This window comes from Tetrao urogallus (assembly GCF_951394365.1).
Source record: "Tetrao urogallus genome assembly, chromosome: 1".
NCBI lineage: Eukaryota > Metazoa > Chordata > Aves > Galliformes > Phasianidae > Tetrao > Tetrao urogallus.
The window spans coordinates 19,462,517-19,534,605 of NC_136813.1; positions in this window are offsets into that span (position 1 = coordinate 19,462,517).

Here is a 72,089-nt window from a genome sequence, read left to right on the forward strand (position 1 = left end):
CAGTCCTAGAAAGCAAGAAGAAATATTAAGTTGCACATTTCCAGCTTCAGCCCCATGGTTCCCATGGGCAAGCACTTGATCAAAACACCTGTACTTGCAGCCAAATGTGAGCAAGAACTTGGAAAAAAGCAAGATGGCATAACAATTACTTTGAACAAAGAGGAGTCATTTACTCTCATCTTTTTTATTATATCTTAAAGGTAATGTTTTGGGGATTCTGGCTAGAAATGGAAATATTAAGGCTGGAAGTATATTACTCCTAACATACTGAAACAAATACCTACTGACATAGGGGCCTTTATTTAAATTTTTAACTCAAAAGAATGAAGAACATGCAAAAATATCACAGAAAATAGTCACACTCCAGATCAGGTTTTAGCCTCCTTACTCTCTGAGAGCTGCTCATCAAGACCAAGTCTTGTATATGTGTATTTTTAAAGTAAACAGTGTAAGAATCTAAGGTTTAAGAGTTAAGGTAAGGGATTTTTTTAAACTTAATTATTTTAAATATATACATTTTGACATTTCAGTTATCCACCTCTCTTTTCTAATACACACTGGAAATAAAAATGCAGTTTATAAGGGTGAGAGGCAAACAAATAAACTCCTCTCAAGAGAACTCTGAAGAAACTGTAGTTTTGTGTTCAAAAGTTATCTGTAAGCATACTTGGATGCATCATTGGAAGCCAGGTTGGGTGGATCTTTAAGCAACCTGACCTAGTTAAAGATTTTTCTGCCCTTGGCAGGGAGCGTGGACTAGGTGATCTTTAATGGTCTTTCAAACCTAAAGCTGTCTGTGACTTCATGTAATTCTTGTCCTTAGCCAAAAGAAGCAGATGGAAACAAGGAGCAGAGGCGTCCTCCTTCCTTTCTTACAAGTATGTAGAAACAGAGCAGAATGTGAAGTCTCAAATCCTTCTCTTTAAAAGTTACTCTGGCAGATCTAACCTCTTTTTGTAAGCTTGGGAAACATTTACACAATAGCAAGCTCTTACTATGTCTCATCAGACAAAACCATCTTTTTGTGCTTTCCAAAGCAAGACTGGAAGCAAATTAACTATGCTAAGAATTTATGCTGCAAACTAATGGCCCTGGGGAACTTCCATGTGCTTTTGAAATATAATTATAGGGATTCCCTCACTTGGTCATGTGGGAAAATTGATACACACAGGGAAGGGCTAGGACAGCGTTTACTAAAAGCACTGCATGAGGGCTACAGATACTCCTGTCTGTGGAGAGCAGTCAACTTGTCTGAAACCCTGAAGGACTCTTCTAGCACCTTTTAGATATTTTCATATGTAGCCTAAGTAGCTGCATTCAGAATGGGAAAAGGTGAAAAGAAATCAAAAGCAATCATAGCTAGTTGTTCACAGCTGAGAAGTTTCTTACAATGAGCACCAAAAAGTCCTTCAGTAGGCAATTTTACCTATGAAAGTAAAACACAAGTGATTTGCACAACTTCTGTAAACACTCAATCTGAAATCATGTTCTTGAAGTAGACAAAGGATACATCAAGATATAAGTGAGGCATGGAGCAACACTCTCACAGCAGCAACTTCACAGTAAAAAGAGAGCTTGGGTAGCAGAGAAACCTCCAACCTCACATTCTAACAGCTGCCACCAGACACCATTTTTTAAGTAACTCTTTTAGATCACTATTGGAAAATGGGGATGGAGGAGCAGGAGAAAAAAAACTAAGGAGGTTCAGGTTTTTTTTACTGCATTAGCTATATATCTACCTATCAAAGATACATATTTATTTAAAATGTTTTTCACTACCCTGAGTAAAATATATTATAGAAAACTTACCTGGAAAATTCCAGAACATTAAGAATTTCAAAGGTTTTTTCTTTTCCCAGCTACAAAAACAAAGGTATTTACTATTTTAAGTACAAATCACGTGATATTCCTATGCGTTAACACACAAGTTAGTTGAAACACTTTTGCTTATACATCCTGGTGTAAATAAGCTGAGATAATAGCTCCCTCTCCTGGTATAAGTGACACAGAGCCTTGTTTAACGGAGATCATTTGACATGGCACTTCCATTTACTATTTTTATACAACTTAAAAAAAAAAAAAATCTTACTATTAGAGATATAAGCATCCTCTGCTTTCTGCAGAGAGGATAAGAGCGTAGACAGCTCCAGAACACATGCCTCATCCTAAGCTCTTCTCCTTAATCTAAGCATTAGTTTCCTGCAAAATAAAAGGTTTGAAACAAGTTCCAGACTGTCAGATATTTTAAGTGCCTGGCTTGGAGTTGTACCAAAAATTTGAAAGTGAATCCACAGCGAAGAAAAAAGTATACCCATTATTCTACACCTATTAGGTATTCCACAGAAAGTTCTTATCTCAGCTGCACCTGTACGTGTCCGGAGCCACTTCAGCACAAATTGCAACTTAGAGTCAGAATGTGGCTTCATGAGTTTGAGACTGCCATGCCAAATGTTATCTGCTAGTTACACACCCCAGCATACCTGCAGAGATTGCAAGGTACATAAAATTTCTTCAGAAGATTATCTAACTTCGAAGAAACAGAAATGTTTTAATACAAGCAATTCGACATTTAGAAACAGAGTAACTACCAAATACAACAGAACGAAATGTGCTAGACAAGCCTTTCAAGAAAAGAGGAGATGTAGCAGTGAGGGACATGGTTTAGTGGGCATGGTGGTGATTTTAGTGGTCTTTCTCAGCCTTGACTCTATGACTTCCTTATGAATGTGTGCTAGTTTGAGCTTCCCAGTTTAAGTGAAATGTTCTTCAGACACAACTGCCATAATTTCACATGAGCTTCCAACTCCCTACTGCCCATTCCACGGAGAAGAACAGAGGACTTTGCATATAAAATAGACTAAAACAACTCTTCACAACCAACAAAAGCCTTTTGTACCTACCTTACTAAAGGCCTTAAAAGTAAGAAGAACTAAACAGGAAACGTACACTTTCTACATGAGCTCATTGGCTTGGCACACAGTCTACCTACCGCATCAATGATAACTGAATGTGGAGTCCTTCCTGTGAAGACATAACCAAGTTTTTTTGCTCCTTTCACTAAAGCCCCTTCATCTGCCAATAAAATAAAAGATTAAATTTGATGTGATATGCAGAGAAAGCAAAGTACAAAGCTCACATCTAAGCAAGACATGGTGCCAAAACGGAAGCCACCCTTCCCATTTATTCAAGTTGTTGTGTCTGTACAACTGCTAGAGTAGCACATTTTACTCCTTGAAAGGCCATGTGAGATCAGCTAGACAAACTTCATACCCCATCTGTACAAAACACTCTGCAATTACTGAAGCATTAAGCCCCGCTGTTGTGGAGGAGTCATAGTTTCCTTCTACATGAAAAGGGGGAAATACCTGTTCAAAAAGCAAGATCAAAGCTGAGTTACCCTACATTCTTACAATGTTCATCTAAGGGGTTTGAACTGGATGGGCTTTAAAGTTCCTCCTAATTCAAGCCACTCTGCAATTCTGTGATGGGGAACAGGGTCCTGCTATTCTGAATATTGGCCCTACGTAGCTCTTTTAGTACTATTGCACTTCCTGAAAGGACAAAATGGGTGAAGAGCATGTCCAAATATGGCCAAGACTCCACTCTGTATCACACTGGGTCCTGTTTCAGCATCTACTAAATAAGGAAAAATAAACTGCACTTGTGCCAAATACACCAAATAACTTTACATGCAGAAACAAATCAGTACTTCCACTTCCCTCTACACAGTGAAATCACTGGAAATTTTAGCTTTGCTTTTCAACCCTCAAAGAGACAAGAATGAGAGGCCTCTTAGGAGTAGAAGGGATGATAAGCTCAGCCTGTCAAAAACATAATGGGACTTAACAGCAGTTTTATGGAAGGCATTAAAAGCAGCGTGCACTAATGACAGAGGATGTCAGATCTACTGCTAGTAACACATAGGAGGACCATCTTGCTTTTAAAATTAATGATCTTTTCAGAAGTTTCTGGACCTTCCTTTCATCCCCATACATCCACTCTTACATCCCATCCCTTCTCCTCCCTCCCCACCCCAAAAAAAAAAAAAAAAAGAAAGCAGCAACCAACCTGGAGAGGAGGCCTGGTAGATAATTTTATTTCCTTGTCTCTCAGGAACTACAGTGTGACACACGGCCAGCAGAGTGAGGAACTCCTGTATGTGTACAGCTGTAGGCTAGACAGGACACCAGGAGAGGCAATTTTAGTATTACACACAGAGGCAGCTGTCCCCTAACTGGAGAGAATGATCTCTTAGATCACAGACAAAAAAAAAAAAAAAAAAAAACTCGAAAAATAAAATAAAATAAAATAAAATAAAATAAAATAAAAAAATTCCCTGATTGCAGTAGTTGTCTTACTTGGCTCCAGAACATCAATACAACAGAGTCAAAGGCTAGCATTAATCAACTATATTGCTAAAGAGAAATGTTTCACTTAAGTTACATACAGTTGGAAAGCCCTCCAAACACCCTAATACAGAAGCACTAATTCTGTAATTAAAAACTAATTCACCTTCAGCAAGTTTGCAGACAACACCAGGCTGAGCAGTGCAGTCGATACATTGGAGAGAAGGGAAGCCATCCAGAGAGACCTGGACAGGCTGGAGAAGTGGGCCCACGAAAACCTAATGAAGTTCAACAAGGCCAAGTGCAGCGTGCTGCATTTGGGTTGGGGCAATCCCAGGTACTGATAAAGGCTGGGGGAAGAACTCTTTGAGAGCAGCCCTGCAGAGAAGGTGCTTGAAGATCCTGATGGATGAGAAGCAGGACAAGAGCCAGCAGTGTGTGCTGCAGCCCGGAAGGCCAACTGTGTTCTGGGCTGCACTAAAAAATGGTGGCCAGCAAGAGAGGGAAGTGATTGTCCCCCTCTACTCAGCACTTGTGAGGCCCCAGCTGCAGAACTGCATCCAGGTCTGGGGCCCCCAGTGCAGGAAGGACGTGGAGCTCTTGGAGCAGGTCCAGAGGAGAGCACTGAGATGATCAGAGGGCTGGAACACCTCTCCTATGAGGAAAGGTTGAGGGAACTGGGCTTGTTTAGCTTGGAGAAGGCTCTGGGGAGACCTCATTGTGGCCTTCCAGTACTTGAAGGGAGCATATAAACAGGAGATACAACTGGTTATGAGGATAGACAGTATAGGTCAAGGGGGAATGGTTTTAAACTAAGATAGGGGAGGTTTAGGTTGGATATTAGGAGGAAGTTTTTCACACAGAGGGTTGCCCAAGAAGGTTGTGGATGCCTCATCCCTGGAGGCATTCAAGATCAGGCTGGATTTGGCTCTGCGCAGCCTGCTCTGGTGGTTGGTGACCCTGCCTGTGGCAGGGGGTTGAAACTCGATGATCATTGTGGTCCTTTTCAACCGAGGTCATTCTATGATATGATATGTAGCACCCCAAGCTTCACACAGGCGAAAGGTTTTAACTATATACTGATTATTAAGAAACAAGATCTACTGCTTTGATAGCTTCCATGAGAACTTTCAATAAATTGAAAGTAACCACACCAAAATTCAACTCATTGCAACTGTACTCTGAGTGAAGAACATACAGAGTGGATAGCTGCTGATTAACAAGCAAAAGTAGCCATCATGTTCTGTCACATGGGAACACTCATCCAGCCAAGCAGAAATTTCACCAACAGTTTCTACAACTTCAGCATCATGACACAACATCATTCAGACTGCACAGTCACCAGGTACATCCACGACACTGAAGATGTCATAACACACACCGCTCATCAGCAAATTCTGGCAATTATGGCTGTAGTGATTGGAAGCAGAGCCCTCTATGCTGTTCTTACCTCCTTTTTACCCCTCTCCTCTTGCCCCATGTTTTCAGTCTCATAGCAGTCAGGAATAGTACTCAACTGCCCAGATCAAAACCAGGCATATTAACATCATATGCAGTTCACACCTTTACTAGGACACTTGGCTGAAATCATCTCAGTTCATCATGCTTTGACATACTGCTCACAGTTGTTGCGTTGAAACCTTACATCACAGCAGCCATTTGTACAGTGACGGAGTCATTTTAGCAGAGAATCACTGAAGTCATCCTTTGTGGTTCAGCTTGCAAACTTTCATGAGCTTTGGAATATGGAAAAAGCCATCTTGTTTCCAAAATTCTCATTAGGATAGCTTATTTTATACTTTCTATCAGAGAAACTATGAAACCAAAAGTATTACGTGAGCTATCAGCACATCAGGGCAAAAGAAATAGTACTGTAATATTACAAGGAATATCAGGAGACAAACACCAACCTTATAAAACAAAGCCTGGTTTTTATCTACTGAAATCTTGTAAAATCATCTAGTAAAACAGGATCCAAAGGTTTTTTTTAAACAATTAGAAGATGCTTCTACACTGCCTATTTTCCCAGCGTATAGTAGAACATTTCACAACAGAACTCAAAGGCTATGTTCAAATGAACACTTTTCAAGTGAAAGCTACATGCCACCAAATATTCTCTGATGTGTGAAACTTGTATTCTATGTATTTTTCTCAGAAATGCAGTACTAAAATGTGAAATACGCCACACTCATTAACCACTAATCAGAGACATTAAAGACGCCTACATCAGAAAGGGAAATTTAAAATGCACCTTCCCTTAGTTAGAGCAGCAGCATTCACAGCTGGCTCTCAGACATCTTCATACTTCTCCATCTACCACATGCTACATCACTGTTTCACACAGGCCTTTATCTTTGCATAGAGATTTCTGAGCTGCATGGTCACGTGCCACTAAAATAACCACTGTCGCATTCAACATGCAAAGAACAGAGGCTGCGGTTCAAGAAAATGAACAGATTACACATAACCAAAGAGTAGTGTGAGAAATGATAAGTTCACAGGAAAGCACTGTTCAAGAGGTTACTGCTGCTCCATTATTTCCAGTGAAAGCCATGAAAGATACCTCTACCTCTCAAAAATGCACAGCCTGCCAGACTCTCACTTCAGCACCCGCTGCTGCAGACCTTCAATGTCCTTCTCACAACTGTATCACCTAGCCTCTTTGCATGCTTCAACATTACCTGTTCTATCAGCTAGAAAAAACCTGTCTCGGGTAACATCACTGATTTTAATCATTCCTACATATATATTTCTGCTTACAATCCAGCAGGGTAATTTGCTGCTGCCTTGGTATTTTCACATCTCACAATGGACTCCATGGCAATTTTCCAAACCTACAGCAGCTGATCACCAGACAGAAGCTTAGTTTATCAGGTCAGCTCTTCCACACAATTGTCATTTGTTTCCTTTCCATATTGTTCCAACAATGATATAATATTTATTGCACTGGCATGAATCAGGACAGAATGTTTGAATGTCTACTTCAGAGCTGTGAACAGCTCAGTCTCACTAACGGCTTTTGCAGTAATTTATCCTCTGCATCACACATTTAATCCCAGCATAAGGAAGTACCACAGGTTAAATGATCCTGCTTAATTACTTGTTTTCCTCTATTTAAAGCAAATCTCACAGATTCTTACTGATGGACTCTATGAGGCATTCCTCATAAGTTTTATTTTACACTCCCAATTCCATTTCTTCCTTCCTCCTAAATCTGCAGCAGGAACAAAGCTCTCATTCCAGGTTCTTTCTTCCCCACTCCTCTCTCTAGGTGCCAACAGCTCTGGGTCAAAGCTATTGCATCTCTGAATAATACGAGAAATGCCCAGCTTCAATGATTTCCAACCAGGCAAAGATCTCAGTGAAACAGCAAAGTTTTTATTGGTTACTGCAGTGGAGGGTGCACACTCTTTTACGGCAAGGGAGAAATCACACACTTGATCAGTGAAACACTTCTCGTTATACTTTTTTCTCCTGTCACAGGCTTTTCATTGCCTGTTTCCTATTTACTAGGTACTCCAGGCTTACAATCTATGTAACACATTTGTTAATCCATTTTTCCATATGAGGTCTAACATCAACCTATTGTTTTTAGGATCATTTTGTATATTTCTATGGATACAGAAGGGCAATATTTCTTGAAGCTGTTATAGCTGTTTCATCCTGTGCCAGGCATTCCTTACCCTGCTCTGTATTTTTCCTTCCCTTACTACTTATGAAAGCCATATTTAAGAACAAACCCATATCAGAAAATATCTAAAGGTTACTAAGCCCCAATTCCTGATTTATGGCACCTATTATGTTGTGCTAGCAAGCATAAATTCAGTTATATATTTACATGTATTTAGCAGCCTTTCCCTTGCGTATTCCTTTGCAAAAGCTCGCATTGTTCATGTTTGATCCCGGTGGGTGTTGCTCAAACCCTCTCGACTAATTTCTTACCCTGGTCAGGGTGTCCTAGCTTCTGCTCTATTCTGTTGCCCAGCATCTTTCTTGCAGCAGCCGTTTCGTAAGAAGTTATAAGTTCAGTAAGGGTCTACACCTTGGCACTGGAAGTTTCTACTGCAAAAGCAGAATTTAACTCTCACAATAAGGTCAGTGTGGAATACCGGATGTGTAACCACTCCATGAGCAATATATCTCACTGGCTGAACTTAATTCACACTGTATCTCTAAAGTAAGAGCTACGGACATGTGGAGACAGTCTCATTTCTGGAAGCAGTCTCTGAATTGTTATCTACAAAGCGTTATCTGCAATAAAAATAGATACAGCTTTTTTTGCCTTGTCTAGAAGGCACAACACTAACCACTATCAAGCAGAACACAGAGCAGTGGTCAGAAAACCATTATTAGAACTTCTCATCCCTTTGCATACGTGTTCTCCGTTACTCAGGGGGAATAAACACTGTGCTGAAACTTGGTCTTTTGGAACAAACTACATATCTGCATGTCACATGTGCAGGTCAGCCACTCTGAAGAAACTGCATTATTTTAGCTAGATACTCATAGCCTGAAGTTACAAAGAGATTACATGTAAAGTTACATGTAATTTCTTTATTCACTTCCAGCAGTATCAGATCAGTGCCTCTATTATGTTTCCAGATAAGCTAGATTGATAGATTTCTAAGCAACTTGTCCAAAAGTGTTCAACAGAACACTAAAACACAATTTAAGAACTTGACTTTATTACTTTGAATAAATGCTGCCCATCCTGCCTATGATAGCTAGTAAAATACTTACTCATTTTATTACCAGAGAGAACTATAACTCACTATCTCAAAAAGATATAAGAATTCCTACTGTTTTGCTCATTAAACTATGTGGAGAATAGCTGAGGATCCAGTCATGCTGGTCACCTCTAAAACAGGGAAGCTGGTAAGGTTGGAGTTGGTGTTTCAGGAACTCATTCAGAAACACATTAAGGGGCACTGGAATTCCAAGTGAATTAAATACAAGTTTTTCTTGTCAAAACCACTGAAAAATAACCAATGATTGAATGACTGTACTTCAATAAAAGAAAAATGTCCAAGTCCCATATGCAGCATGCAAAAAAGCAGAAGAGTAACACGTATTTCTTGTCAACTGACTAATTGTGACATGGAAGTGCATATGAAACAATGAATTTCTCCATGTGGAAAAAGTTGCACTCATTGACATTCACTGATGCTTGCTGAACATTTATGGAGACCAAACTGTGTGTCTGAGCACAGTGAGGCAGTGGGTGGTGCATTTCAGCAGTGGTGACAGCAACCTGAAAGACAAGCCATGTTCCAGTCAAGCCATGCACAGCCGTCACTCCAGAAAATTAAGTGTCTTAATCAGATGATCTGCACAGATTGGCTAATAGTGTGATTATGTCGAAAAACAGTGCTTTGTAGCTGAGAATTTGTTCTGTCAAATATTGTAACTGTGCTCTACCTACTTAGTTTCCATGCAAATAAACAGGAGGCATTACTTTTGGAGCCACCTGCATATTATATTTTTTTAAATTTTCATATTGGAAAGAAAATTACTTGGTGTTGAGACAGCTCTAAAAGTAATGTACGCGAGTGGATTGAAAAGAAAAAAAAAGCAATGCAATCTTCACAACCAAAGCAGTGTGCTGTTTAATGAGTGTTGGTAGAAGATAACACACTGATAGCTCCAGCTGCAAAAAGGCAAATGTTTAAAGGGAATTCACTGCCTTGCTGAGTACAGCAGCTTCTGACCCCACAATACTGCTAGTGCTGTAAGTCCCATTTCACCACCTCAGTTCTCTGAGTAGAAACTGTCATACATACACGAACAACATCTGCATGCATCAACAAGCTATGAAAATTCAAGTGATCCACATAAACACAGACAATTTATACACCTGAACAGGCTTGAAGCTAAGGGCTAAAAACAGGCAACTTTTTACCCTCCATGCTGTAATCCAGTCCTCATCTCACGGATGCAGTTTGAGAGAGAGACCTATATTTTAAAAGAACGCAGGCAAACTGTTGCACCCATTCTTTAAGTCTTACGCTAAATCATCACTTCCCCACGTGTAGCATCTGTTCCTGCAGTACAGTCAGGCTTCAAAAGGCATCTGTGGTCTACAAGAGGCCCATCTGAAGTAACATAAGGCAGAAATTTCCCCACTGCTTGCCTGATAGCTGATTTAACTCAGCGAGTTCACTCTAACAGTGCAATAACTTACCTGCACTCAAGTTGCCAGCTAAAAGGCAGCCTGGATACCTAAGAGGTGAACATGATGAACAAAGCTCTCTATCTCAGCTGTCCTTACAGTGACACCTAGGGATACTACCTAAACCTATTTGTCAGCAGTGAATATTCCATCTATCCCACAAAGAAGCAGCTCTACCCTGAGGAGATAAAAAAAAAAAAAAAGAGATATCCTAAGGTTAAGGAGCCACCTCAAGGGTAGATGAGAAACTCTCAATCCATCTAATGTATGTCTCTTCTGCTTAGCATACTGAAACATAAAATCACATCTACAGACCCCTAAGAGTAACAGATAGTGAGTAAGAGCCCAAGCACATATTACCTATAGTCTGCACCTAAGCCTTTAGTGCAGCAACTACCACTTTGGAGCCACTACCATAAACCATAACTGTAAATGCACATTAATAATATGGGATGCCATCCAAAGGGACTTGGACAGGCTTGAGAGGTGTGTTGATTCCAACCTTATGAAGTTCAACAAGGCCAAGTGCAAGGTCCTGCTTCTGGGTCAGGGCAATTCCAAGCACAGATACAGGTTGAGTGGAAAATGGCTTGAGAGCAGCTCTGAGGAGAAGGATTTGGGGGTGTCAATGAAAGACTGAACATGAGCTGGCAATGTGCGTTCACAGCTCAGAAGGCCAACTGTATCCTGGGTTGCATCAAGAGAAGCATGACCAGCAGGTCATGGGAGCTGATTCTGTCCCTCTACTCTGCTCCCATGAGACACTGTCCGGAGTACTGTGTCCAGTTCTGGGTCCCCACACACAAGAAGGACATGGAGCTGGTGGAGCGGAGGGACACTAATCAGAACGGTGGAGCACCTCCTGTATGGGGACAGACTGAGAGAGCTGGGGCTCTTCAGACTGGAGAAGAGAAGGCTCCAAGGGGACCTTACAGTAGTCTTCCAGAACTTGAAGGGAGCCTACAGGAAAGCTGGGGAGGGAACTAGATGATGTTTAAGGTCCCTTCCAACATAAACCATTCTATGATTTTATGATTCTGTGATAAACAGAACACAGGAACAGGATATAATCCTGGATGTAGGTCTTTCTAGTGCAGTTGAGTGCCAAAGCCACACAGGAAGCCAGTGCATTATCCAGAGAGGGATAACAGGAGCTGTCTTCAGGCTCCTTCACCTTGAGGAATTTAATGCAATGCACGGTAATAAAATAATCCTTCAGATATTTGTACTATGATGCATTTCAAGTTGTTAATACTGTAAAGAAAAGCAGAAAGCAAAGCTTTGCAGCAGAAAAACAGCATGTTGTAAGTTTATTTTAGATGTTCACATTGAACTTAGCCTGCCAAGTTACATAAATTATACAGTAAGAAGAACAGTCTGCTAACCAAGTTTGTTGTTTCAGTTTTTGCTTGCCAATATCCACATCCCATACTGTGGCACAGCTTCTGCAGAACAGAAGGGTCATGCTTTTTAATTTTCTCTCTACATTTTGCAAGTGATTTCTTCTTCTTTTTATAGCTACAAAGTGTCTAAATAAGAAGAGAACTGATAGTCCTAAGAAGTACGTCCCCTTGGGATATAACTAATGACACAAAAACTATCCATTGCTTTAGGTCTCAGTCACTGTAAGATTAGGCTTGCAATTAAATCCTAATCTGCTATGTTCTTTACAGAATCTCCATCATTTGCAGCATTTTAAGCAGGTCTCAATACAATCACCTTGCAATGCCCTGAATTATTGCTAAAAATAAAAAAAAATTAAAGGTATTTTAACAGGAAGAGGTAGGAGGAAGCCAATTTGTTTCCTATATCTCTCTGTGCTTTCATCTGTTTTATGACAAACCCGTAGAGCAAACTTGATCACAGAAGCAGATTTGTTTAGCATTCAGTTTCAGACTGGTCTAGAAAATAGGGCATTTAAGAGACGTGACATTCACGAGGTAGACTTACATGGTCATTTTCAATGTTTTGCAGCAGTCTTGGGTCATCAAATTCACACGATTCACTGGTAGGAGGAGGTAGCTGGCTGCAGAGCAAGACAAGACAAATATAACAGTAACAATATTGCCATTCTTATCAGTTCATCTCTTCCTATTCATCCACTTTGTTGGAGAGAAAGAACTAAAATAAAATCCTACTGCCCTAGCAAGTATTGTGAAAAGATCATATGACTCATACACAAAATGCTGAAAATAACTGACACTCTCTTCACCACAGCAGTAAGAAGCCTAAAGAGGTATGTCTGGAAGTGTATTTCAACATTCAAGTGTCAGTACACCTCCTGGGACAGGCGTAGCAGAAACAGCTTTTAAGTGTTCTTAAAATACATTGATTTCAAGTTTCCTCTCTTAAGTCAGTGAATTCTGCTCTATGTTGACTCCTGAAGGACTCTGAGCCTATGTAATCCAAACTAGTATCTGGAAGAAACTCTAGAAATTCTTTTACAGAGCTGACTAATGGAAGCATATGAGGACAAAAAAAAATAAAAATAAAAATAAAAATAAAAAAATTAATGAAGGAAGCAATAACACGAAAGGAGAGAAGCATCTACAGAAATTCCATCTCAGCAGAAGGAGCAGCCTCTCATATTAACTTCTTCCTGGAAGTAATCACAAAAATCAGAAGCACTAGAAAAGCTTAACTTAGCTCATAAGGAAGTAGTTTCCTAATAGCACTCGGTGTCTACCTGTTTCTTCAGGGGTACTCATACCCCTCATTACCCATATCAGACATTCAAAGCCACATCAGCACTCCCTGGCTCTTTCCCACTTCCTATTAAACTGAATATGCTACACTGACACCTCCTGTGAATGACTTCCTTCTAGGCTTTCACTCCGTCTATGACACTAACACATCTAGCACTTTCCCAGCTTACCAAGTAAAACATCACATTTCAGTTAAGAAATTCCTTTGCTTCCTGTCAACTTTGAGCTTAGTGAAGTGGAGGAAAAACAGTACATTTATCACTGGAGACTGAAATAAGAGTCACTCTTAGCTTGTTACTTTGTTGTTGGCAGTTATAAACGAGCATGGCATTAGCAGGCATCCATGCCAGGGCAGCCACTGCCTATCCTTCACCTTCCTGTCTCTATCATCTCCCTGTGAAAAAAGCTGCAGCACCACCCACCAGCCCTAGATGCTTTTCGAACAGAAGCCTACATTCAAACACATCGTTTCATTGGGCTTCTTTCAGTTTCAAATTTGAAAGCAGTCTGTTTATACAGGTTGTTCCCACTCTGCTACACAGAATACAAACACGTTGGAATGTATTTACCTGAAGTCCTCTGATGAACGTTCTCTTTCCAACTCCGGAAAATGGCTAAGGGAAAAGATGGGGAAGAAAAATAACAAACCCCATGAAGCATTTATTCCACTTGCAAACTAGAAAATAGGCAGAAGGCAGAGATCAATGCGCCATCACACATACAAGCACACAATGGAATCAGGGATTCAGCTTTTCTAAGGTTTGAATAATATTCTCTGTCTTTTGAAGTATCTAAATTAGCTACCATGAAACTCAAAGGCTATTTTGCATGGAGACCTTAAGAGTAGTCATAAAAAATTAGCAAAGACCAAAGATACAGCATCTGAGAGTCAAAAAGCCAGGTGCTATGAAATACTAGAGTGATCCCAAGAGATCCTTTTGATAAAAACAGAACAAAAATAGTTAAGTGGGCATCGCTCCTGTACAAGCAAGATTTAACTCTTGTCTTCCAACAACAATTACAACTATCTGACAGTAGTGAAATTCTCACTATTAGAGGGAGTCATGGAAACAAAATAGACTTCTGCCTTTAAGCCACGTATTCTTCCCTTTGCAAAGGGGCCAGAGGGTTTTTAGCTCTTCTGTTTTAATTTAAGTCACAAGCAGACAGTTAGGAAGCAATAAGATTATTTCTCTTTTCATGTAAAGTGTTCTCCAGGTTTGTGTTTCACACGTTGTGTCACAGGACACAAAAATGAAAGCTAATAACTGTGATCATAAAATACATTACAATATACACTGAACAACACGTTCTGATGATATTCTGATCTAAAAGTATCTATATGATCATGCACACGTTTACCTACAGTTTCTAAAAAGTCATACGTACCCATATGTCACGCCAGCAATACTACATTTCTTGAAGTTCATGATATTACATGTTAGAGTACCTGTTTTATCTGAAAACAGGTATTTTACCTGGAAGAAAGAAGTTTAATTTTAACTTGCAAAGTAACAAGACTGAAATAAATGGAAAACAGTTAAGCTTAAGGAAAATTCAAGAACAGACCTAAGACCCAGAAATGTCACAATGCGGGTTTGTCATATCAAAGCTAAAGGAAAACAATCAGGAAAGCTCTTTAATGGTATTATCTCTTATTTATCTGTAAATGCAGCAAGGATCAAGTAGTAGGTATTAATTGCTACAGCTCCAGTTACACTGGCTTATGCAAGTTCAATGTTCAACATTCACTGAATCTTTCAGTTGTATTAACATCGTATAGCAAGACAGGAAACTAAAGTAAAGGTTCCTGAAAAATCAGAAGCATAAAAAGAATCAAGGTTCCTACCTTTCTTAAGCCACAACAGATTAAAAAAAAAAATAGATGAGAGCTAAATTCCATGGTGTTTTATCTCTGAATCTGATAAGATTATAAACCAGCAACCATTCAGAAGGGATGGTACTACCACAGGGATCTATCCATTTAAAGACCAGAATTTTTCTAGATTTGCAGAAAGTTTTTCATCAAGATCTGCAACTCAATTCAGTTCATTTTAGCAATGCATTAAATAATCTCCGAATACATAGCATTGGAAGTGGAGCCTGAGCAAGTCAGAAGTCAAAGTATATACCCAAAAATCTGAGAAACTTCAAGTTACTAATAATTCTGACCTACAACAAAGCTAAAAACACCTGTGATCAAGTAATTCCACTGAAAAATATAAAAATTCAGCCTAGTTGCATGGAAGCAATACTAAGCTACTTTTGGAAAAGCATCATAAGGGCCAACAAGATACATTATGCTACATAACATTTGTAGGAAGTCAGATTATTGTAGTAACTTCTCAAAGTCACACAAATACAAATTATATTTTAGCAGTTCCAAGGAAAAGCTCAAAAGATATTGACAGTCATTCTGCTGAGCAGCACACAATGTATTTGTAATGTAAATGTAATTATGGATTTTACATAGACACACATCATCTCCAAGATTAAGTTCACACGAACTATGAAGTTCATGTAGTTTATTTACATACTTATGATTTTACTGGCCAAGGACAAAAAGTAGGATTTCTCAATGGTACTGCACAATTTCAGTGGCAAAGTTGTGATCTCCAGTAGCTTTGTTGTGGGAAGCCCTTCCATTCTATTCCCTTCTCGCTTCCAGAACTCCATGGTGTTTGTAAGAAATATCTTATAACCACAAGTTAATATACAGTTATTACTAAAGGAAAATGGAAAAGCATGTCAAGGAACACAATCTAAGCTAGGAGTAACACTGCATCTTTTTTTTACTTCCATTTTTTGTGTGGCAGTCAGAAACATGAATGACAAAGGAAGGCCAAGGCTGTTTGGGGCTGCTCCTTAGCCAAGCTAAGTGCTGTATATCCTGCTCTGGTACAGACAATCACAAGCACAGATACCTCAAGGACAAAGCCAGTTCCAAGAGAAGGTAGGAAATGCAGACTCTATTCTCAGGCTTAAAACTGCTTGTATGACCTTAAATCTGATCCTATCATGCCTCATACTGGCAAGACTTGGACTAATGAAAGCGAAGAAGTTGCATTAAGCAAGCCACAATGCAAAAGAATAAAACTCATTTGTACAGCATTCTTTCACACTTTCCATCTCCCCAGACTACACAACAAACATTACGCTTCAGAAAATTTTTGCTTACCTGCCCAAGTTCCTCATTAAGATTTGAGGTTCTGGCCATTGCAGGTGTGTCAGTTTCAGGATAATACATATCCATGTCCTGAAATGAGAGCAAAATTAGATGTATACTAGGCAAGTTGAACACTAAAGTCTCCAATCTTTTTGTATTTTATAAGAATTGCTCTATCTTTACTGGAAGTTCAAGGGTTAATGCATACTAAGACAAGGAATATATCTCTTCTACTTGCTGATGTTCAGCTCAAGAGGTGTGAATTTTTCCAGTACATAACTGAAGAAATACACAGTTTGAAGTCAAAACTTGCCTGAATAAAACTATAACCATTTTGTAGCATAAGGCACCACCAACTCATGTCTTTAGAGAAATATCATAAATATCATGACTCATACCAAAGTGGATCTGAATGCCAACCTCAAGACTTAAAAGAAAAAGACACCAAAAAAACAACCAAAAAACAACCCCTCCCAAAAAAAAACACCTCACCCAAACAAGTCTAGTCTTTCTGTCTGCTGTGGCTGAGAGAAGCTATAGGTTATCATGAGTAATTCAGCTTAAAGACTTCCCTCATCCTCAAAACCTAAAATACATGAAAGCAATTATTTATACAGAAGAGATCCCTACAACAAAATCTTTTCATTTTTTTTTGTGGAACACAGCACTAACACAAAATAAATCCTCTGAATTTTGTCCTGCTCTCAAAACCAGAAATCCTGGTAAAGATATCAGGTTTTTTACATCATCTTGCAAAAATGATTGCAATACATCAACTGCTGCTACTTACCCAATTTATAAAGAGAGCTTGGGTGAATTTGACAACTTCTAACGTCACCAAAAGACTGATTGGAATAAGGTTGTTGTACAAGATAATAAATGTCAGCAGATTGTACCCAAAGTTGACAGATAGCATTTCTGTGGACGGAAAAACACAAGACAATCATACAGAAGGCAGAAATCTGAGTGGCACAGAATAGGGACAGCCATCTTTCTGTACTTGACCTGATCATCTTTAGTAGCACTAAAATAAATAGTGTGTTAGCTTAGTGTAAGGGTCTTTTTAATATTGATTTGAATATTACATATATAAAAACACCCACAGAACACATGCCTGAAGATAGAGCACACTATGCCAGGTGAAACATAAAATCGTTGAGGCTGTGTATTAGAGATAAGAACACTTTCTGAGAATATTTTGCTGAACAGATGGTGAGATGTGTGATGTTCCACACTGTAACCCAGAATTAGAGATTTATCCAATGTGTCAAATACTCCAATTAAGAGCCACCAATATCACTCATAACATAGCTTTACCCTTCAGAAACTATCCTGTATGTATCAGTGGAATTAAAAACAAAGAATAAAATTTGTTCTAAAAGCTGCCAGCATTGGCAGACTTGAGAAGTCCTTCATTCTAAAGAAATATGAGCAAGCAAGATGACACAGACATCCGGAGAACAAACTAATTGAATCCTGCTTAGGCAGAAGTGCTGTTAGTAACAGAGCCAATGTTGGGCAAGTCGCCCAAATAGCACAACTGCTCTTAAAGGGAAGGAAAAGCATTTATGAACAGCAGACAGAAAAGAAATGGTTCAGGAAAGACATAGGATAACAGCTCCTCTCTTCTCCATGGCGCTGACCACATCCTCTCTACAGTAGACATAGTCTCCATGTTTGCATTTTGCACTGTTATTGAATTTTAGGAGGCATTTTGAACAGCAGAGCCCAGTACAATGGGGTCACAGCCCATAACTTAATTAACCTGAGATGAAGGCAGAGCAGCAAACTACGAGGAGATAGAAGCCAAAAAGCTGCCGTTTGGACTCAGTCACCTCCAAGTGTGAACATGCGAGTTTCATACCCCTTATCAGTAAACATAAAGAATGAAAGCACACTTTACTGGAAAAAAAAGCTTTTTCTAATACAACCTTTACAGAAATTAGACATTTAATGAAAATTCCAGATCAAGCCTGACATAAGTATTTCCCATGTATAATAATTGCAGTGGTGATGGAAATTGCGTGTTCATTTCCAGGAAAGCACCTATAGAAACTACTTTCTCATCCTTGTTTATTACAGGTTGCACCTGTTCCATGTTAGTTCAAGCTCATGAGTTTGTTTCACTCATCTTTCCTTCCTGCCATCTAAAGGCATGAATTTAAACTTCCTCATTAAAAAGCAAGGTTGAGGGTACAAAACATAATTTGAGAAATTGTATTGCTACTAGAAGACACTGCAACTACCACAAATTGAAGTCAAGCCTGAGGCACTTCCTGCTCTTCCTACAAAAGCTTTTTTCCCTTTTTTTTTTCAATCATAATTGTGCTTTGTTGTAGAAGGGCTGAAGATACCTTTTGCCATCTGTTTGTATCATCACAAGCACAATTTGCAGTGACAATCATTTTCAAATCTGCATCTCAAAATGTTTTTAACAATACACTTAATAATCAGACAACATAACCCCCAAAACAGAAGTCTAATGAGCAACGATGCATTTCATTCCTAAGCGTTTGCATGAGATTCATTTTTTATATCTGAACTAATAAATTCAAAGAGTACAGATGATACAAAAAAAACCCTTTAAGCATACTAACCAATCAGTTTTCTCATTAGAAATGACAGACATCAGAAGCCAAAGCAACTCAAACGTCACCAAAATCACAAGCACCAAAATCACAAGAGTTAGCATGCACTCCAGTTCTCCACAAAAGATTAGCAGGTAGAAAAACAGGGGAAAAAATGCATCAAGACAAATCCTTTTCTTCCAAATAGAAGCAAAAAGCTGAAGTCAGTCCCATCAAGCCAGATACCTTCTATCTTACAGTCACGTACAATCAATTTATGATACATACAGCAACAATACACGTTCTACTCCAAAAAAAATTCTGTGGAAATCCAGATGCATACAATCTCCACAGAGGTGAACACCAAGTGTGAGCAACAAACACCACTCTTGCCTCTTTTCTGTTTGTTTCCTGCTCCCTAAGTGGAAGCCCAGTGATATTTACCTAACCTTTAAAACATTTTATTAACAGCAGCCTCACTGGCCAATTAACTTAAGCCAGCCTATATGCAAAAAAAAAAAAAAAGAAAAAATACAACCAACCCAAAAACAAAACAAAAGAATCAAAAGTTAGTAGCAAGCACTGTTTCTTATGTTTCTTTCTTCATCCATTTCTTACTTTATCAATTCATTTGGCAGAGTTAAGACCCTGGATGTCCATACAGTCTGACACATCCCAACACACAGCCAGTATACTCACTGTTAGAGCCAAGGTACCACACGACTTCGCCATGTGTTCTGTTCCATAATAAGGCACCTACAGAACTCACAAGGGCCATCACCAGGAGAATACAGAACAAAACCAGGATCTGCATGTTGGTTACTTTCTCCACATTTGATCTCTTCAGAGGTGCTTTGGTTGAATTCTGAACAGCAACAAAAGCAATCAGGTAATGGCTTATACCAATAGTTGCAGAAGCAAATTCATTCTTTATTTTTAAGTCAGTTATAGAACTTAATACTTCAGCTCTATGTAGATCAATTTTGTATACAAAGACCAGAAAGGTCAGAATAGTAGCCAGGGCTCCATACAACAGCTAAACTGACAAAATATTGGAGGAAGAGAAACATGCAGTACTAAAGATCTCATAGATTCTCCTAGCTGCCCATTGCTCCCAATGGCCATCAGCAAAGGTGAGCAGAAAAAGCACTCCAAGCTCCCTGCCACTAAGACAAAGAAAAAGCTTAGTCTTAACCTGTCTATCTTCAAGTGTTAAAACAGTAGGCAGCCATTATCATTTCTTCAGCTGCTAAAGCTCAGTTTTAAATGAGCCAATAGACAATCTAAAAAATAGAATATAATTAATTTTGGATGCATATCAAGTATTTTAGATATACACCTCCATTAGTTTTTGTACATATATAATTTTAAGTACAGTAGTATCCTTGTACTCCTCATGCTTCTACTTAAACAGCTATAATGAATCAAACCATTTCATGAACTCCAATATGAAAGACAAGTAGAATGCAGAAAAAGAACACACTCCAAATCTTTAAAAACTTACTTGCATGAGTTTCGTATCAAATCCTGTATACACAACAATACCCAACACCCACTGAGTGTTTCTCAGTTGTGCACCTCTTAGCAAGATCTGGTCTGGACCAACTGGAACTGGGCTGCAAAGCAAGAAGCAAGCAAGCATCTCTCAATTCTCAATAACAATTTAGGAAAATAGTTCTCCTTTCAGCTTTAGCTTCCTCCCAGCTCAAGAAAGAAGAGGAAGCATTTTCCCTTATCAACTTATATTGTCCACCATCATATAATTATACATACAATATACAGGTTTCACTCCTTTGTTGAAAGCCTAATCTATGCTAAGCAGAGCAGGAAGAAGTTGATTCTAGGGAGCTCCTCTAGTTTACCAGCACTTGAGAACCTGTGGCAGCTCTCTTTCTCTTTCATATCCAAGACAAGGAAGCATCACACTTGCAAAAAGACCATCCACTCAAAGCATGCTATAACTGTACACATGTCATTAAAGAAGCATTTTGAAAGAGATGCATTACCCATGTGATTTTTCAAGTAATATGCAAATGATCTTCTACTCTTCTTGCATCTGTCACTATTCTGCTTAGTCACTCAAGTAGTACAGTTCTGGTGCAAGGAAACCTGTACAGTAAGATGAAACCTGTACACTCCTGCTGACGCTTCAGGTTCTATTATTTATAGTCCTAAAATCTATTTTCTCAGAATTTCTTTCCTTTCAAGAGTTGCAACAGATCCAAGTCATACTGACAGAAACTCCAGATTCTGGAATCATTTTCAATATGGAACTGAGCTTGCTTCAGCTTTAGCTCCTGTCAGAAGATAAAGTTTTCCAGTATCCTCTGCACATCTCCTGTTGCAAGACAATCCTAAAAATAAAACCATTTCCTTTGCTCCTCCCGAAGTGTCACTTTAGGTAAAGAACAACTATGATTTCAAAGAAGCCATGTCTCCCCTAGCAAACAGAAGACTCCACAGAAAGGCAAACCTACTCCATCTAAAAACAGATATACGATCAGTGTTGCAGAAGAAAAGCCTGCAGAAAGCATTTGTCATAACCAAAGGAGTCTACAACTGTTATCAAGCTGATACCTTTGACCATCTAAACGCAAGGTTCCAGTGAAGTCATAGAGATGACGGTTTGGTCCTTCACATTCTATCCTTCCAGATACTTTCATCAATTCTTCTTTTGACTGGAGACTAGCAGTTTGAGACAATCCCTGCAGAGACCAAACCAAAGGAGATTCTTGTCAAAAACTGTTAGAAGGCAAGAAGATAGGAAAAGTTACTTTCTTCTAATATTTTATAATTAAAAATTTGCTTGAATGTTTTGTTGTTCTTCCTCATTTTGTGTTTTTATTTTCAGATGAGTATTCCCTAACTTTCCTGCAATATTTAATTATTACAGGCACATGTGAGGCTGCTTACGGAGATTGCCTTACATCCCTCCTACGCAGAAAGCCTAAACAATCTCTCTGACCAAGAGAATCACATAAAATTCATATCCATAAACCATTAAGTTGCACATGTGCAGGATGAAGTAGGAAACAGAGCCTAAAGAGGCCTGGCTTTTCTCTCAAAGTACAGCTCTGCTGATGTATTGCTGCTGTTAAATGTAGTCACCCTGAAGTGTAGACTCTTATAGGTCAGTACATGCATTATGCTCTGACTGAACTCAAGGTTAATTTTCAATCCAATATGAAGCTGTAATCTAACATATTGCCACTCCATCTCAAGGATTGCACACACGATATTCCATTGCTTTTCAACTCTGAATGCCTCCACTTGGTTAAGAGTGATCCCATTTTAGTTTCTTTTGCCAGATTGACCACAGTGCTGCAAGCCAGAACAAATCTTTAAGAGAAGTTCCCCCCTGATCAGTTGGTTTTTGTTTGTTTTTAATACTGCCTTTTAAGCATGTGTCCAGAAGCAAATAAAATCTGACAGGAAAGTGTGATCTGATCTACTGGGCTCTCAGAACAGGAAGCCATACTTTCACAAGTGTATAGCTTTTAAAATGCATATAGGTATATATATATTTAAATAGCATATACATATATATTTAAATATTTTATACATGTACACATCATTTTGAAATACTGATATAATCAAACTCATTTTTTGTAACTCTCTCGGAAAGAAGGCAAGGATTCTCAACTGTTTCTAAACACCATGATGAATAGGATTTTGCCAGCAAAACTAGAAATATCTGACCAAACTCCATTACATAACACAAACAGGGAACAAATTAACTGAAGCATAATGAAAAGCTCCTTTGAGCACTCCAGAGGGAGAAGTAACAGAGTGGTGTATGTGAAAGCAGAGACTGTAGCTGTGACCACAAGCACAAGCATTTTTCATGTTTTTAATAATAAAATCAGCACTTCAGTACTTGAATCCTGCTTATTCTTTGGAAGCACAGTGTACCAACACAGCTTCTTGATAAAGTTCTTTTTACTAAAATACTAAGAAATGTTTGGGTTTCCCAGTATTAACAAAAAGTTGTTTGATAAAAATTCATCCATCAATGGGCACAAGTTGCTTAGATTTTCACCTCTGCAGTTTGAGGACTAGTGATGTTACTTCACTTTTAGTACAGAGGATTTTAGATACCTCCCCAAAATAAAGAAAAGTTAAAAGAAAAAAATTTCACTCAAAAAAAAAAAAAGTTGTTGTTTTCAAGAAGTGCTTTTACAGAAAAACTCCACCTTTAGGCAAAAATTTATCATCGTTTAGGGAAAACAAGAGGCACAAATAGATGAAAAAGATGAAAATAGACGAAAATTCACCACTGCTGGAAAGTCTATTATTCCAAAAGCTATCCCAACAGATCCCACTTACCATTTTTTAGTTTTTAATTATAGTCCTGTATCTTTCAAATATAAATGCAAGACCTACAATTATTTCTCAGTACAAACCATATGCCAGAAAAAACATGCCAGACTTGTCCCAACCACAATGTCATATACATTTAAGAGTGACACCTCAACACCTTCTCAATATTAGTGCTACACTCAATTCAGTGAGGCAGAGTCAAAACCTATTTGAAGTGTTTCACACAAGTCAGGTTAAAGTTAACGCTTTCATAACTGGCAGGAAAATTGGTCGAAGCACCCCCTGGATCTCAAGCAAAATACTATCAAGGTCTGCTGGATTTACCTTTGCAAACTTATAACCTCCCTGTTTCCTTCAGATTAGCTCCTTAGACTTGTACACGAACCATTGCTTGGGTTCCTATCTGTTGAATAAAAAGGCTTACTGTAACCTGGAAAGAGATGCATATTTTGTTTATTTGTCTTGTTTTTATACAGCACTAGTACTGCTGTCATACAGCCCACAGTCTGCTTAGTAGATAGCACTACACATGTAGAGGAAAAATACGGCAAAATTCAGTTTGTTTTACCTGTCGTATTTTAAGATTCGTCTCCCCATCAAGATTAGCTGTTTCAATATAGCACATGGCTTGAGGTTCACTGTAAGGAATATGACAAGATTTTAGATACTGAAAACAAGTTTCTTTTTATGCACTACATTTGCGTTAAGTTGTCCACAATACATGTCTTCAGTAAACTGAAGAGAAAAATCACACAGGTAGTCCACAACAACGAAAGAACCAGTTGAAAGTACATATGCCTGAATGCTCTTATGCAAAACTATCCAAAAAGACAGGACTAAGTCAGGTTAATAAGAATTTAATATAATTAATTTAGATTCCTGAATTTGATATTTTACATCGCAGTCCACAAAAATCACCTGAGGTTGCAAGAGCTGTGCATAGATGAAGTAGCAAACAGTGTAAGAGGATGCACTTAGAAGAAGAGAGCATTGCTCTCTGCTACTGACTTTGTGAACCATGCATACTAATGTTGTGATCCACAGGACCAACTTGTATGCCCAGAAATTATTCAACTGAATCTGAAAACACTGCTAAACACAAAGTGCTCCCCACTTTGTAAGGAATCAGGGTTTGACAAGACTGAAACTGAGGGCTGTGATTTGCATCTTCTAGAGTTGCTTTTGCCTTTACCTAAAAGGGCAAAAATTCTTCCTTGTAGGTGCAAGCATTTTCAATTAGTGATGGCCTTTCCTATATCTAAATGGAACAGTGTGCATAAGCACCTGCAATAAGGAAACATAGTTCTATCAGAGATTACTTCCTGACATGCTGCTTAAGATTTAAAAGCTCTATATGGCACCAACAAAACTGTTTTCATCACTGGCTTCTCAGGTTGTTAGGGAACATCAGTTTCCCCTCTGGACCTAAATCACATACATCTCCAGTCTATCACTTTTCTTACTCTTGAGATGTTGCTATTTGCTTTCCAAAATAAACAATTACTTAAACTGCAAATGTACTTAATCAGCAGGAGTCAGTAACAAATGCTGTTTAGGAAAAGCTCTGTTACAAAACAGGCACATATATAACAGTAAGAAGATATTTCTCTCCATTAATTATTTCTTCAAGAAGAAAGGTGCAGCATTTGTTCTTTCTCTCTTCCTATGTGGGCAAACTGAGTCCAAACTCAATAAAGTCACAGTGTACTTTCAATTCAACTCCAATTTTACTTGTTATAAATACTTTGCTCACTACAGCTGAGGTTGTTAACTCAGGGAGAACTCTTAAAACTCTTAAAATGCAGTTCCTTGTACATGAACATTTTCACAGCAATGTAAAAATGTTTCCATACAAAGCTGTGTTTGGATTCAAATTACTTTTTATTTTTCCTCCATGAAAACTTATTCTGTATGCAAACTTCATTTTATGTCACCTTTCTCCTATGAGGCAAAGCAAGAAGGAGATAAACAATTGCTTATTTCAACTCTGACAATCAGTTCAGACAAAAATATTAACACATTAACACAAAGCAAAAAATCCCACTCATTCAGAGCATGCAAAGCCTTCTGGTGAACTGAGGACACTTAGCATTGTCATTCAGAAAATTATGAAAATAATACCAATTGTACAGCATTCACTATGGCAGTTGTGCTACTTATTTCAAGCAAAGTTTCTCCTAAAATTCAAATACTTTGGCTCTAATTCTTCAGTTACATGATTAGCAGTGACAGCAGGTTAGTAGAATAATAGATCAAAAAGCTGACCCATGCAAGTTAAGGCATAAATCAGAAAGATTTTTGGTTGTTTTTTTAGTATAGTATGATAAGAAGTTCAAGCAGAACAAGTACTTCTCAACACCAAAACAGAAAGTTACTGAGAGTAGCCTAACTAACTGCATGTGAAGGTTGAAAACTGTTTATTGTAAAAAGTAGTTTTGTTTCAAAAATACATTGTAAACCATGGAATGAAGGTGCCTCTATCCTTAATCACATAACATAGTTTGAAGAGATTGAGCTTCCCATTTCTGAGTACCAGTGAAATACTTCTATGAACTTCCAGCCTTCATTTTCCACTGTATCATAAAAGTTGTGCTGTCTCCCACAAGGGAAAAGGAATGGCATTCAGTTTACTGCTGCTGCCATACTAGAGATAATTCAACACAGGTTTGTGTTCAATAACCTAAAGGCAACGAGCACACGAACAAAGCCCAAAACCTATGCTGCAGGCTAGCAACTTAAAAGCCATTTGGGCTTGCCTTCTGAAATTACTGTTTGAAAAGCTTTAGAAGAAATCTTTGAGTGGCAGGAAAATATGCTGGAAGTTCAGCGGAATTATATGGAAGAAAACTTAAGCTTCCTTGATTAAATGAAGGGGGTCCACAAAAAGCCAAGAAACAAATGGCTGCATCAAGCTTGTGCAACACATCTTCCATCTTCAAAACCCAGTGACAAACTTTGTATACTACAAACACACAATACTACCAAAGTCTTAAAGAAGCCTTCTTTCTTATGAACTATCAGCAATGCTAAAAAAAAAATCACTGCCTGGTAAAGCAAGCTTTAACATTGCTGAAATCTTATTTTAAGATGTGGAGAAAATGTAGTGTCATCTGATGTCTGTTTTTATTAATAGAAAATACAGAGTTTAGAGTCCTCTGCACCTCAGTTCATCAGATACTTCCACACCCAAACAGGATACCTGGAAGATATAATGATCATGTCTGCTGGAAGATGTTGCCCATTGGTGACCTTCACAATATCGCCTACTGCTACCTGTTGAATCAGGGGCAGGGGTGCAGTAGCATGGAAGAGAAAAACAAACAGTTTGCTTGTCTGCAATGTTAGTTTGTTATTGTCCTTCACCCAACAGAACATAATCATGCACAAAACAACTACAGACAGTGCTACTGAAAGTCAGAGTACTTTTCACTGCAACATTATAGATCTAGTATCAAAGCTTCCTGTTTCTTGAAGGCAAAATAAGCTATATATATACACACATGCATACATATATATTTGTCTGTACAGAATACATAATAGGAAAGTATGAACTTGTGCAGCAACTTTTAGTAGAAGTGATTTTCTTCTATATATTCAGCTGTTACCCATATCTGACATTTTTTTTTTTTCATTTAAGTACAGCCTAATCTAACCTACAGAAAGATCTTCCCCGGTTAAAAAGTACCTTTGATACTTGAAGAAGATCAAATTCAATAAGAATTTCTTAATTTCTAAATTAAATAAGAGTTTCTTAATTTTTTTTCTCCATATTACTTACCCACTCAGGCATCATTACCTTTCCTTAACATTATATAGATGCACTGCTTCTAACAGTCACTAACAAGAAGGTTTGTCTCTACAGATGGACAGCAATCAACCAGTTCTTTTCTGACCTACAGTAACTTGAGATTCGCAAAGTCATAACTTCTGGAGTACTGAAGACCTAAGAGTTTCCAGCAGCTGTTACAGGAATTGCATATACTCTGTCCTTCTACAAAACCCCATGCAACTCTCTCAAGACAGTGAGCCAGAACTGCCTAACGTATATCAGTTTTGAGCATCCCATGTACTGCTTACAGCCCAAAACGTGCTTCGAATAATTGAACATACAAATTTATTACAAATGAAACAGATGGCATGATTGAACAGGCAGATTCATTAGCCTTATTTGGATCCCACTGAAAACAAATTCCCTTGCTTTGTAAGCTCAAGTATCAGAAATCTGTCTTAAAGTAAATACATTGATAGCACTGTTATTCCCTAACAACATATGCAAGCATAGACAATATGCAAATGCAAGATACAGACCAATTGAAGAAATATTTGAGAAGACAACGGGTATAAGAAAAAAAATAGATTCCAGGCTCAGCTTCAAATCTTATATTTGAGTTCATTGCCTTCACTTCAAACAGGACGTGGAACAGCATATATAACCATAACCAAGAGGCCTCAGAATCCCCAGAGATCTTTAGTTTCTGCTGTAATCTAACACTTCAGCAGGATTGCATTTAGGTCTCCTGAGGTAAGTCTCATTTCTCTGAGTTTACAGAAGACTGTAGTTCACCTTCATCTATTAGTTAACAGAACTCATTTTGTCTTTAAGAGGAGTTAACAGCCAAAATTACATCACTGCATGCTGAGGGACTTTAGAAAGTTCTATAAATAAATCTCAGCTTGTCCCAGAAGTAAGTTTCAATACAACCTGCGTTCAAGTGTGCTGAAGGTGGCAGCAGGTCTTGTGTTCCTTACTTAAATAAAAAATTAGCCTCAAAACATGAGAACTTTTTAGCACAAGGACAAAAATAAGCCTGTCAGACTCATAAGAGAAGTAGAGTGTTGCAGTGAAAGTGACTTTTCTAGACATGGACTGAAAAAAAAATACTATTTATACACCACAACACATTAACTGTCAAGCAAGAATACAACAGTTTTTTGCAACATTTGGTTGAAACATAGTACTAAGCAATAAAGATCAGCATGTAGAGGCTTTGCTCAGGGCAATCTTCACCGTTACAGCAGAAAGGACCCCTCCCACCTTAAGTCACAGGGCACCCATAGGACATATTAACTCTAGGCCTCCCTCTTTGTTCAAGCAAGAAAAACTCTTGAACAATTTCTCCACTCTGTACCCCATCCCTAATTATATTTACCTCTTTCCACACAATGTCCTGCCACATCCCATTTCTTAGAACTGAAAAGAAAATGTAAACTTAGATCAGAATAAATACACAAGAACCAGACAAATTTTGAAACAATTATCAGCACAGAACATGGTCTGTTCCCTACATCCAATGTAATCTCCACACACTGGCTCCAAGCCTAACGCACTTCAGCTCCTAGCGTAGTTGCACATGCTCACTTGAACAACTTTCAGTTGGGTTTCTTCCAAAGGCAATTTAATTCATATATACCAAACTCACTCTGTAAACCAAGTTAACATACTCTATGGGAAACTGAAAACAGGAAACATGTTTTGAAGCCGCACAGTAAAGATCAAAAGCTAAACAGAGATAAATACAAAGTCTACATGTATGTTAATGAAGCAAGCATCTGGTCACTACAGGTGGAATTCAGAACATAGTTAAGCAGACAGTGGATGTCTGCTTGAGGGTAAGCACAACTGCTCTCTATTCTGATGACATGGTCTAGACCTCACTCAGCTGTATGAGGAGTGAGGAGTCTAGGTATCTAAAAGCACATACAGAACCTAAGTTTAAAATGCCTTAATTCCACTCTGAACATAAACAAGCTTTTCATACTTATAATGCATTTTTTCACTCTTATGACACTCTCATAAATGTGCCTTTCTAACCTTTCTCTTAAAAAAAAATGATGACAGTTTCAGGCAGTATATTCTGAAAACTGTATTTAGAATACAAAAGCAAAAAATACAAGTTGAACTACACCAAAACAATTGCTTTTCAATTGCTATGTTCCAGTTAGATCCATAAGAGTATCTTGTGTTCTTTAGGCTATCTCTCCACAATTACTATGATAAGCTTCCTCTTAAGTGTTTGTTAGTGCATGTTCTCTATCCATAAATGGATGAGACTGAACTGCCTACATGACCTTGGAAAGAGCAGCCTCTAATGTTATCTATAGAAAGTTCTGTTGTACTACAGCTAGACAACTGCAGGTTTCTCAGGATTAATAATTGCACCTGCAACATCTTCTCAAACTTGCAGGAAAAAAAATACCTTAAAGAACTGATAAAGCAAAGCTTTCATTGATATTCATTAACATACAACCTCAATGACCAATATAACCACTCAAGCACTAAGGAAAAACACACTGAAAATATTCCTGCATATATTTTGCCTGTTAACTGAAGCATGGATCTAGCATGTTGTTTTGATCCTCATGTTCCACTAAGTGTTTCTTTAGCTTTTTGACACTTAAACTACATATAGAATCATAGCAACAGAATCATTTATGCTGGAAAAGCTTCTTAAGATCACCTATAAGTTTCACCTATAGAGCTCCACCATGGAATGTCTGAGAATACCAAGATCCAGTGATCGCAGAGTGGCTGTGGGGTAGCAATCAATAAATCCTTACTATTTTCTGCACAACTTTTCAGTTAAGGGAAAAGTAAATCAAAATGATGTCTTGAGGTAATCAGTGTCAAACAGTTTCAATACATTAGGGGTAAACATAGGCATTTATGGGAAGTCTGTTATTCTTTTCTTTTGTTGACACCTCAAAGAAAGCACATCCACAGAATACCCAGAGTTCTTCCTATATTTTAAGGGCAGCACATACATACATACATATATATATATATATATATATATATATATATATATATATAATATATATGTATATATATCCTTTGATACAAGTTTTATAGCCTTGGTGGATTTTGAACAGTCAAGGAAGCATTCTGGAGGAGGAGAAAACTGCTCTGTTTTCATGGAGGAGCTGAGATCTGCGTGACTTCAAACAACTCTGAAATGAAATCAGCTTTTAAATTCTAAAAGCTTACCCCTAACCTCTCACCCCCAGGCATCACACAGTCAGCATCAAACATTTTGTAAGGTGCAGTCCTGACACACCAGTAACTTCTGACTCCAAAAAGACATGTACTTGCCACCATAATGACAGTTTCAGTAACACAAATCTATATAATTAAAAAAAATACTCTTGTATTCACTATTTGCACTTCAAATATTTAAGATTCTTTATTCTTACCTACTGCTTTCTTTTTGTTCACTGCACTGTCTGCCTTATGTCTTTTCTGCAAGAAAAATATTTTTCATTACAGCTCATTTCATGGAGGATTCCAAAAACATTAAAGCTAGAAACATGAAATGCCACAAGAAGATACATTGGGTCTTTCTTGCCTATATGTTTTTAAAAAAGCCACACTGATCACCTAAATCTAAATGGTTTACAAACAAAATAATACAACTTTAAAGCACCACTCTCCATGCTGGCAATCAGACAAAAACATGGATCAACAGCAGAAAACTCAAGTATCCAAAATTGTTTTTTGAAAGGAAAACAAAGGGAACAGAAAGCAACAGTATATTTAGATGACAGTTGGAGTATACATGTTATACGTACTGTGTGTTTAAAATGTTTTCTAAGTTAAATTATTAATCAGAACCTTGCAAAGTATAAACACGTTGTCATTATAAACAGTATCCAGATTTTCTTTTGGTCTGCCCTGAAGATAATTTTACACTTTTAATGATTTTGATCTCCTAGACCTACTAAAAAGGCTACATATATGTCAGGACTCTACAGTTCCTGTTCTAGCCAGGCTTTCCTAATGAAAGCACCAGTAGATAAACTTGAATAAGCATAATTAAGTGTTCTGTTTTACACCAACTTGTTTCCATACAACTTCTTTGTTCACCATTTAAGCTGTACCAGAAAATTATTTACTTATCTCTGTGTGCTACAGAAATTCCTGTAGAGTCAGCATCTTTGAAAGTATTTAGCCACTGCTCAGTAATGGCTAAATAGACTTCAGAGATGCAAAGCTTTATGGCATCTCATGGCTTTTTGAAGCACCATTTGCTTTTAGTGTAGATTTCCCACATAATAATCCATACTCACATAGTCTTCTATGATTTCTTTGATGCCAGCAACTGTCAAAATAAATAGCAATGGCACCAAGGTGGTATATCTTCCTGTTGGAGAGACATCTGGAATTTGCTGTAAACAGAAAGGAAAAGAGATGCTCATATTATTTTTAAAATAAGTTTCTAGCAAATTTAGCATTTTATGCAAAGTTACCAGCAGAAAAAGAGGTAGAGCTTAAATTCTGATTTGTACATGACTGCCATTTAAGTTCAGCAGACACACCAGCCTAAGCTCCCAACCAACTTGAAGAAGCTACTGCTATGAATGTATATGATTATGCTGCTGTACAGGCCTTTTCTTTTACTTCTTCTCAATAAGAAAAGCATTCAGCTGATGAATGCCACTGATTCAGGGTGAATATCTGTACTATTTAAAATATCAGCACATTCACAAGAATCTATGCATGTTTTTCCCAATATGGTCAGTAGTTCCATATCTTGTGATACTACTGTATTAATAATATAACTAGCTTGATTTTAGGAATTATGTTGGAAAAAAACAGCTCAAATACTCTCTAATTTCAATTGTTAAGTACATACCTCATCAATGTTACCACTTAATGTACAGTCGAGAACTTCTTTGCAGTTGACCACGAATATTCAAATAACTGTAGCTGCATTCAGTTATTTAATAAATGAAAGTAAAACAATGAAACTATACCTGCAGTAAGGCAATGAAGAGGAAGAATGCATTTGCAGCTTTTCTTATCTGCTCATACAGGAATCGAGGTAGAAAAGTCACCACACTGTACTTGGCTGTGCTGTAGGTTAGAAGATTTTTATTTTAATCCTTCATCTGAACATTAAGGCTTCTAAAGCCACTGTTAGAAAATGATTTGAAGATCATACAGTAAAGACATGTACAATATGAAGGAATTCAGCTATCTGTATTACAATGAAGAGCCGTACAGAACAAGAGGTAACACACAGATCCAGAAGGCAGACAGCAATACATCACTACAACCTCAACGACTAGGAGAACCACCCTATAACTTGATGTGTGTTCAAACCCCAGTACCATGAGCAACAGCACCATGAGCTCAGATTAAAGCATGTAAGTGTTTACCCCTCATGGGGTAAACACATAGTATTTAAGATTCACAGAGCATGAATCTTGAATACCGGGGTAGGCTGAGTTAAACACAGTTAGAATCAGAAATGGTACAGTGACATTTTTGAGCTGCCTCCTCTCCTAGCTCAGAACCCAAGTTCAGTTATGAACAATTTTCCATAATAACCATCCACAGTTTCACAATAATGCTTTCTATTTTCTACAAACACTAACCGATCTCTAAGATACATAATTTCTTGTTTTCACATCAAATCCAGCAATGGCTATTATGAAAAATGTGAATACATTTTCAGGAAAGGTGTCCAAGCTGACAAGAAGATTCAGTCACACAATTGTCAATGAATCATTGGTGACAGGTGGATAGTTGGACTGAATGACCTTAGAGGTATTTTCCAACCTCAGTTACTCTATGATTATTGAAGTCTCCCAAGTCTATTAAGCCTGCTTCTCTCTGAGAAATGTTTTTCCAGTTATCTTCCACCTTTAAGCCTTTCAGACTAATTGCAAGCCACAACACTATGTATCACAAATCATGAAATAATAAAATGAAATGCACTGCCTACCTGTTCTGTCTTTCACAACTGATTGCTATGAACAAAACCCTTACTACAACTTTAACCAGACAATTTAGTAGGGTTGTCTTAGTTATCTTCATACATATAAAGTTAGATAACTGCACTCTCCATGCTTTAATCATTTTCTTCTCCCTCTTGTCTTTCCTCGTCTGCACTTCTAAGCCATATAATGACTGTTGCACCTTCCGGAACAAAACAGTTATAAGACATAAGATAGCACAGTTTGTTACATGAAGCTCCATTTTGGAAACCAGAGGAGAATTAGTGCAGGTGTGATGAAATACAACCATTCAAGGTTACATCTTATTTGACTGCGGGAGATGTATTTCCATTTCATACAGTCCCTTTGTTAAGCAATTAGAGATGCCTGCTAGGTCTGATGCAAAGCAGTTATTACTTGAACTGGATCTCTAAAAAGAAATGGGGAAGAAGAAAAAAAAAGACTGTAAGAACATTTCTAAAACTACAGGGTATAGACTCCTTTTGCTACTACTCAATACTCAATACCCAAAGTGATATTTTACAGAAATATCAGGGGATCAGGCTTCCACACAGCTTACACCAACAAAACCAACTGAATAAAAACACACGTCTGCATTTAAAAGATTAAGTAGAACATTTGTTGTATAAATGAAGAGAATTTATTTCCTTGAATGCTATTTATTACTTCCAAGTTGCTTTTTCCTTCATTTGAAGTTACATGCACATAATCTCAAGTGTAATATCTTTCCTACAATACAGAACATAATTAAACAAATTTCAGCAGTGCCTTGCAACTTTAACACATTTTTTAATCAAGTGAATAGTTCAGATCTACCCCAGAAGTGAATCCCCCAAGCAGGACTAAAGTAAAAAATAACAATAATAAGAGTTTGCAGATTTCAAAGATACATTACAACTACATATAATGCTCTACAGGCCACCAAGCTAGTGGAACAGAATAATGTAATGCTGGAACACATTTTTATTTCTAGATTGTATGCTCATAGAATTTATGATTGATAAGAGTCAGAATTCGTGCAATTGTAATCAAATCAAAACATTTATAACATTCTACCATTTATCAACTTCTGCAGCTGACTGCTCCAAACCATGCTCTTATTCTAATGATTATGCTAACATCAACACAACGAGTCATTTTTGAGTGAACTTGATATGCATTAAATCCTTATATCCATGGACTTTGTTACTTAAGTAACATGGCAGATGCTTAGAATAAAATAGGTATGACTAATTAGAGGTACACATTCAGCTGTTACCAGCTCATTTGGAGCACATTTTTGGTCACTAAGGACAAGTATACAGAGGTTAGCCCTTTGACCAGCCCCAACACTGCAGCTCTGGCGGCTGGGTGCCAGGCACTACAGGTCTGCAGCTCAGGGTGAGGAGTGGAGCATATGCAGAAAACTAAATAACAGACCAGCATTTCCTAAAGCAACAGCTGTGAACTACACACACCTTGCCTACCTATGGGGTTTCATGCTTAAACAGGTGTACAAACATTACAACAGATTTGTCTCCTTGATATCTGCAACTTAATTCATGTAAGTTATGTTTCAAGTTACACTGCAGAGCAAAGTGGGACTGACACTGTTGAACGAGTTTGGACACACATCAGTAGAGCTCAAAGTCCAGCCCTGCTCTCTGACAGAAACGCAGAGATTTCTTTTAAAGGCAACCATTGCATAATTTGGAAAAATGTATGTCCCTCACATACCTTAGCTCATTCTTGTGCTACTAAAAAAATACCAGAGATGAGTTTTTTCTTATAACATCTACGCAAAAAGTAGCAAGCAGCAAGCTGAGAAACTCATTAACTGTGTTCTGATATATTTACTTCACTTATTAATGGATAATTTTTCTGTAACAACACCATAAGCTACCATTATCCCTATATCCATCCCCAATACATTTTATAAAGCCATGTTTTTTCTATGAATCACCCTTGAAGATACAAAGACTACCAGTAATAAAGGCAAAAAAGTTAGAAGCAAGTGCATACTGGCAAGAGGCATTTGAGTACAGCTTTACCATTTCTAAATCATCCATTTCTACTCCTTCACTGAGGTGGGGCTTTGTTTTGTTTGTTAACAGCACAGATATTAACTTCACCTTGCAACTCCTCATGTCATAGAGAACAAGATCTCTTTGAGGCACAGGTGGTCCTGTTTCCAGAGTGACAAGGTAACAGTACTTCCCTCACCAGCACTCACCTACAACTGTCCCTTCCACAGTTTAAAAACAAAAACCTTGAAATATTCTCGCATGCGAGAGCTGAAGCACGAGCACTGCTTCATGTCGGTGCTTTTGTAAGTTTGCAAGAGCAAGCAGAAAGAGAGCCAGTCACAGACATCTGAACCACGGGGGGGCTGGGTAATTGAGCGTTAAGGACTTGAACTCCTCTCACTGAGCAGGTTTGGTTTCCACTAACACGTTCAAAAGGTCAGGTTCTCTGGAACAGCGGAAGGAAAAATCAATCAAGAAGATCTACTTGAATTAAGGGTTCAGACACTGCCTTCAGTGGAACTGCGTGTGCATGTTAAGGTCCTGGAGGCACATGACATCTCTTAACAGCAAGATTGATGTTGGCTACAAAAGTTCTGCATCAGCTCTTAAGCACAGAAGCAGCACTAAAACAAGCTAACTCCAGAGCTGTTATTGCTGCAGGAAGCACAGCAGCAAGCACTATGTAATTCAGATGACATTTAACTAGATGAACAACGCACAGTTATTACAGCAGGTGCAGAGAAAGCTCACTCACACAGAACCCCACCAACAAACAGTGCTGCCATGAAGACTATTAGCTAGGTTGGTTCCTTGTGCGTGTGGAAGGTTATTTTAATGATGAAACTGACACAGGAGACATAAAAGTCAGATGTTGACAAATTCCCGAAAAGGGAGATGAAAGATTTATAAAGAGCAATTACCTACAAGTCTCTGCAGTGATTATTGCTGAAAAGGAAATGAGGTCCTCAGCAAGCCATGCTGGCTTGTTTTGGCAGACAGCAGTTTCAGTTTGAACAAATGAAGCCTCCAGTCTCATGGAGCTCCCTTCACTCTGTCAAGTGAATCCTTGAGAATAGAACTTCCATCAGTAATCCTGTATACTTCCATCAGCTGAGGAAAGGGAATGCTGTGCTTCAGTACTTGAGACAGTCTCTGAAGGAAGTCTGAGACAGGCTCAGGAACAAAAGAGGGAAAATAATAGCAGCCCTGAAGTGCAAGGCTTGGATCCTAAGGGCTGTGATTGCTCCAGGCTGAGATACCTGACCAGAGCTAGGCAAAGAACCAAAAGCTACCACGTCCATCACTCAGATGTGGAGACATCACTGCCCATACTCCACATGGCTGTTTTGTTTTTAGTTTCTGCTCACCCCTCCTGTTTCCCTGTTTCGTACACTGACATCTTGCACAAAAGCAACTTATATTATATACTGCCCCAAAATAAAAAGGGTCACAACTTTGTTATAGCACTGTTTTATCCAGCCATCTAAACATCAAGCTCTGAAACATCTTCCAACAAAGCCACTGCAAGGCCATTTAAGAGGGATGAATCTGCTGTCTTGAATTACCCATATATTATGAGAAATGATTAGGAATATTCACATATCTTAAAATTAAAGCATTTGAACTTTGGAAGTACACAAAAAAAGATTTCTTGCAGTTTCAAACTGCAGTGCACAGTAACTTGAAAAAACTTTCAACCAAAGGGGCAGTTCTTATCCCATGGACCTCATCGCCTGCTCAGATCTCCCTTAGAGCAAAGATTCCTTTGTTTACAGAGTGGGCTCCCACCAGAAGTAACAAAAGGCATCACTGTGTCTTCTAGAAATTTGTTCTGCCTTTGTAGAAGAAAGAAGTGATCACATCTTAAGTGTGCACAGGTCTTCTCATATCATATAATGTGGGGAAAAAGGCCATTTTATACGAGTTTAAATGTCTCAGGGTATCACATCAGCCCACAACCTCCTCTGCCAGCCAACTTTCACCACCACTGCCTGGGCGGCAAGCAGGGCACGGGGAAGGCACAGAGCAGCACTGACCAAAGCAATGGCAAATTGTTCCACAACTGTGATATTCAAAAATCCAATCACACCTCTTTACCATACTTAGAAAAGCCCTCTCTTACCAGAGAAAAACACCCACTCGCTTCACAGTCATGCCTTGTTCATAGCATTGCTTTCTCCCAGTATGCACATTTGTGAACAACTATTTAGATGGATATTAACAGTATTAATTGATTATCTTTGTTACTTCTGGCCAACAGTCCTACTTATCCTAGTGCACAAGTGACATCTCAGGACTGATGTTGAGTTTTACAAGCCCTGCTTGGCTGAGCTATCTGCACATCCTCAGAAGCTGCATCAGCAACAAGCTTATCCTCAATCACTTGTAGTTCACAGGTATCACCTGTACCACAGGTAGTTAACCTTGTACAGAGCAGTGTTAAGCTAGAAGTGCTGGAACATGTATTGTGAACTGCTGTCCACTGGAGCCTGACAATCCTGCTCCCCTCTAGCTCAGTAAGAACAATTGACAACCAGGTAACAGTCTGGCAGCTTTCCATAACCTACAGTTTCTTGTGGCAGGACTTCTGCCACATGTAGAAAGTGGGAAACTGCAAAAGCTAATTAACGTTGCCAAAATTAGCATTTTTCCTGTAGAAAGGTCTCCTACAGCAACACTCATGGCAGCCTTCATACACTGCAGGCACTAGCATGACTGCTTATGCTCAGTTTAACTGAAAAACCCAAGCCCTGTGGTCACATTTAATGGAATTGGTAGCATTTTTACTTCCAAATCCTGGACGCTGGAGGATTCTCCTAAAGCACACAAATAGACAAGGCCTTTCCATTTGTTCTCTATTCATGCAATCCCTATAGAGAAGAGAAAAGACTCCCGGCTATTTGTCAGTAACAAATGCATTGAACAAAGCATGTTTAGAAAACAGCTCTAAAAGCTCTGTAGGCACAACATTGTTTTAGCAAGCTCCAACAATGTCAGGTCGTCACTAAAGAAATATGCAGCCCTGCTGGCAAGTACAGCTCAATAAAATTGAGCTGACAAACAATTAACCTGGAAACACTACTGTCCAATAAAGGGAGTTTAACAACATATCCAGTTACTGTGCAAACCCAGAATAGATTTCACTAAACACACTGTACTGATATGAAGAAAACTGAAATCAAGACACAGGCCACCTGCTACAAGTGATGGTGATCTGAAATTCACAGTGCTATCCCCAGTTCTAAAGCCATTATTTCTAAGTGTCATTGAAACTATCAGAATGGTTACTTCTTCATTGACAAGTAGGGGAGGTGGTAGAAGCAAATACTATCTGTTCCTTCAAAAGTGCATCTGAATCAACTCCATTCTCACTCAAACTCCATAAAGAATAACCACAAAAAAAAAACTTCACTTCTTCCTGTTCACGTTTCACTGGAAAGAGCAAAGAAAAGCAGTGGAAGAAAAAAGTTGGAAAAAAAAAAAGTAGAAAAAGTAGAAAAGCAGAGTCAAAAGTGAATACATCTTGCTGAAGACGGGCCAATATTTATTCAACAAATGTGGGAAAGCAGATTTGTTTGCATCAAGTCAGACTGCTTTTTAACTTTAAGGTCTGGTGTATGGAAGTTGCTTAAATTGTGAATTTATGCAAAGGGAGAAAGAGACCCAGTTTCATTCCCATGCTGTGTTGCTACTGCTGATACGTGAAATTCACCACGATGCCGGGAGAAAACAAACAAACTAAAAAAACTCCTTCAGGATGCCAAAGAGCTGAGCATGCAGCAGGTGAAGGGGCGCCACAGCCATCTCACAGCTGTTCTTCTCGTCTGGACATCGTGTCCAGGCTACATTCACCAATTTAACTGTCCCAGGGACCTGGAGAGGAGCACCCCACTAAGACTGAAGATGCTGACATTTCAAATACATTGGCACAAATTAGCAACACATCACCAACACCAGGCAAGTATGGAGAGCGTTCCAATGGCTAAAGCACTCCTTCCATAATGGTATCCAAATCTTTCTGCACTGTGATAGATTTCAGTATCCGCTACTGCTGCACTGCAGAAGAATTAATTGTTTGTTATATTTTATCATAAATCAGCATTTCTTACCAGTTGAACACAATATCTACCTAGAACTAAAAAAGCTAGAAGAGAATTAGTTAAGCTAACAATAGCATTTTACCACTTGCATCATTTGGAATTTGACAATATATTCATTCTTTGAAGGACTCCAAGATGCTTTTCGACTGAACAATCTACTCATACAACAACAGAAAAGATTTCCAAATGTAATACAAATACCACTACAAATGGTTATCTTGTCTGAAACTTATGAGCTAAATACAGGTAGTTTCATGCAGAAAGCACTTACATAAAGCACATTTTAGAGAAAAAGGAAAGCCAATCTAGAGCCTAAGTGCAGATAAATAACACTAACTGGGTTATCTGCATTAGTTGGTCAATACTAATTGGCTTCTGCTACCAGCAACTTGTATTTCAGTAGCACCAGTGGAAATCTTCCCACACATTCCAAAATAGCACAAACTGTTCTTTATCAGTAATGCAAGTGGCTTCTATAGTGCCTGCATATAACCTAATGCTTGGTTCCATACAACTGAAATTAAAAAGGAACAAAGACTGTGGTCACAACTTTGTCACAGCAAGCACCTTGTAAGTAAACTGATGGAACAGCCTGGGACTCCAGCTAAGTGGCCTGTTAAACACTAGTCTTGTTGCGTTATGACTAGCAGCCTTGTTGCAGCTTCCAGCACTAAGTTCTGTGCAGCAATACCTCTGCCTTAGGAATTAAGAAATTCCTTCTCAAAGATTTGCTCAAGTTTTAAGATGTTGCACAGCTCAGAAGTGGAAACCAATTACCTCTCGCTCACTTTTCTAGCAAGATTCAAGCTGTGGTAGCACAGCTCTCCAAACAATGGATTTTGTGGATATTGGTGCATTTTGAGGGGTCTTCTTAATAGATTAAGCCATCTAATCCTCTTCTGATGAAAAGTTTTTCAACAAGACTTCTCGATCCACAAAACACATGGAATAGAATTTTGCTCTTAGTGGTGTCTGTGCCTGCTCTCCTACAAGTCACATACCAAGGCTGAACCTCGAGTCCTGCCTCAGATGTGCTCAGAATTGCACCAAAAGGCACTACTGAGTATGAAATACAGGAACACTGCAGAAAGCAGTTATCACAACACTTGTAATGTTTGGGTGCTTGGGATTTCTTTTTTTCTAATTTAGAGTTTTAAGTGTCTTTGAATTAATTTCAGTGCTGCTTTGTTTCTTGGATAAAGAAGGCAGGAGAAATTCTGTTTATAAAAAATAAAAAATAGCTGTTTTTAATGCCAGCATCAAGATATTTGCAACAAATGAGTGACTTAGACCACTCCACTGGTGGTACTTACCACATGCATTGGAAGTATGTTTCAGTACAGTCTCACGTACTCAGTATAAGCTAATGAACTCAGAGCCAATTCCCGTATTAGTAAGGAATACCAAGGAATTCTACTTCAGTGAAAAGTGGTCCTGAAGAACATTCTCACTTTGTTAAGCAAAATAAACCAGTCTCCTGCACACCAGTGAGGATATGTTAAGTAGATATTTATGCCATTACCTCATACACCTCAGAAATATTGACACAATTCAGCTGCTATCATCACGCCCCATCTTCACCCTCTGTTTTTACAAGGCACTACTCAAGTTTGCTTTCAAACTGTGAAATAAAGACTTCTGAGTCATCTCCCTCGCTGTTAAGAAAATCAATCACATTATAAACCAAAAATAAGGTATTGTCATTGAAACAGGCAGACCATCAAACTCAGCAAAAAATGTTTCAAGTCAGAACTGCCAGCCCAGGTGCCACTCTTGCTATAGCTCTTTTCACACCACAATGATCTGCTGTAATTGGGTAGAAACCAGCCTAATTAGTCACTGCTCAGTCACTCCAGGTACAGGTTGGAAATAATGATTCACTATTATTCTGTTCTTCACACCTGGATTACAGAGAAGAGAAAGTATGTTAAATAAGTACAAAGAAAGCCTTTTCCCATAGCCTGTTGAGAAGAATGGAGGAAAAAAAGCAGGCTGGTGTCTCTGTAGACAGTGTGAGATAGGTGACCAGACTTCTGCAGCCAACGATGTTTTAGGCTTGTGACAGCTGCTGGTAGACTTTCATCCATCAGGGTTCAGTGCTTGAGATTACAGATTACAACCACTGCCTTTAGGAGCATAGAGCTCCGTACAGAAAGGCTGCAGGTTTTCAGAATGTGGACTTGTTTCACTTCATACTAAACTTAAAATTTATACACAGAAATAGCCATATTAAATAAACAGATACATACCTAAGTTGTGTATATTGAACAAGTCCAAACAGCTACTAACTAGCTTTCATAAGAGCAAGAATGCAACACTGGAGCTAAGGGTATGTTGGACAGTAATTACTTTTGTTCCACTTCTGCATACTTCAGAGCTTCTAAAATCTTTCTGCTGAAAAATGGAATGCTATTTACCTTTTATTAGAAGGTTAACAAAGTTACACATGGACACAGATTTTCAAATGGAACACAGTTAACAGGGAAAACACATAGGGTGTTTCTATAGAAGGAATTACTGCTGCTACAGTGTAAAGAAAAATGGTGATACATGTAAGGAACCAAACTAAGTCAGGTACACAACATATAAAAAGTTGTGCCACTGAGTTTTAAAATATCTTCTGATAAAGTCTGAAATGTGCAGTGAAATATCCAACCATCACTCCTCAAATTTTCACAAGCTCACTTACTCACACCATTAAGTTGAGGGAGAGAAAGAAAGGATTGAAAAAAATTCCTCCTTCCGCATCCTCACACTTTAATATCTTACAGTGTCCTCCTGTTTTGCCATCCGCTTCATCTCTGCATTAGTACTGTATAGAATTTCTAAGCTGTACTCAGGAAATTCCCGTTTTGCATAACTTGCCCAAAATCAGAAATAGGGATAGACATAGATACACAGATATATACATCACTTTCCTTTTTCTCCCACAAAACAAGTAAACAAGCAAAAAAAAAACCAAAAAACCATAGGAGTTCACTTTTAACACTGCCTCTCTCCTGGAAGAGAGAGCAAGAAAAAAAGCATATTTGTGATGAATTAGAACATTTTCAACTCGAAGAAAATCCAGCTCTGTTTCCTGCTCTGTTTTGCTCAGCTTTGAGCAAACTATTACATATAATGCCTCAAGGTTTGGAAAGCTTCCTATGAGCATTCACAAGTTCACACTGTGAATTCTTGACAACTACCAAAAACTGACAGTCAGAAGTCACACAATGCTAAAAGAAAGCTTCCCCATCTCCTTGGGTTTAATGCTGTAAGCCCTCATATAGAGATGTTTATGTGCTTACACAGCACTCCACACTGTGGCACACTGACATTTCATACACATCCTCAATTCCAGCGGCACTGAGAAATCCAGAAGCTGGACACAGTAAGCAAGAGTCCACAGGCAATAAATACAGGACTTGTACTGAAGAGAAGAAGCAATATACACGAGCAAGTAACCACTCACACTGCACAAAAGACACCCTTTGAACCACAAGAGGTACAAGGATACATCACCTTTCCTTTGTTTCCACTGAGCTGAGGGGAGAAATCTAACTCCACAGTGAAAGGCTGTCATCCTTTAAAAAATTGCTGGGAAGAGGTCAAAGCTTCCTTCGTAACCAGGAGCAAGCGATTACAAAGTGGAATCAGTTCCTAAGTGATGCAGAGGAGCTAAGATTGCTAATTAGGCAACGCAAACATCTCTGCTTTCCCCATCATGCTACCTCTTCTTGTCCTACCCTTAGTTACACCAGTACTCCTCCTGGATCAAGCCGCCCAAGTTTGGAGGCAAACCAGTGTGAAGTCAGTTTCAACAGCTATTGAAATGCCCCTTAGGTGTCAGAGGACGGCATCTGGACTGCAAACTGGACACAGCTTGCTCAAGCATTGGCGACAAGGCCAGCAAGAACTAACTCTTAGTAACATAGTTACACCCTATATTTCCATACAGTTTCACCAGATCAAAACTGAATGCCTTCAGAAAAACCTAAACTACGTGTTAACCATAGAATCACAGAATGGCCTGGGTTGAAAAGGACCACAATGATCATCTAGTTCCAACCCCCTGCTATTTGCAGGGTCACCAACCACCAGACCAGGCTGCCCAGAGCCACATCCAGCCTGGCCTTGAATGCCTCCAGGGATGGGGCATCCACAACCTCCTTGGGCAACCTGTTCCAGTGTGCCACCACCCTCTGTGTGAAAAAATTCCTCCTGATACTTAACCCAAACCTCCCCTGTCTCAATTTAAGACCATTCCCCCTTGTCCTATCACTACCCACCCTCATAAACAGCCATTAAGCCAATCTTCATCCCCTCATTTTTTACTGTGAAGTAGGAAAAATACAAATACTCTATCCCTAAAAGGCATCAAACTCATACAATATTTAAGAAAGAAAAAAGTGAAAAAACATTTGATGGTGTTGTCCACGTACAAAAAACAAGACACAATGAAAATCTATAACTGTAACTCCTCCTAAGCCATAGGCTTTTGTAGGCTGGCATATTATAAGTAAAAGTTGTTTAGAAAATCATGTGCAAGCCACTGCACTACACAGACCAGCAATCTTTGAGATAATATTCTTCAAATTGCCTTTGATCATATACATGCAATAAAACAGCCAATAAAATACATCATTTCAACAGGATATAAAATTCTTTTGTATTTTCACAAAGGCACTCGTTGTATAAACCATTCCCTGAACAATGACCCAAACATCTGCACCAACGGACGCCTGCTAAATAACACTCCTTGGTCATGACAGCAGCCATCTGCTCACCTCGCTAACCAAACAGCACTGGTTTTGTGCACCTTACACATCCTCACACCGCTGTGGCAGTGGTTGTTTCTCACCTTTCTAACCCACAACAGCACAGCGTTCATCGCACCGACACTTAAACACACTTACACTGGAAGTGTACTACTACAACTGGAAGGGCTCCGACTGCCCATGACAATTCCCACTGGTCTTTGTTACAAACACAACTGGACCACAGCCTCAAATGCACAGAAATGGGATTTGTAAACTTTTCAGCTATTCTTGCCCCGTTAAGACTTGCTTTTTCCTTCCTTCCAATTTGTTACACTTAGTCTAAGTTATCCTTGAGTCTGAGCATCACTCATTTTGAAGAGTACGCTGCATGGAGTTTGTACAGCCAGCTTCACCCAAACCTCACGCTACATTTCTACAGGTCACCTGCCGTACCTAAGAACCAGATCCTGCCATTCCAAAACCCACCCGAGCAGCTCCGCAGGCTCAGCGCTTTGATCGCACACGCAGAGCTGCGCCCCGCCGGACCGCGCGGTGCTGGCAGGGAGGGGCGGCGGATCCTACCGTGCCCACGGCAGCCGCCCGCGCAGGAAGAAGCGGGGAGCTCCGTACCTGACCCAGTTGTCGCGGAACTTGCTCTGCTGGGGCTGGTTCACGTAAATGGTGCGGGCTGGCGCCTCGTCCAGATCCGCCGAAGACGTGGCTCCGGACATCTCATCATCCGCCTTCTTGTATCCCGTGGGGGAACACACCGGTCCTGCGGGAGAGCGGGGCGGTCAGCGCGGGGCCACCATCCATCCATCCATCCATCCATCCATCCATCCATCCATCCATCCCGCCCGCCCGCCCGCCCGCTCCGCCGCACCCACCGCAGCCTCGGTACCCCGGGCCGGCAGCTCCCGCCGGGGCCGCGCCTGAGGGAGGAGAAAGGCCGGGCCGAGCCGCGGCTTCGCCCGCGGGAGCACCTCCCCGCCCGTTACCACGGCGGCGGCTGATAAATAATGCAGGGCCGGGGAGGGGGCATGGGCCCGCAGCAGCCAGCTGGCAGCGGTGCGGCCCGCCAGCCTCGAACAGCGGGAGGGGCCCCGCCCCGCGGCCGCTCTTCGCCCCGGGATCCGGCCCCGCAACCCCGCGGCTGCCAGAGACCGCCAGGCACCGGCGCGGGGCCAACCCACGGGCGGGAGGCACGGGCACACCGCCGCCCCGGGCCTCGGTGCTGCCCATCTGCGCCCCTCATGCCGCACGCCCCTGCCCGGCGCAGCCCAAGGCAAAGAACCACGCACACGGACCTCGCTGAGGCCCACGGGGGTGGGAGAATTTCACCCACAGCTTCTTCCCCCAAGTGACACCACAGACAGACCACTGGCCAGAGGGCTCCTTCCCCAGCACCACACCTCGACTTGGACTGAACAGACCGAAAGCTTTACGCTCACGGTTTCAAAGATGAGTTCTTAGACTTGAAAATAATTTAACTCCAACTTGCTTATGCGGAGCGCCGTTTCACTTTGCGCTAAGAGAAAGCCAACACAGGTACAGGGAAAATAACTAGCTATTTCTCTGCCAAGCCTCAACATATTACTGAGGCAGGAATGTATTTCAGCTTTCCCCTTCCATTCTGAGCCATGGAGATGCTGTGTTACTTGAGCTGCAAACACTGGATAAGCAGCATAACAAGCCACAGATTTACAATCTAGCAAAGGTGGCTCTATGCACAAGAATAAGATCACAATAATCCTCTAAAAATGTTTTTGTTGTTGTTTTTTATAATTTTTCAAAGATACAATACTTATTTCTCAGTATTAATCAGTGTTAAAGCCAAATCCAGCAGCTATTTCTGATTTATGCTAGTATCAACCTGCAACAAACTGATTGGATCCAACAGTGCCTAAAAAGAACTCAGTACAGAGAGTGCCCCTGAAATTTAATTGTGTCCTTCTTAACTACAGCTTGAGGGAAAAACAGCAGCCCTACTACAGCCCTTAAGTTCCCACATACTACTGGTATATGCCTTGTCTTTGTGTGTGCGTATGTAAGAACTAAACCAGTCTAGGCTGATATTCTATTCCTCCACCCCAGCCTTTCCAAACTATTGATAATTTTATTGTCACGGCAAACTGGCTCTACAACCTCTAAACTTTAAGCACTAGAGGGCAACATTACCCCTTGTTTTTACAACACATGTCAGTACCAAAAAAAATTTCACAGTTCTCATACCTGGCCAATGAAGCCACTGTGTAATTAAACTAATATGCTTTCAACAATACCATCTCTTGCCTAACACAAGTGTTGCACGTTGTAAATTCATATTTTGGATACATTAAACTGAACCTTGTGAAGCCTAATGAATTGATTGCCTTTACTTACATCTGACACTAACTCAGACAGCAAAAATAAGCTGTATGTGCGTACTTCATGAACAAATACCTGAAATAAAATATGTAAGACTGTGTATCATGCAAGATAATGCCATTATAATACTGTATCAGGTTACTCAGTCTGAAGAAACTTGCCACAACACAAAGGATTACTCAATCTTCCTGAACATTTTACTCTCCAGAAAAACAGAGCTAAGAGCAGTACTGGAGACTTGCTGTTCTTTCCCATTGATTCCATGTTGTGTAACTGACTGGAGATCAAAGGGCAGTACCCTTAAGAGCATTAAGCGCAAGGAAGCAGCTTTCATCTGTTTTCCTTGTCAAGCTCCTGAACAGAAGCACAATTATAATTGTGCAAGCATACAATTAAAAACATTTTCCCTTCCCCTGATGACATTACTTGTTACAAATAAGTTTTTTTTTCCATCTCACTCCCTCTGACTCTTGAAATCCTCCTGTTCACCAGTTTTCTTCACTATCAACTATCACAAAGCTGTGCTGTAACTTTTAGGAATAACTGACAGATGACCAAATTCAAAGGCACTTAGGTTTACTTCACATACTATTTTCCTGACCATTCTACTGCCAAGAGAGATGCTCCAAAGACAAATTCATAAACCTCATTCTTTAGGTATAGCAGAAGACTTCAAAGCCAGCTTGTGAGCTTGTATAAGCAGCTGTGCTAAGAGGGTTTGCATTTTTGAAAGTGGTTCAAATCAGCTGCTTCAATTCTTAGTGGAATAAGCCTCATTTTGGAAGATTACCCACTAATCCTGCCCAGCAGGAATGCCTTCCACCTCCCTCCCCTGTTTCTAAGCAGATCATAGCCAGAAGCCTGCAGATAGTGACCTATGTACTGGCTGTACAAGCTTTCATTCCTCACATTCAGAAAAATTAAGGAGCCCTAAGCTTCTGAAGGGTTCCTGGTGAACAGCAGTGCCAGAAGCAACACCACCTTCAGAGGGCATCTTCCTCAAGGGAACCAGACCATGCACAGACTCGCTTCAAAAAGGTGAAAACAAGTTCACTTCTGTTCACTGGTTGAGAAAAGGTGTGGATACAGACCATGCAGGTTTGATCAGCTTCTACAGGGGTGCAGCTCTTTTTCAGCAATGTTTACTTCTTTGTATCCAAAGTCATCAGGTTCATTAATTTTGCTTCAGGGCTGACCAACTTAGCACTCAGGGAAGATTTTTGTCCCGTGGGATCTACATTTTCTTTTATTTCTTCAAGATCTTGCAGCACTGCAACCCAATTTATGTGGGGGAAAAACTAGAGCAGAACACATTAATGGGAGAACATTGACCATCACAGCCTGTTTAGTTGGTATGGTTAACTACAGAAGGTTTTGGATATTCTCATTACATTGATCCTAAAGTATCATTTTGCATTTGCATCCTGAATACAAAACAGTTTACATCTGTCTGTGTGTAATCTGTCAAGTCAACTTGATAGAAAGAAGCAGATTCTGCAAGAATAATCCAGTATTACTTCAGCATTTAAACACTGCTACTCTTTTCACTGCTTGAGCACTTCAGCTCAACTAGTTACTCGTGAGTTCCTCTGTCAGTCCTCCCAGTCATCCTGCCAGTTCTTCCCCATCCAGAAATCATGGAAATCCATTCCCAGTGTCACCACATTGCTCTCAGCCTGTGAGTGTGCAATTCAGGGAAAAGAGAAAGAAGAATTTTAGTACTTGGCCAAAAGTTGTCATTGACCAAAATCAAAATATGCCATTACGAGAATATTCCCACTTCTATTCAGGAAATAAACCTTGATGGAGTCTTGATCTATTTAGGTAAAGCAGAAATCATAAAAGGTAAATTAAAGAATCAACCAAACAAAAAAACATTATGAGATACTAGTGAGCCAGACTCCCCACAGGTACATGTGAAGGTACCAAAGAGCTACTAAAGCACCATGATTATCCAGGAAAACACTCATTACTTGTCATTTTTAACAGAACTGAGATCTCAGTGGAATTTGAACAGTGCCTAATACATCTGGCCTCAATTTTGAGACCTGAGGCACCTACAGCAGGAGTCTAATATTATTTCCCACTGTGCTTTCAGAGTTCCACAAGGAAGAGTAGAGCTTTAAACACCCTTTTGTAAAGCATGGTTTTTAAAGCTCTTATTTCACACTATGTAATCAATTTTCCAAAAAAAAGTAAGGGCTAAAGCCTGACAAAATACAAAAAAAAAAAAACTTATTTTATAGTTTTCTCTCATCATTAGGACATCATGCCTGATTTATCCAGACAACTTCACACTGCAGTTGTTATCACTTGAAAAACAGTTCAGTAAAACGTAATAATCTTGCTTCACTGGACCTGCAAATGTGGTCTTTTCCACACATATCTATCTCCTTAATGTCTGCTCATTATTAATTGCAACTTCTCTGAGTAAATAAAGTGTTCTGAATTTGGCAGTTTGTTTCTTTGATTTATTAATTTTTTTTTAATACATAGATCAGTCACTTATGAAGCCTGCCAACCATCACAGGTCACAAGAGAACTCACTGCAATGCACTTGTTTTCCCTTGAAGTAGATCATTGTTACTACCTCTGTCTTCCATCTTGGAGAGGTGCCTGATTGCTTTACTAATACGTTCCATTTTTAAGAAAAAGTGTTAACAGAGTAATGGAGCACTCCATCAAGTGCTTATAACAGAATCACAAACTATGAGGAACAGCAGGTTTGCAATGGCACTTACCAGAAGGTCTTCACTGAGTCAGGCTTGGAACTTAAGTAATGCTAAGTGTGACAGCCAAGAATAATCTTATGGCTTTCGCACACACTGCAGGACTAGGATCTAGTAAATGAAAACACTGAACTAAAGAAACTGATCCTGCTTGAGCAGAGTTGGACTACAGGCTCCAGAGGTCCTATCTAGCCTCTGTTGCTCCATGATTCTTTGCTTTGGCAGTCACAGGCCCAACATCAAACAACCAGACGCAGCTGCTTGTGTCACCTCAAACGTATTACTTAGTGGTTTTCAATTTAGAGACAGCTGAAACACACTTTTTCTCCAAGAAAAATTAATAAAATAAATAAAAGCAAACAATCTTACCAAAAGCCTCCAACAGAACATGAAGTGGTACTGTTATACTGTTACAGGCTAAGCCTCAGAGAAAGGAGATGCAAATTGAATATCTGAAACTGTAAGACATATTTCAAGAGGTGTCAGATAGGTTGGGACTTTGCTTGCAGTGAAATGAAATTGGTTCTTCACAAGCCATTCCAGGCTCTGAGTTACCATCACTTTCTTGATGAACTTCTCTTTCGCACGGTTAGTTTCACAAACTATTCACTGAGTGCTAAAGATGACACCAAATGAGAAGTTCTGTAGCTGACAATTGTCCACAACCTCTTACATAGCCAAGCTTCAGACTCCTTGTTGAAGCAAGTTGCTTTTATCCAAAACACACTCCCTTCTTGCAGTGTTTCATAAACTCCATTCACTGTTACACTGCAATGCACTTAACAGGGAATCTGAAAATGCTTAAAGGTAAGAGTTCAAACAGCCTGAGCACAGCACGCCCTAGGAGGAGTTGTAGGGCACTTCAGCTGCCCAGTCTTCCATGAAAGCTCGGCTCCTACCAGGATTGCGATCTTTTGACCATGACTTACAACCAGTTCATGTGACAACTTGATGATAAGCATTAAGGCCTTATTTTCTGAAAACGAGAAAGCTTCTACAGCATTCAGTAATGTAATGCTATATAGAAGAGTCTGAGAAAGAAAGTTCTGAGTAACTTACAGTGGAGCCCTTTCCTTCCTAGTTCTCACCTCATCACAAGTCACTTTAAACATGCTTCCCTTCTTTGTTATTAGAGAAGTGTTCTGTAAAATAAAGTGTGGTTAGACATTTGCAGACAAGTATCAGGGTTCATAAAAACAGCCTTGAAGTTAATATAATTGCAAATCACCACTCACTTCTCCCAGGAATTATGCAAGAGTTGCTCTACCTGAAGTTACTGTAGACACAATGACTTGGACTTGCCTAAGTTTTAATAGGCAGATATAAATCAGAGAAGCATAGGATACATTTCCACAGTTCTCCCAGGGGTGTTGCCTTGGGGTCCTACACAACTTTTGTTGAGGCCATTTAGTAAAAAGCAATCCTTTATACGTAATATAACAAAATTCCTGCAAGAATACAAGTGGTGAGTAGGAAAAAGCAGAAAATCCTTGAGTATTTTAGCTTAGAACTTCACTAACACTACTCTTCTGCTCCAGTACTGTCGGATCAGGATAAAGGGCAAAGGGTCATCTAAAGAGGCAACGGCATCAGTCCTGCCAATGTAAGGGCTATGCAGAAGCAGTTAAAGTCTTTTAGACTGGAGGCCTAACATTCAGCACTTCAGCCTAGAGCAACAAGAAGGCCGTGACAAGTTCTGCAAACTGCTGTATGCTAGCTACAACATGTTCAGTAAATGAGGGAACATAAGTACGCAACCTTCAGAGTATAATCAGGAAATGCTTGTTTAAGCATTAAGGGAACAGAAAGTTTTCCCTTCATCTCCATCATTCCAAGCACAAGAAACCACACAACTGTTACACTAATAGGATAAGAGGCTCCCATCATGCAACCCTAACAAAATGGTCTATTTGTATTGTCTGCATTACATCGCAGAGATTGGGTGATTACTCCCACTCAGATTAGCAGTTCATGCAGTAAAACAGAAGCAGCACTACATACAGTGAAACAGTTCTGGGGAAGGTATTTATTTTTCCTGTCTGGTGACAATATGAAATAGACAAGTTGGAAGTGAACTCAGTTCTGACACTAAAACTGGTAGGTATATTCTCTACATTTCTCTTAAGCTGTTTTGTTTTCAATACTTGCTTGTTCCAGCAGATTCTCATTGTGCACGCTGAATTGAGCAAAACATCAGATTAGACATTTATTCTTTAATTAATACAAATTCCTATTTGTCAACAGCAAGAGTCATAGTGGTTAAAATTCTGCATTAGAGTCAAAAAAGCTGTGACTGCTATGGAATGGTTCTATTACAAGCTAAACTTGGAACACTGGGGTTTAAACATTTCAGATAACTTATCTGTTCAAGTCAGAAGACAAAACCACATCTATACCTTTGAAGATGTTTTAAAGATGCACAGAATGGATGAAAAATATTTTATGCACAGCAGAAAAATCAGATTTTAAGACAGGAATTTTCTTCAGTGCTAGATGCAGACCAACAACGAAATTGAGAATCAGATGAACACAGGATCCCCAGAAGGATATTAAGAGCAAATAAAGCTTTAGAGACATGACAGAACATGATTGAGCAAAGGAAGCTTATTTTCTGAAATCCAAGATGCAGGAAAAGAGTTGACATCAATCAAGTTGACCCAGGCATTGCAAAGGAAATTAAATAGCCAGCAGCTCTGTAACATTTCTGTTCTCTGCATAGCTATACAATGCAGGTAGACTAACAAAATTAACAAAGACAAAGAAGGGTACTGTTGGGCAGGGAAGTTAACCAATTTGACAATGTTCAGTATTTCAGAAGTTACTTAAAACCAAAGGGCTGTCTAAAACAGTAGACAGTGTACTGCTCTGCAAGAGAAGTTGTCATGCTGGAAAGAAATCACCTGTCAACCTTCTTCTGTGAGACCAATTTCTTGAACAATTTCATGTAATCACTCAAAGCCAGAAGTCAGGTGAGTGGTCAGTAGCTTGGGTTTGCTTACACTGAATCTAGAGAGCTACATGAAGCTGACAGCACGTGTCAGTCTTAAACAGACATTAATCCAGTCATCAAGAACATAAATAATACAGTACGAATGCTTAACACTGCCATTCAGGAAACAGTGCAAAGACTCCTACTATAAACAGAGCTCAGTGAAGCTGAAAGAAGAGCTTGCACATGCCAGTCAATCCAAGTATGACAAATTTACCAGTTCTTAACTCCTGAAGAGTTAGAGGCAAGAAACATAGCTTGTCTTGAACAGCAGGCTCAGTCAAATAGTGAATGGAATTACATGCTGCAAGCAGAGACAGCTGGAGCCTGGATTTTGATGCATGTGACCAAATCCTGTTGAATGATGAAGCCAAGTGTTGTCACTACTGACAGAACAAATGCCTAGCAGAAAACTAGAATTAAGAATTAAGCAGCAGCAACTAGAATCAAACTACTGCAGCAATACAGCTTAGCAACAACTATATGGAGAAAACTCAGATGCATGATCACGTACAGGTAACAGATATGTCAACAGACAGAGCTCTTACTGAGGAAAAGGATAAGAAGAAAGTCCACCCAATAAAATTCTTCTAGTGAATAAGACATTAATCAAAAGAAGAAGAAAAAAAAAGGTAGAATAATTAGGCAAGGGAAAGGAAAGGATTGCCTGCAGTCTGAGGTAAGGCCTCTTTCGCTGTTTTGGATGGCAAAATAAAGGCCTGATGTTTGTTCCCTGCAACAATCTTTGTATGCAACCTTGATAAGGCCACAAGAGGAATAACACTTTGCCTAAAATAGCTGTTCTCCATCTCCCAAGTCATTTTGTACCTGCTCACTTAATGTCAAAACCAGGCAGCTCCTGCTGATAACGCTGAGCTAATAAAGCTGCAGAAGGGACAAATGCAATCTATTCTTATTCTGCTTCTTGCTTCATAGCCACAGCTGTCAGCTAAATTCCATAGCTGCACCTGTATCACCGATAAGTTAAGAAAAGTTAGAAGAAAAACAAACTACAGACATCACATAGCTCACATCTTTCAGTGGAAAAAACTTAACTCTGTGCAGTCACTTATTGTTATGACCACAATTTCAGAATAAACACAGTCCAGGAGCAGATCAGTGGAGCACTAATAATTGATATCAGTGTTGTTTAAGATCCTGTACTGCACTGGACAACAATGGCTTTTCTAGACCCTGGCTCTATTCCACTCATCCTTCAGTTGTTCTCCAAGCTGACTCACGTAGTTGCTAGCAGCTTGTCATCATAACCTGAGCTTCAGTATTTTTTTCTAGTAGACAATACTGTGTCTGTTAATGGTCTATGGGTCTCTTGCAACAGATAAGTGAGATTTAATACCATGACAAAGAGCGAATACTTGCATCAGCAACTACCCTTCATCACCAGAAATTTAAATACATAATAAGCTCTGCAACTCCAGTAAGACAGAGGAATCTCTCAAGCTGGTGCTGAAACTCCTCAGTCCCAAGCCCAAAACGTCTTCAAGTGCAATTGGTCTTCTAAGAGCTGGTTCTAAAAATTGGCTTCTCTCAAACCTGTAGGTAATTTGAAGAGTTGAATCCAAGACCCGTACGCTCTGGGTTTCCAACAACTTAGTAAGTAATGGAAAGGCACTAAGACTGAGTTAAAGATTCTACAAGAAGTTTGTGCTGATAGTTTGAAGAACTTGATGACAACTTAAACAAACCCCATAAAAAGCACCAAAAAGGTGGCTTTGAAGGAGAATTGGTTATAAAGTGTATGTATCCTAATAGTAACAAAGAAACATTTTTTATGTTATTTCCTTTTTCCAACTTACCCAAGAGTCTGTCAGAAGCTGAAACACCAAACACTGATGCTTCTTGTTTGGCGGTTACAGAATTTGGAGACTCTGGGGAACTCTGTTTCTGCTCATCCAATACTGCTCAGCTCATTCTTTTTCTTCTTTAAAATACCTCTGAATTGGCATGGCCTGCTGTCAGTCAAGCTCAAAAGTCATTTGTAAACATTAAAATACACTGAATGCAAACTGCCTGCATTTGAGACAGTTAGGAGAACACCGGATTTAGAGCTCCTTTGGAAGCATTTTACATGCAAGGTACCAATCAAAATGCAGATTCCACTGTGCACACACATGAAAACACGTCCTAAATCCATTCTGCGTGGACTTTCAGCCTCTTAAATGAACCTTACCAAGTTTCTTTTGAATTTTCAGTTCAAAATCTTACTATCCAATGTCATAACACTGAATCCACTGCACTTTAAAATGCTCAGAAATAATTCTACAAGTTTCTTTCACTACCATCCTTTGCAGATCCTGGAGTGGTTGTTTGTTTTTTTTTCCAGAAATTTGATTGCTAAAGCAAATTAAAGAGTGAACATGAGGTAGCAGAAGTTAAATCAAAAATGGATTCCGAGAGATCGAAAAAGAATAAGCATCTCTCCTCTGAATAATCTCACAAACCAAGGAAGATTCTGTACCCAACAAAAGTGCTACAATGCCATATTAGATAGCCATAACCACTAATCCTATTTGTGGGCCACACTACCAAGTGCAGAGCATCTATTTAGTGATTACAAAAATACTGCAGAAATGGACACAGAAATCTTCTTAGCACAACTAGCAGTCACAACTAATCTTACAAGAGAACAGTTGCAGTCTCTCCTCCTCCCACCTTTGAGGCATTTTTCTCTGTATTGATATTGGTTGAAGCTAAAAATACCTTTGGCACATTGTAATTCTATTAGTATTCTAGCACACAAGCGCTTTTCTTCTTTCTGTAATTCATCTGTTCCTAAAACAATTTACTAATGGCTTTAAGCATATCAGCTGCAAGCACAGCTGATCTTGATTTCTAAGAGAACAATTTAAAGAAGACAGAGAAATATTTTCCCCTTTATACACTGCTGATTTAAAGCTATCTGTATTCTGATGCTTCTGCTAGAAGCTGCAAGGCCTGTGACATTGGCTTCCAGCCAATGAAAGATTAGAAAGATTTACTGAATACATACTGACCTTTAGCTCTAAAGCATTCCCAAAGCTGCTGTTGTTCATTCTGTCCCCCCACAGTTCCATATAATGCACAAAAGCAGCTGCCCATTGTACAGTTACCTATGGAGATGCATCTCCTCCAGCGATGACACAAGGGCATGATGTTCATTCTGTCTTGCATCAGCTGCATGAAGACAAAAACAGCAGTAGTCCTTCAAAGATCTCTACAGCATTAGCAGGTCTCAAAGCTGATTAAAGCGATCCTCTTGGTAATCTGTGAAATACATGTTTTGCACTTTCAAATTGCTCTGCAATGGATTCTCAGGAGGAGAGTGTGCAGTCTGTGTCTGCGTATACCCACACAAGAAGACTACTGTGGCTTTCCCTGGAACATTCTAATATGTTTCAGCAAAAAGGGGAATTTGACATTGCCCTAATTCCTGCACTCGAAATAACCATCCACCTGCTACTGGGCTCTGACCCTTCCATACCAGGTTTCAAAGCACGGATTTTTTCAAGTGAAATGGTAGTAAAAAGACACAATAGAACTCAACTTATGTTCCCTTTGGAGCTGCTATCTGCAGTGTTAGAGGTTATGAGATTGATTCATCTTTGCAGTTACAAAAAAGGAATTAGTTTTTGTTAAACTTACTTTTCCTTGCCTCTGAACAGGATGCCAGTGTTTTCTGGATCTCAAATGAAAAGGTTAATAAAAGTCCATTCAGCTACTACTTCAGGTAATAAAAGTCCCTTGCCTTTAAAGAAGGAAAGTAGTTTTCCTTTCTTTCACCCATAGTACCCCATAAGTCTATGCCTTTCTTTTGAGTCACATATACTTCTGTGGTCCCTATAGCAGCTTTCCAGGGTCCTTCCCTGCCCCTCTCCAGACCACTCACTTGCATTTTGGATGGGGATATGAAAACAAAGCATCAGCATCATACTTAAAGCCTCACAGGGCAGCCCTGTGAGACGGCTAGGATTTGGCTTACTACATCATATCTTAAGTTACCTTTCCAATACTGCATATGCCTTCCAGGACATTCCTCTGTGGAGCACCTCACGCTGATGCATGTGGAGATCTGCTCAACGTGGTGCCCGTGGGCTGCAAGGGGACAACCTGCTCCACAGTGGGCCTCTCCTGGACTGCAGGGATCTGCTGCTCTGCACCTGGAGCACCTCTCGTCTTCCTTCTGCACTGACCTTTGGGGCTGCTGGGCTGCTTCTCTCCTATTTCTCATCCCCCTCTCCCAGCTGCTGTTGTGCAGTTTTTCCCTCTCTTCAATCTGCTCTCCCACAGGTACAACCAGAATAGCTCACACCTCAGCTCTGCCCAGCAGCGGGTCCCTTTTGGGGCAGCTGAAGCTGGCTCTGGTATGCCACAGGGCACTGTTGGGCTCTGCTCAAGGGCAGTTCCCTGCTCTGTTAGTTTTGTCTCTCCAGCACACCAACATAACACTACCCACTGCAGAGCAGAGTTTTGTTTATACCAATGCAAAACCAGATTCAGACACGAGGGGTCTGTTGGGCTGCAGGCTGGTGGAGCAGAAAGCCAGAACATCACCTGGCAAAGAGCACAGCTATGGCTGGTAAGGGATCATCAAGTAGAGGGCGTCAAATATTCATGAGCAAGACAATGACAGGAAATCACAGAGGACACTGCTAGCTACAATAAGTGTTTTTTCCTCAGGAGAGGAAGACACTCACAATTTTATTTGCTCTTATCTAGCTTTCATTAGGGAAGTGTTGCATAATACATGAGGAAAACATCTGAGAACAACGTTTGAGAACATTATCTGCTCCCTACACAGATGAATCTGTGAGCAAAACATATTGTATCTGTTTGTACTTTGCTGAGTACTTTGCTGTAGCCAGTTTTTTCTACTAAAAATGCTAAGAGCTTGCCAGCTGACTAGGGCAGCCTGCATTCTTGGTGCCCTACTATAGAGCACACAACTGACTTATCTCTACCCAAACCCGATCCAGGCCGGCAAGATGGGAAAACAGACTGCTGTGTTAGCATACCCACAGGTAGGAAAGCTCAAAGCACTGGACTGCCTAGCCCAGAAGGGTCCCAGCAGGATGCTGGCTGCTGTTTGGCCTGAGTTCCGTTTGCTCTATGCAACCTCAGAGCTACCATGGCCATTCCCAATTCCAGCATCTTATTTCAAAGGCTCAACTGCAGCTGAAATGCATTATGATAGTAACACCTGCCTAAAACTGTTCTGGATGAAGATACAGTGCAAGTTACAGTATTTTATTTTTTAAAATGGAAAGTGGCTGTCATGGTTTTGTGATTTTTGGTCATCAGTATTCCACACCATAACTTCATGTTATGCACTGGGGGGTATGACTTCTGCCGAATGTTCATCCGACAGAGAAGAACTACATTTCCCCAGGTACAAAAATTGTACCTCATGCTCTGTAAAAAAGGCTGTCAGATCTTTTTGAACTTGGCTGCTGATGCACAACACATGAAGCCCATCTTTGGATTTGTATGCCCGAGCTACGTTTTTTGGACAGAAGACAATAAAGGATTATATGAGAATATAATCAGACTGCTTAACTTTGCCACATCATTTCTTTTCAGGGGCAAAAAGCCTTATCTAAACTCTTGTACTGTAACTTGAAGTTTTGTAAGACTCGCCCTTGACAGATGCGGTAGGTACGACAAGTGTATGTGCTGGCTGCTGCAGGGAGATTGACTTCACCATGACATTATGGCATTTTCTATACTGTCAGGTTTGAATATTACATCATTTCAAAAACTATGGAATTTATTTTGAAAAATCAGTAAAACAAGGCTACCTCAACACATACATGACTTCAGCTTCCGGGATTCTTGTGACTGCTCCAAATCATTTTAGAAGTACCATAAAAACCACATTCCTCCAGCCAAACTGCACAGTATTTCTCCTTAAGCAAAATGGTCCAGCTCCAATTCTCTCTGAACCCATCTGTCCCTATCCTTTAATGGCTTGTGCACGTCTCCCTTTGCATTTCTCAGACCAAGGAGAAAACAAATTAGCCATTTGCACAGTATACTCAACAACATGCACTGTCTAGTATCAATACTGCTTTATTACTGGAAATCCTTCCATGCATAATGCTGAGTATCAGCAACTCAGTATTGTCAGTTCCAGAAATGGAAAAACTGAGTCAGAAAAAAAGAAGATTTTGCAAAGTTTTGCTTTAAAAACGTAATTACATTTTGAGTCTTGGATTTTGAGGTTTGGAGGTTTGCTCATTGGTTCTTTAAAAAGAAAAAAAAAAATACATTACCTATCTTCTCACCCCTGGCACTTTATATTAAAGGAGGTGTTGTATTGTCAGGGTTCTCTGCTGTAACAGCTTGTTTGTTTAATCCCCCCCTGCTTCAGGCCAAGGGCTCTTAGGAGGCCAGCAGATATCAGCTGGTTCATTTTATGTGGGAGGCTGCAGTAAAAAACAGGCATGCCATTGATATTTGTGAGAGTTTACTGGGTCCTTACTGAAATACAGCTGCAGGACAGAGACTTTTCTATTTTGGTACACATCTTTCTATCATTTACCATCCCTTTAGGAATCAGAACACACAAGCTTTTAAAAGGTGGTCCTTACACAGGCAGAACCTCTTCTACTCCCATTCACCATTTCCCATGTTTTATTCACTAAGGAACCCTGAACAACCCAGAAGACCCTACAACCTTCTCTTGTGGGACAGCTGTGCTGGAGCACACATGGCTGCACCCAGTGTCTGCAGTGGCTGCTGCCACTGTCTCCTAAACAGCAAAATGGCAGGGGCTAGATCCTGTAGCACTCATCCACCTCTCCTGGCTGCTGAGTCCCCAACAAGCTGTGGGACAGAACAGGCAGTTTCCATCCCCCAGTTTCTCTGCACAGTTCAAACATTTTCAGCATAGCCTCCTACTGCTCAGAGCTGACGAACTGCCACTGATCAGTCTTCCCAAATGTAGAACAAGGAGTGATATTCAAAGCTTCACTGCTGTCCTTATTTAAAACAATTTCAAGTTAATTACCGGATGAACAAGCTAATGTTCATCAGTATGTCAACTGCTCTCTTACTTTCAGAGTTTTTTAAGCAACAAGGTGTTCTGCACCTTTGTTCCTGAATTTGTAAAAGGCAATTACTTCTGGAAGCCAGGAGTATATTGTTATAACAGTTCCACATCACACTGGGTGTCCTAATAATAGCTTTTCTTCCTACAGGAACTAAAATATTTGTGCCCCTCAAGGGCAAGGACTTTACAGGACTTCAACTGCTTAACTCTATTCAAATTCAGATCAAACTAGTCCGGTGCCTACACCTCAAACACCTGCTGAGCCTCAGCTCCTTCATTCCACACAGAGAGATGACATAAATGCATCCCACAAGTTGCAGATGAGCTGTGCATACTATGTACCCCATCAGCTGAACCAGCAGAGAGAAGCACAGTGCAGCACAAGGAAACCACAGAGGGCCTGCAGCTGCTCCCACCAAAGGAACACAGAGGAATGAAGGAAATGCCCTCCACCTCTGGTACCACACTGGGGAAAAGGAGTAAACACACAAACCAAGCTTCTACAAATGAGAAGGAAGACAAGACAGAAACAAAATGCCACAAATGGCTTAGGTGCATTTATTCCTGCTCTGGTGACTTCATGACTGCTGGCCACAAACCATTCCAATTAGCAATTGTGGTAAAAATCTTCATCTGCTACAAGATGTAAGTCATGCATGTTATTCTTTACAGCTATATTTAGACAAACTGTGTTTGTTATGTAACAGTTCGGATTCTCTTACAACAGAAATATAAATGGCATTTTGTTTAATCACTATTAGAGAACCTGTGTTTAACTACTGCCAGGACAGCCTCAGTGTCACTGAAACCCACAGGAGTTTTGCAGGGATGAATAGAACAATCCTCCACAGGTAACATGCTGCAGCCCCAGTCAATATTAGCTTACCAGATACTTCATTCAAGTGAGTTATTAAGATCTAGTGTGCTGTCTCAAAACAGACTGAATAGGTGAGGGTAGCACCCAATTGAGATAGTTAATCTTTTTTCCTAGAGGCTGTGAATGACAGAATTACCAAAAAGCCATAAGGGTTGGAATGGACCTTGAAGTCCATCCAGCCCCAACCCCCTGCCGTGGGCAGGGCTGCCAGCCAATACATCAGGCTGCCCAGGGTCCCATCCAACCTGGCCTTGAGTACCTTCAGGGATAGTCCATAGCTTCTCTGGACAGTCTGTGGCAATGCCTCACCACCCTCTGAGTGAACAACTTCCTCCTAACATCTAACCTAAATCTCCCATCTCCTAGTTTAAAGCTATTCCCTTTTGTCCTATCACTATCAGACCATGTAAAACATCACTTTTCATCTTTTTCATAAGCTCCCTCTAAATACTGAAAGACAACAGTGAGATCCCCTTGGAGTCTTCTCTCCTCCAAGCTGAACAAAACACTTTGAACATTTCAAATCCAGCTCTTGTACAGACGGTGTTTGTCACACCATATATTAAAGAGATTTAAGAACAGTTTGCTGGTGGATTAAAACTGCTGAGATCAAGTTGGGCATTCCCAGTCATTCTACCAGCCTCCCAAATGAACAGGTGCTACAATTTAACCCAGCCAACAGCTCAGCACCTTACAGCCTTTTGCTTTCTCTCACCCCCTGTGGGATGGAGCAAAGAATCAAAAAAGGTAAAAGTACAAGAGATTGAGGATTGAGATAAGAATATTTTGATAAAGAAAGATGTAAAAGAATACAAAAAGAGATGCACATTTGCTCACCAGTGGCTGACCAACACCCACTCCATCCTTGAGCAACAGCATCCCCCCAGCCAACTCCCCCAGTGCCATTGCCCAGTATGACACCACATGGTCTGGGACATCTCTTTGGCCAGTTGGGGTCAGCTGTCCTGGTTCTGTCCCCTCCCAGCTCCCTGAGCATTCCCAGCTCCTCACTGGTCAGGAAGCATGAGGAGCTGAAACGTCCTTGGATTAGTGTAAGCACTGATCTACAGCTACCACCACATCAGTGTGTTATCAACACTGTTCTCACCTTGAATCACATCCCAGCTGCTAGGAAGAAAAATAACTCTATCCCAGCCAAAACCAGGTCAGCAGTGCAGTAACTCAGCCACTTGCATTCAAGATCCTCAACTTATGCCAGAAGTTCAGGTACAACCAACTTCTGCTCATTTGCTCCTAGCTGGGTGTTGTTCAAGTCCTCTTCCAGTATCCATCCCTTCAAGATTTCTGTCAAGTACCTTTTCAGAAGAGTCACAACATAACACTTGCACCTGGCACTGGTTTTATATTATCATGCTGAACACTGACAAATGCACACAGAACTGCCAGGAAGACAAGACTTGTTAATAATAAAGCAATACATGTTGGTTCTCTCTTAAACATACTTCCCTAGCTTGAGCAAAGATTCAAGCTCTGTATCATATCCTGGAAATTCTCAGAGCAGCTCAGCAGCCAGGGAGATCGTGGTGTAACATCGAGACAATAAGAGAATTTTCAGCCCAATTCACTGTTAATTAATTTCCAAGTTAGTGACAGCATGCCTTGGGTCAAGAAACATGCATGCAAATACATGCAGTATAAACATGAAAAAATTAAAACTCAACAATTTCCAGTCTCTTGTTCTGCTTTCTAATGTTTGAGTGAGATTAATGTCTCTGGTGATTCATCAGGCAATTCATCTGTCTACAGATAAATTTTTTGTAAATTGAAGGAATACACACACTTGATTTTAATTTCAAAACCGTGCACCAAAGCCCATATTGCCATATCATCTACAGAGGACTCAGATTACTATACAATAAAAAATACATAAATAAAATCTATAAATGATGGGCTTATATTCCTCTTGTCCATAAAACCCTTGATCTGTAAAAGTTACTTGAAATACTGCTCTCTTTTCAGAAGGTGTGAAGAGAGGAAGACCAACGGCTGGTGGGTTCCCAGTGCAAAATGGAAGCTTTAAAAAACAGCCAGGTTGAGCTACCCCTGGTTTCATGAGCACTCCACCTACTTGTGGCTAAGGTACCTGTTCCCACCTGCTCACCATGTTTTGCAAATCAGCCTTACAGCAAACCTGGCCTCTGCTCAGCTTTTCTGTTCCTCTGTAGCTGTTTCAGCTGCATTTGACAGGAGAAAGATGCTTACAAATGGATCTTGTATTTTAAGCTGTCATAAAACATTGTACCACAACTTCTGAGAATAGATTTTCAGAAAAATAAGCACAATGGAAACCTGTTCATTTGTTACAAGCCTTGCTTTACTGGGCAAAACCAGCTATACTTTCAGTCACATTTAAAGCTGCTTGTTTTTACACTGCCCTATTTTTACATCCCCCCTTGTCCCAGTGCAAATGATTCTGACTGTACACAAAACCACTAAGATTCAGCTGAAAATAGATCAGAATTGCTGTATTTCTCACACTTCATGCTTTCATTGTCTTTCCTCATTTCACTTCCACTTCCTTCTGCATGAACTCCTCCCTCTGGCCGCTATCTCAGGCTCTTTGCTCTCTGAACAAAGCTGTCAAATGTGATAACCAGAAGCCATAGATGTGCTAAAGGTAAGATGATTTTCATAGCTTTATTTAGTAGCTGTGACTTCAGGGCAAACTGTCTTCTTTGATCTCTTCATGTTCCCCAGACCACTGCTCAGTTCATCCACTCAGGCACATGCATGCACAGCCCAGGATCAGAAGCCTGATGCTGTTCTAAGTCTTGTCCATTAAAAAAGTCAAAAAGCCCACGTGCCTTTTGCTAAGATTAATCACCACCATGGTAATGGAGAAGAACTGCACAAAAAGACTTCAAAAACCCACCTTTCCCATGTCAGTAACAGCCCCATGTCAACAAAAAATGGGAATGCACTGGGACTTGATGAAGGCCAGTGCCTGAGCTTTCCCAAAGCACCTCAAGCACAGGAGACTTGAACACCAATTCCATAAAAAACAGTTCCTCAAGCAACAGTAAAGTTAGCGTACAAACCACCAATTTTGTTTTTATCTGAGATAGGATGGTACTCACTCATACTCCTATATTAATGGCCAAAGAAAGTCAGAGACAGACATCACTATACACAGTGACCCTCTGTTCTCTCACTACTCCAGCAATCTTCCAGTCTTGAAACCGAGGAAATGAGGATTCACATCTATGCTCACTGCTAACATCCATATCTGCAGTGGCAGCACGTCACATGACGGATGTGATACAAGCTGGATGCACCTCCAAAGCTGCTCTTAGAGTGCAAGCTCAACCTTTCTTATGAGAGAAGTACACCTTGGTCAGCTGATTTTGTAGAATCGTAGAATCACAGAATCAGCAAGGCTGGAAAAGACCTCCAAGATCACCCAGCCCAACCATCCACCCACCACCAATATCTCCTCACTAAACCACGTCCCTCAGTGCAACATCTAAATGCTTCTTGGACACCTCCAGGGACAGTGACTCAACCACCTCCATGGGCAGCCCACCCCACTACATGACCTGTCTTTCAGAGAAGAAATTTTTCCTATTATCCAAGCTGAACCTCCCCTACTGCAAGTTGAGCCCACTCCCTCTAGTGATACTGCTTGTTACACGATAAGACTGGACTATGCTAGTAATCTACTTCCATCAAGATAGCCCAGGACTATCAGAGTACAGTTCAAATACTGATTTATAATCACTCCAAGAAAAAAAAAAAAAGCTTGCAGCATGAACAAATTAGCTCTGAGATGTCATTAGCCAACCAACTCTTGACTCCCTCTCACCAATTGGAACTGCCCTCCAGGTACAGCAACTGCTCCTCCACACCTACTTAAACAAAAAAACCTATCACAGAAACTAAGCTTTTAAGTAAACAGGAGTAAGGTCTTGGTACATCTATTATTTAAAGCCATTAGTGAACAATTACAGTGAACTATCATCCTGACATCCAGCTTGTGCTCTGCTGCTAACTGGGGAGCCAACCAAGATATAAGCTAAAGGAGTATGATTCAATACCTATTCCTTGCAATTCAGCTGTCAGTGCTTTTTTCTCAAAAGCATTACTTCCATACTAAATAGGCTTTCCACTTCAGAAAGCTAAAACATTGATGTAGATGAAGAAGATGAAGTACCTGCAAACAATGAAACACTATCAAACAAAATGAACACATTTTTATTCTATCCCTTTGTTCTTAATAACCTACTGAGTAAACACCAATGAAATGTGTTACCATGTTAAAACATTTTTAGTTTGTCTGTTTTAAGCAGCCTGAAGCTATTACAGCTCCTTGCATTTATTCACATATCATATTAACCCAGCAGTGTAGTTGATTTACTTGATTGGATTGATTGATTTTCACTTTCTATATTTAAGGCAAGAACTCTAGATTGTCATACAACGGGAAAGCTTGAAAGTCAACCAGCTAAAAGGAAGAAATGCATTCCTCACCCCCTTGTGGCAGCAGCATTCGGTCTACACCCAAGACCACTGCCTCACAGCCTTCCACCAGGCCAAAAGAGAATCTGCTCCATGCACCCTTCCCTTGGCAGGGCAGTGCACTGCCGGGACACCACGACCTGCCTGGAGGGGGTGCAAGCAGGAAGAGTGGAGGGGGAGATGCGAGACAGCACACACGTGTACACTGCAGGTTCTAGGCTCAGCAGAATGACAACACATTAGAAAAACACCTATCTTCCAATATACGACCTGCTGTATAGAAAGGTGCACAGCTGCCCTGATGAGACATGGGTAATAACCTTTTAGGGGTGAATTTTAACACTTAAGTACAGAAGAATGTGGCCCTAATGCAAACCAAACCAAGTATGGGCAGGATCCTCCATATTTCACAGTTGATCTCTGTAAGGGCTACAAACCCAACACCATCCATCTCACTGCTGCCAACTGCAGTCACTGACAAGATCCCAGCTACCAGACAGCCATGCTCCCCTGAAGATGCATCACTTCCTCAAGGCTGCACCCAACAGCAGCAGAACTACACCTTCAATACTGACCAGCACTAAGCCAGGGAAAGTGGATGGCCCTGCATAGAGCGGAAACAGCTTTGATAAGAAACTCTGGAGCTACGTCGACACTCACCAGGCTATACTGCTTGCTCCTGTCCTCTTGGATCTGAAGGACTTGTTTTGGAACACAGGCACATCTAAGATTCACATAAACTCCTCCATATCTCCTTATGGGCTTTGCAGCTGTCTAATGCTATAGGTGTATGCACTTCACAGGCAGATCAACACTAAGAAATGCCAGGTGACAAACACAGGAGTAAGTGACATTCTAGACCCCAACAGTCTACGCACGAACATCAGCAGAACACCAGATGTTGAGGAAAAGATATTTAAATAGCACAACCCTGAGCACGCCAACATGCACATGATGCAGCTGAGACTGCCTTCTGAAAGGGACATTTGACTATGAAGTAGGGAACCAATGTTTAAAACAACCTCCACTGAACTTCGGTGTTTCAAACTCATATATCCCTTCTGCTGGAAGGAGAAGGAAGAAAGACCAGCAAGAAGCAATTAGGAAAAACTTCTGTCAGCAAAGACTGACTGACAGGCTCTGATGAAGCCACAACCCTCCCTCCAAGCACAACCTCAGGCAGCCTCTGCCCAGCAGCTTTACCATGTGCAATCACAGAATCATAGAATGGCTTGGGTTGGAAGGAATCTTAAAGCCCACCCAGTTTCAGCTCCCTTCCACGGGCAGGGCTGTCAACCACCAGTCCAGGAGGCCAGAGAGGACCCCATCCAACTTGGCCTTAAATGCCTCCAGGGATGAAGCATCCACAAGCTCTCTGATCAGTCTGTGCCAGTGCTTCACCACCTTTCAAGTGAAAAAATTACTAATAACACTTAATCCAAATCTCTCCTCTTTTACTGTAAAGCAATTCCCCTTGTTGGGTCGCTGTCAGACAGTCAGTGACAGGACCGCAACGCCTCTCTTCTCCAGGTTGAAGAACCCTGGTTCCCTCAATTTTATCCCATTGGAGAGCTGCTCCAGACCTGTGACCATTTTAGTGGCTCTTCTCTGATCTGCTCCAACAGTTCTGCATCCTTCCTGTGCTGGGGCCTGGGTGCAGTTCTCCAGATGGGTCCTCACAAGGGCAGAGCAGAGGGGGACGATGCCCTCTCTCTCCCTGCTGGCCATCCCTCTTTTGATGCAGCCCAGGATACAGTTCACCTTCTGGACTGTGAGCGCACACTGCCAGCTCATGTCCAGCTTTTCATCCACCAGGACCCTCAAGTCCTTCTGAGCAGGGCTGCTCTCAGTGAGTTCTCCCAGACTGCACATATATCTGGGACTGCCCCTACCCAAATGTAACATCTTGTACTTGACCTTGTTGAACTTCATTAGTTTCTCATGAGCACACTTCAAGCCTTTCCAGGTCCCTTTGGCTAGCCTCCCTTCCTTTGGGAAGGGGCCCTTTTAAGTTAATTTTGGCTCAGCTATTGCAGAAATGAGATCTAATTTTACCTGATCCTGCCTCTGTTAGATGAAGGACCTGCCATCCAGCATAGCCTTATGCAGCTAAGTAATCATCTTAGATGCTTTTCTACGCCTTTGGATGGGCACAGAGCAGATCCTGTCTGCAATGCTGAGGTGTTTTCACTGCTTGCAAAAGCCACCAAAATGCCTTTGTAAGACTGATGTTGCCTAAGAGGGTACCCCAGCATTGTGCTACATCCTAAGGATTAGTAAATGTATTGTTCTTAGTTTAACAACACATTATTAATCCACTATACCCTTACTCATCTGCTACTTATGCCTTTGTTCAAGCGTGCTTAACACAGAATATAGTCAATACAAAAAAGGGGCAACAATGAAACACTCCGTTCCCCTGACGGAGGGAATACTTTTAGAAGAACGAGCATAAAAAGTTCTTGATAAAATACTTAGTAAATCATATGGAAAACCTGACTGCACAGTGCCATTACAGAATACACCACGTATGCAGCCATGGAGGCTTGTGTGGGTTATGTGGCTTACTGTATTCATTAAAGGTTCACTACAACTGTTAGTGGGACTGCTAATGGAAACATTAAGGAGAGCAAATTGGAAACTAATTCATTGTCACTAATTGCAGTCTGCACTCAGCTACCTCATGCAGAAGTCAAATGCCTTGCAGAGAAGAGTGTATTTGCAATTGTCTAGTGTAGTGCTAATAAAATTAGGCTATTGTGTTCTTTAAATACCTAACAAATACACACATTTTTCTAACGCAATACCTACCAGTTGTGAAGTCTGGTGTGATGCAGGAATAGGTTTAATACTGTCCTGTTAATTAGACACAGTATTTTAGCCATTCAACTTCAGACCAAGGACTGCTCAGTGGAAGAATCATTTGATGTCTGTGGAGCTCTGCACTGAACCTCAGAGCTATGAGCATAATCCATGCAACCCACCACTCCAATACAGCAAGAGAAACAGAAATTCTATCCTCAGTGAGGAGTGGACTATATGGACATGAATCTGAACAGGAAGAAGCAGAAAGAAACTTCAGGCTGTTTCAGAGCTCTACAAGTAGCAATGAACATTTCCAAGTGACTGCTGTCCTATATCACCATCACAATATGGATGGGGCATGCAGAGAGGCAGCACATTTCTGAGATTCCTTTTCAAGCACTAACACACATCTTTCTCTTTTTGAGGCACCTTGAAATAGGAGTGTCTATGCTAATATGAGAACTTAGAGCCCACTTCACCAGCTTAGTAGCTTCCAAAAGACTTGGACGCTGGAGGGAAACCAGCTCCATGCTAAGAGAAATGCTACAGCTGGGGTGCAGGGCTCTGGGGACTTAGAAGAATGCTCTCAGTCTTAAGCACCAGATGAAAGATCCTGTACAGAACATCTTTTTGTTGCTCACAGCAGACTTGCAACATTAAGGGCTAACAAAAACAGAACACAGTAATGATGTTAAAGATAGTTTAAGGAAGAGAAGTGTGCAAAGCTCAAGACAGACTTGTGAACATTATCTTAACAAAACCCTTCAGTAGGGCAAGTCTATTTTTAAGCTTAATGCATGTATAAGACACTCATCCAGAACAAAAAATTTAGCAGTGTTTAAATAACGACAGGAGAAAAGCTGCCATCTTTATGCCTTTGCCTGCCCTCTACAGGAAAGGGCCCTCCTGTCAGATAAGAGAGGCTTACAGATATCAGCCAGTTTCATCTCTTTCTACAGCCCCAGCTGGAAGATCAGATCAGGGATGAAAGCAAGCTTATTAAGCTAGGTACTCATAATGGATTCTTTCCTTTAATGCAAGTTATATGAAAAATAAAGATATCAGTTACTTTAGTACTGCAGTATTAAAGTGACACCATCCACATGCTACCATTATGCTGAACTCCTGTATTTAAATATAGCTGGAAAAATCTTCCCCAAAAAAGCACTGTTATTACAAAAAGCCCAGCCTAGCATGTTTTCTTACTCTACTTTTACTTCCTGGAACAGCTGTCTTGCCTGCAGCATCTGTACTGGATGAATTTTAGAAGCATTATTTCTTTGTTTTCCCCTAATATTTTTTCTTCTTCTCCTAAATCAAGACAACAGTGCTTAGTGGCAGAATAAAGGACAATGGGAGCAAACTGGAACATAGGATGTTCTATATCAACATGAGGAAAAAGTTCTTTATTCTGAGAGTTACAGACCACTGAAATGAGCAATCCAGAGTGATTGTGGAGACTGCTTCTCTGGAGATGTTCAAAACCCACCCAGATGCTTTCCTGTGCAACCTACTGTAGGGAGCCTGCTTTAGCAGGAGGTTGGACTAGATGATCTTCAGAAGTCCCTTCCAAACCCTATGTTTATGTGATTCTGTGATTCTGAACAGCTTCAGTGGCTTGATCTCTAAAAAATACTTTATGATGCTCCTACACATTTTAATAGGAAGCATGTAGACCAGACCCAGTCTGACCTACTGCAGACTGGAGCAGGTGAATGCGATTTCAGTAAAGTTTTGCTGACTGGACCAGCTGAGGCTGTGACCACACAGATGTGCTAGAATACACAGCGTATCCTCCCAAACAGTTGTTTGTTTTCTATCAGGCTTCAGGTTGACCTATCCCATCCCTGCTGAGGATTAAGCACACTTGTAAGGCATCCACACAACAACTTTGAGACACCGCGGTACCTGCCTGCAAGAGGCACACACTGGTTTATTGGAACTGCTACCAGAGTGAGCAGACAACAATCACAGACCTTCTCAATATTTAATTATCTAGTATTGCACAGCCTTCTGTGGATTTAGAGGAAATTATGCTTATGACTCATATGCTAGTACTGGAGGAGCTTTTCATGGCAAAGTAGCCCTAGGGAGGAAAGGGAAAACAGCTCAGACAAACAAACCCCCGCCTGACACTGTGCATCACCACCTATCTGACTCCATTTTCACTGGCAACATATTCATTAAGGTGCAGAGAGCACTGCAGCATTGCTCTTAAGACAGATCTGACTGACAAGAACTTTCCTAAAATACAGTACTTGGGTTCAAGACAGAATCCAAAAGTGGTCCTAAACTGCTTCAGACAGAACTTCAAGCAGCCTTCAGTCAGTGCTGAGCTGCATCCATGCTTGGATTACATACAGGTTTCTGAAGTTTCTCCATCTCTCATGAAGGAAAAGACACCCATTGAAAGTCAATTATTTACCCTTTTTATTTTTATTTTATTTTATTTTTTTTTAAAGATTGAAAGATAAAATAAGCAAGTAGTTCTGTTGAATAACTACTAGGGTCAAGAGCACAGCTGCTCATCAGGGAGCAACACCTTCCATTCAGCTATTATCTTTATATTGAGCTCACTGTTAAAATACTGATTTCTTAGCACCGAGCAGCCCCACACCCTGACAAGGAGGAAGGGGTCTCTCACTGAGCATGTATTTTAATCTTTAAAATGTCTCCTATTGCACATCTGCTGAGTAGCCCTGCTGCAGCGCTTGTATCGCAGTTTATGCATGTATGACAATAGCAATAAAAACACCAAATTAACCACAAGAAAGAGTTGTTTTAATATAAAAACATCTTTGATTACTTTCCAGATTTAAATTTCAGCTATACTTTTGCTGATCAGTATCCCACTGCAGACAAAGAATGCAGTTCTTATACCAAAATGCAGACGTTGCCCTTGTTTTCCCTACTTCCAGACCCTCCCATGATTTTAGGTCCTGCCACCTTCCTGCTTGGAAAAAAAATTCATCTTATCTACCTAGAAAAAGAAAGAAGAAATAAAGACAGTCAATATCTACTCTAACTAAAGACGAAAGCTATGAACATAACTGAATATATATATGTATCTAATAATATCAACTCCAGTCTTCTTCCTAATTTTAAAAAGAACTCAGCTGACTAAAAGCTAAACCTGAAAAAGAACAAAGCTCCTAAATGCTCCAACCTATCCTCCCAAAACCTCTACAGACATTCATTTCTACTTCGTTTTTCCTCTTCTGAAGACTCTTAATCTGCATGCTTCTCACAAACTACAAATTAGGATGCTGGGGCTCATCAGTATAAACAGAGCTGTAATAATTAGGATCGGGTTATCAGGTTAAGCCTACTTTTTGCTCAGGAATTCAGGAAGAACCTATTCAGTTTTATAGGTTACTGTGTTGTCCCATCTGAATGAGAATCTTCACGTAACTTGCTTTTTACTGTTCCTTTAATTTTGTAGTGCTGGCATTATTTTTGCTATGCCTTCCCTATTTTTTAGCTTACTTGTCATAACACATGGATTAACACCTGCACATGCAGCCAGGAAAGGTTATTGTCATTTTCTCTCATATTTTAAAGCTTAAGCCTTGATCTCTTAATTGGCTTTCTATTAAGTCTTCTTTCACTGTTCTTATAGTATGAACTGATTTTCCTTTTCACAGGTGTACACAATAGGAAAGCTCCTTAAATATCTCTTCCTAACTTTGGTGTATGAGATCATTTTAAAGCGTTTCTGTATTTTTTGGCTTTGACCTTAGATTCAGCTACTTGCTTTTCTTTCGTTAATCCAATTCTATTTCTGGCTCTAGCCTCAGTCACAGCATAGCCCTGTAGCTGAAGCACTGCCAATCTTCTTAATGCAGGACTTCCCTTCCCCCTTCTTTCAGCTGTTAATCGCTCCTCTCAAATATTAGTCTACAGGAACTGACGTAGCAACTTTCTTACAGAATTGTTGTTACTCTGTGATTTTAGTAGTAAGAAATTGAGCAGAAATAACCTACAGAAATACATTCACAAAACACCCTTGTTTTATATAATGACTACATCAACATATTTAAAACGTGTAAAATAAATATATAAATGAACCTTTACAATGAAAAGTCACAAGCTGTTTTTCTTCTCCAGGACACTCACATGGATATGGTTTCATAAGGTCTGAATCACCAGAGCCAGACAGCACCTATGAAGAAACTCATCTGCATGCATATCTGTCTAAAGAAACTTTTTCTTACACCATTTTCTACTCCCCTAGCACCACACAAATGCTGTGCTTATAATGACTCCATGAAGCAGGTAAAATTATTCCCTTGCTCCATGGACACAAATGACAGAACACTTGGAACTGAAGGGAAGTAGCTTAAGAACCCTGTGAAGACCAAAGCCACCACATTGTTGCCCTTCTCCAATTAGTAAATGTTGTGCCTTCTCTTTAAAGCACTAACATTTCATTACTGAATGCTAGTTCATGTACTGACTTTGACTGGGTTGTTTACAGTTGTCTACTCCCTAATTAATGTCAGCATATGCTCTATGTGTACTATCTACCCTGTCTGAGCAGGGCAACAGAGACATAAACTCCATCATCTTTTCAGTGGGCATAACTGAAGTACTGGTTTGATTTGTAAACGAAGAAGACAGAGGTTCAGCAGGATGGTTACATGCAACATGCCTGCTGCCTGGCAAGCAACTTCAAAAAAGTAATAATAAAAGTTTCTTGTTAGGAAACTCAATATCAGACTTTCCCTGGAGGCATTCAAGGCCAGGCTGGATGTGGCTCTGGGCAGCCTGGTCTGGTGGTTGGCTACTCTGCACATAGCAGAGGGGTTGAAACTAGATGATCTTTGAGGTCCTTTTCAACCCAGGCCATTTTGTGATTCTATGATTCTATCTTTAGAGGCCTGCAAGGAGAGATGGTAGTGCTCACACAGCAGATTTTTATGAGTACGTGGTGCCAAAC